The 72089-nt window shown below is 44.8% G+C and overlaps 1 protein-coding gene across 1 annotated transcript; it reads left to right on the top strand.

Annotated features, from left to right (window-relative positions):
- The first annotated feature begins 38218 nt into the window (after window positions 1–38218).
- BLK (BLK proto-oncogene, Src family tyrosine kinase) lies at window positions 38219–56333 on the top strand. Its single transcript, XM_056853403.1, has 11 exons — window positions 38219–38264; window positions 39705–39798; window positions 42059–42157; window positions 42995–43098; window positions 43923–44072; window positions 45609–45761; window positions 46664–46843; window positions 48667–48743; window positions 52323–52473; window positions 54497–54628; window positions 56125–56333. Exons 1-11 carry the CDS (start codon window positions 38219–38221, stop codon window positions 56331–56333), a joined length of 1395 nt encoding a protein of 464 aa, XP_056709381.1.
- The last annotated feature ends 15756 nt before the right edge of the window (window positions 56334–72089 follow it).

Raw genomic sequence — 72089 nt, 5'->3', positions numbered from 1 at the left:
GGGATATAGCCCCCAAACTTTCAGCATAGCTTTACACAATTATTCTTAAGATACCACCCAAGTTTTGTAAAGATGGGTTCAGTGGGGGCAGAAATATCGCCTCCCCCCTTTTCTCTTTCCGTGGCTGCAGGGGGCGCATTTTTGGGGGTGCAGATCCCAAACTTTGAGCGGAGTTTCAGACCAGTGTTCTTAAGAGACCACCCAAGTTTTGTGAACATTGGGTCAGGGGGTCCCGAGATATGGGCTTTCCCCTTTCCCCTTTTCCCTATTGGGATGAATGGATCAGCCGATCCTGTGTGCATCTCCAGAGCAAAACGTCCCATGCCTAATTGGAATCATCTTGGATTACAAGTCCAGTCCCCAGCCCCTCCTGATGGAACAGAAGACAGCCACAGTAAGACCCCTTTGGGGGCTTTAATCTATAATTTTTCTCCTGTGTATGTGTGTGTGTGGGGGGGAAAGCAGAGTCTGTGTGTGTGTGGGGAGGGAGCAGTTTCTGTGGGTGGGGGGTAAGCCAAAGGGGGCTTTCGTCGGTTCTGCCTGGGGGGGGTGTTCCCCCTCGAGTCTCTCGCTCCCTGGTTTGAGGGGGGAGGTTTCAGTTGTGTGCCTTCCGGTTTTTCCTGTTGCAAAGGTGTTGTTTTACAAGGTTGTGTTGTTTTGCAGTTGCTTTGCAAACGTCTCAGCTGTTGTCGGGGCTGGGAGCTTTGTGCGTGGGCGGCAAGCTCTGCTGAGAGATGCACATTAAGGGTGGGGGGGACCCCTTTCAGGGCCCATATCTCAGCCCCCCCTGACCCAATCTTTACAAAACTTGGGGAGTCTTTCTATAAACGTCCTTTGAAGCTCTGCGGAAAGTTTGGGACCTCTAACCCCAAAAATGCCCCCCCCAGAGCCGCGGAAAGGCGCGATTGTGTTTTTAATGGCTTTATTCGGCCGAATTTTTTTCCGAACTTTGAATTCCTGCCGAATTGAAGGGATCCGAAGTGGGGGAGTTTGGACTTCGGCATATCCCGAATCTAAACGGGCTGAATTTGGCCGAATCCGAACTATAGCGAATTTTTTTTAATTCAACAGCCCTATTCCCTTGTCCTTCTCCTCCACCATCAAACTCTGAAGCTGATTTGACAGACGCAACCCTGCACCGTCTGTTTCTTTACACTTCCATGGATGGATGGGATTCTCTTCAAGAAAAAAACATTCAAGAATCCAATAGGTTTTAGGTATGGGAAGCCTTAAACCTCTCTGCAGCCAGAGGAAATGTAACCACTGGCTAAATAATAAAGGAGCATTGAGCAATCCATTAAAATTACCTTATTCTGTAAGCAAATTTGCTGAACTGGAAACTTCTCCGAGTCCAGTTTGAAATGTCCGGGGCTGATTGTCATGAGTCAACAGGAATGGCTGATAGGTGGACCAGCCTTGAGTTCAAGGCATGTGTGGCAGTTGTATGACTGTTTGACTCACATCTCACATTGCCACTAGGTAGTGTTGCCAATCTCCAGGTGGTGGCTGGAGATCTGCTGCTATTTCAACTGATCTCCAGGTGACAGTTCACCCAGATAAAACGGCCTCCTTGGAAGGTGGACTCTATGGCATTATACCCGCTGAAGTCCCTCCCCTCCCCAAACCCCACCCTCCTTAGGCTCCACCCCCAAAATCTCCAGGTATTTCCCAACCCAGAGCTGCCTACCCTACCGATTAGCATTACCAACTCTAGGCTGGGCAATTCCTGAAGATTCCTGTCCCTGCCCCCAGCGTCTCTCGGCATGTGGCCAGCTGTGGCTGATAACCCTAGGTTCTGAGATCATGGGGGAGGGGGAGCAGGCTTGCTGCAGTGAGGTGTATTTGGCTTCTGGCCCTAAACTGTGTAAGTTGCCACTCCTGGCTGAGAAATTCCAAGAGATTTTGGGGGAAGGGAGCCTAGGGACGGCAGAGTTTGGGGAGGGGAGGAACCTCATGGGGTATAATGACCTAGAGTCCATCTTCCAAGGCAGCTATTTTCTCCAGAGAAAGTGAACGCTGTAGTCTGGTCATCAGTTGTAATTCTGGGAGATCTCCTCACCCCACCTGGAGATTGGCAACTCTAGGCCCATTACCAAATTATGTGTACTAGGGTATGTTTATCAAGGGTTACATGGAGGCACTCATATTCTTGATAGTGACTGAGAATTTGCTGAGCCCGTATTGTATCTAGAAATGAAACCACTAAAAGATAAGCCTTCTGCTCCACCATTCAGACACAAGTGGGTATTTCAACCATATTATTCAACAAAGTACCTCTAAGGGTTTCTCAGAACTGTGTTTACATTGTTACTTTGGAGAGGAATGTGAATGTAGACTTAAGTCATTAGCATTCCTCTGCTGCTGGACAGATCTCTTGTTACATACTTAACATATTGTCACGTAGTCACAAGTTCTGAACAGCTGTCATGCTCACCAGGAAGCACTAAAGAAAAAACGACAATCCAAATTTAGGAACATTTTACAAGGAGTGGTTATGTCTGTTACTGATGAGAAATGTAGATAAGACTCCACAATGGAACCTGTTGTTGGAGAATTCTGTGCACCAAGATGGGAGGTCTCAAGATGTTCTTTGGTTGCAGGAGAGAAAGGAGAACAGAAGAAAAGCATAATTCCAGTCACCACAGTGATAATCTCCCAACCCACCCAAGGGGAATTCTCCTTAAAATGGATGGGCGGAGTTCTAGAAGCAGTGCCAAGTTGGAACTTAACATTCCTTTCAAGGGCATTAAGTCAAATGGTGGCTGCACTAAAGAGTGTGGTTTATCACTGAGTCGAAACTCTAACTGCAACCCTGAATGAAGCTATTCCCTTCTAAGACTGTTGACTTCAATTGATTTAGAAGGGTGCCACTGCTTGGTAGTGCACTGTAATTGTATCCGTGGAATCCATTCAACATCACAGACAATGAAAGCATTTTGAAAGGGAGCAACCAGGGTGTTGGGAGCAGAAAGTGGTCAAGAGCCTCCCCCACCACCACCCTAGGGGGGTGGAAAGCTGTATTTAGTGGTTTGAACTAAATGGTAACGTGAACCATGGTAAGAGACCAAAGATCCATTTACAGTGCAATCCTAAGAGTCACGCCCTTCTGAACTTATTGAAGACAATAGGCTTAGAAGGGTGTAACTCTGCTTCAGACTGCACTGTTAGTCTAGAGCTCTTTGTATGAGAGCAGACAGCTAGATGCTCCTGAGAACTCAGAAGGAAAGAATGGAGATGACAAACCCTCTTCTAGATGCAGGCTTCATGTGGAGGAATGGAGAAACAAACCTGGCCCTCCAGATCAGAGTCCTCCACTCTTAACTACTATGCCACACTGGCTATATAAAATAATGCAATTAAATACTCCTGGAAAAGCATTTGTTCTTTTTAAGAAAAAAAATGTTGGCAACAATGAGATATCGAATGGCTTAGACCAGACCTTCAGATGCCATTGTACTGTTCAGAACATAAGCTCTCTTGAGAAAGAGACAGGTGGCGGGAGAGGCTGTTGGCCACTGCTTTCATAAGGAAAAATGATACCTGGGAGGCACAGGGCACTCCAGGAGTCTTCAGCACATTCTCTGCAGTGACTTTGCATCGATAGATGTTGCCATAGCAATCAGAGAAAAGAAGGGCCCACAAGAGCTCAAGCCAAGGGTGAGCAAAGATTACAGGGTCTGTCCCCCCCTCCATCCCTTCCTTCATTGTTGCCAGGTCCCCCCTCTCCATCGGCGGGAGGTTTTGGGGGTGGGTGGGGAGATTGCACATGCGCACGGCCATGCATGACGTGATCATGTCCCTTCCGGGTTTACCCCAGAAGCGCAGCATCGCTGTGGCCGCTTTGGCATTCAAACCCCAAAAATGCTGGCTTTTGGGGGGTTTGAGTGCCAAAGCGGCCGTGGCGATGCAGCGCTTCCGAGGGTAAACCTGGAAGTGATCTGATCACGTCACTCATGACCACGTGTGTGTGTGTTATCCCCGCTCTTGAGCATCAGGGTAGATTGGCGGGCAATTGCCTGCCGAAACCACCCACCCGGCAACCCTATTCATTGTACTAGAATTATAGATTGGGAGGAGGGAGGTAGTGGGGGAGGTGGAAAAGGGGCACCCCAACAGAGAGCCAGTGTGGTGTAGGGGTTAAGAGTGTTGGAATAGTATCTGGGAGACCTAGGTTTGAATCCCCACTTGTGCCATGGAATCCCCACTTGTGCTCACCGGCTAACTTTCAGCCAGTTACACTCTCTAGGCTTAACTGACCTCACAGGGTTATTGTGAGGAGAGGAGAATGGTGTAAGCTACCTTGGGTCCCCCTTAGGGAGAAAGGGGGGGATAAAAATGCATTAAATCAAATTAAATAAATAAGCAAATAAGCTGAGTGCTGTCTCCTCTGACTGCCAGCTGCCCTCCAAGGTCTCAGATTCCCTTACTTTAATGATATTGTTCACATGGCCAATTCATCCCTGAACATTGTCACACTGAAGGGCTCAGATTCGTAGCGTTGTTCCCTGAGAGCCTTCCAATCGGGTGGCAGAAGTTGAGCTTGAGGCCTTTCGCGTACAATGCACCTGTGCCTTGAGTGAGTTCGAGCCCAACATACTGTCAGGTCACCAATGAATAAAAGTTCTGCTTCAAGCATCAGTTCCAGACAACGGCTAACACCATTCCAGATTAGGGTTGCCAACCTCCCAGTGGTGGCTGGATATCTCCTGCTATTACAACAGATTTCCAGGCGACAGAGGTTAGTTCACAAGGAGAAAATGGCCTCTTTGGAAGGTGGACTCTACCCCATTGAAGTCCCTCCCCAAACCCCACCCTCCTCAGGCTCTACCCCCGAAATCTCCAGGTGTTTCCCTACCCAGAGCTGGCAACCCTATTCCAGATAGGTACCTGCCTTAGTCTGTAGCAGCAAAATGAAACAGGAGTTCAACAGCGCTGTGAAGACTGCCAATATTCAGGCCGGCCATTTATTCTAGATGCATCTGATGAAATGAGCTTGAATTCATGAAAGCTTATGGTGGAATAAATTTTGTGTTTTTTAATTTATTTATCAAATTTATACCCCTCCACTCCCTCGACAAGCAAGGATAACATCAAAATAAAATACAATTCAATAAACAGTCTTAAAAGCCATAATAATAATAAATATATAACACAATTTAAAACCAATGACATAAATCTCCTATTGAACATGGCTGTATCTCAGAACCCAACATTAAAATGATCTGGTGGAAACAATACAAGAATCTCAAGGCAGACACAGAACTAATTAAAAGCCCGTTAGAAGAGTTTGCCTGGAAGGTACCCCTGAACTCCTGCTTTATACTGCGTATCAGCCATCAAAAACTATCCTGCCTTTCCTCCAAGAAACCAAAGCAACATAAATTATTCTCCCTTCCTCATTTTATCCTCACAACAACCCTGTGATGTAAGGTAGGCTGAAAGAGAGTGACTGGCCCTAAGTCACCCAGGAAGTTTCTTGGCAGAGTGGCTATTTGAACCTACGGTAGGTCTCCCAGATCCTAGTCCAACATACCAAGCACTGTACTGCACTAACATTTTTTATTTTTATTTTTTGCTGTCAAGTCACAGTGGACCTATGATGGCCCCATAGGGTTTTCAAGGCAAGAGACTAACAGAGGTGGTTTGCCATTGCCTGCCTCTGAATAGAGACTGGTATTCCTTGGTGGTCTCCCATCCAAATACTAACCAGGGCTTAGTTTCCGAGATCTGACAAGATTGCTCTAGCCTGGGCTATCCAGATCAGGGCTCTAACACTAACAAATTGCGTCACTTAAATAGCACTGGATGTTAAATACAGCTATCAGACATTTGGTGGATGCTCAGCGAATTTGTCTTGACTATTCAACGTCGTTATTCTCAGTGGAGAATTACTGGAGAAAGCACATATTTTAGCTCTGTTTCACATGCATTCAGAGCCCTTAACGTGTACCGTGAAGGAGAAGCAACATTTTAGCGGATTTGCTAGAAGACAATTGACAAATGAAAAACTGCAGAACAGCAGTTTCCCCCCTCAAGGCTACATGTGGCAAAATCTATAACATCCTGCTCATTTAAATGGATGCATGGCTATGAGCCAGCAAATGGATAAACAAATATAGGAACTAAGCCAATGAATAATACATAGAATTCTTAGTGCCTTTGAGGATTCTATCTCAGAATAGGGATGTTTGACCCTGGGGCGCTTGCTTTCTGATTCTAGGACTGCCAACATTTTCATTTCAAGAAATCCAGCACCCTAGGTGCCATGTCTCTGAGCACATGCAGAGTGCTTTTTCTCTAACTGGAACCAGTATGTTTTTCAGTAAGGGGTTGGCAACTATCATGGTGAAACATGTCCTGTCACTAAAATACTTAATGTGTGGAAATGAGCAGCTGAAGCTTTTCAGTAAATGGTGGAAAATAACATTAGCGGCTAAGTAACATCACATTCAGCCTCTATTAAAGGGACAGGATATTTTTTCCAGTCCAGGTGGCAGCCTTACTAGCTGTGCCTCTAAACATGTGCAGAATGTCTTTACTTAGTGACACACACTGGCTTTGTAGTTCCAGTTTGGAAACAGCAGCTAGTCCCTTTGGTTGCATACACTTATGCATATGATTCTAAAAACAGAGCCACCGCCAGCAGTACCTTAGTGTACACATGTGTGCTGCGTCAGTGAACGCATGCATGCATGGATACTGATGGAAAAAACACCAACGCGCACATCTTTTCTGTGTGCTGATTCCTAGCCATCTGTGGCAATCGTGTGCATGGGCTGCCATGCATGTAGGGTGACTCAATGCAAAAGCAGAGAGGCCTCCTAGACTTTTAACAGCTGTGTAAAAGGGAGATTTTTAGCATGGGCAGTTTGTCGTGGAGGAATTGAAGACAAGGATGCCGTTTGCAGTTCCTTCTTCTATACATCTGTTCCAGGCACAAGACCTTGATCCTTCTTTGCCCTTGAGGGCCCTTCATCATTGCTCTCCAGTGTTCCAGAGAACTCAATAAGCTTCTTGCGGGTTCCTTAATGACAAGATCAGTAATGTTGAACCAGCTATACCCCCAGATCTGACAAGTAGGGTTGCCAGTTCTGGGTTGGGAAATACCTGGATATTTTGGGGGTGGAGCCTGAGGAGGGCGGGGTTTGGGGAGGGGAGGGGACTTCAATTGCCAAAGCGACCATTTTCTCCAGGGGAACTGATCTCTGTCACCTGGAGATCAGTTGTAATAGTGGGAGATCTCCATCTACCACCGTAGGTTTGCAACCCTACCTATGAGTGATGAGACAAGGCACAGAAATTGGACAAGAGGGCCACTCAGTTGGTTACAGGTCATGCAATACTTACCTTTTCTAGTAAACTTCCCATCTCTTGGTGTGGATGTCTGAATCCTCACAGTGGGGTGTGCCCAGATCATTATGCATGACAATGGATACAAACAACTAGGTTGCCACAGGTTGAAGCAACTTGGAAGAGAGCCAACAGTTGACCGTTTTTTTCTTCCACATATACTATACACTGAGAACTGCCCCCACCAAAGTATCAAACTTGGTATGTGTGTGTGTGGCTATATTAGGGTTGCCAACCTGCAGGTGGTGACTGGAGATCTCCCGCTATTACAACTAATCTCCAGGCGACAGAGATCAGTTCTCCTGGAGAAAACGGCCGTTTTGGAAGGTGACCTCTATAGTATTATACCCCACTGAAGTCCCTCCCCTCCCCAAACCCCACCCTCTTCAGGCTGCACCCCCAAAATCTCCAGGTATTTCCCATCCCAGAACTGGCAACCCTCGTCTTTGTCCTGGAGGGAAAAGGGGGGTGTAGTTTGAAGAGAGTGTGTTCTACCATTGTTGCAAAAAATACACAGTCATTTAAATATTATTTCCCAGGACTCCTTCATCTTTTCCAAATTTTCATCAAGAGAATGTACAAGCCAGGTTCTTAGAATGTGAAAACGATTGATCATTGATAAAGTCGGTGCAGCTGTACCTGTCTACTCTGCTTGGGTGTTAGTGACTTGAAAGCCAAGTCCACTACGACACGGGGGGGGGGGACTGTCCTTCGGTTCACCTCATTTTGTGCCTGTTTCCGTGTACATTGTCAAGAGGCTATCATTACGCTTCCATACCAATTTGGAGGAGGTACGGAACAAGCCTCTTTCAGGCCCCTCTGTAAATCTAGGGATTTCCCACTAAACAGATGATAGTGGGTTTATGCTGAGATCAGAGCCTTCCTCTGGATTGCTTCTCTTTTCATTTTTAAAAGGGTACAAACCCCAACCCAAGTGTGGGGGGAGAGGACTTTCAATGGAATCACAAAGGGTGTGGACACAGGGCCATCTTAACGCATGGGCCTGATGGGCACTTGCCCGAGGGCCCCATGAGCATAGGGGCCCTATACTAATCTGTGTATGTTAAGTGACTTGCCATAAATAAATACTATGATCGACCATTTACTTTTTATTCCTGTGAGTGGTTGTTGTAGGGGCCCCAGCACACTGGTTTGCCCAGGGGCCCATAATGCTGTTAAGACGGCCCTGTGTGGACATTCAACATTTTTAAACCAAAGTGCCTGAAAAGACAACGGGGAGGGGGGGGGAACTGATCCAGATCGGCAAAGTACACATTTGCTGGATACTGTCACAGGCTCCTGGAACATCCCCACCCTAAGTGATCCATATCACAAGTGGGGAAGGAAGATTCACTGGTCCGCCAAGTTCGACAGTCCCCGACTATTTAACTGAATGCTGTCAATTCGTTGGGTGGGATAATTCATCATATTTCAAAGAGGCACTCCTCAATCCTGAGATTAATACAACCGGAGTATGTAAGGATTTGCCTTGTTACCTAGCTACCCACTGTCCCTTCAATACAGACACAACATTTCTGCATTCTTCATAGGTCCTTTGGGTGAGACGTGTTCTGATCTGACAGTTCATACAAGTGATGGGTCCAGAGATAAAAGCCGTCTTCCAAATCAGAAGATGCTTCAGTCTTCCTTATACATCAGTGTTACATACACTTGATGTTAGTAAGCCTCGCTTGTAAAATCTAATTTATTTTCAAAGGCGTTCTTGAAATCACAGGCTTTAAAAACAAAAGCCAACCTGTCCCCCGACACACCTCTGTACTGAGATTCCCTGCAAGCGCATGATTCGTGCATTTGTGGGCCCTGCTTGGTAGTAAGAACCCCAGAGTAAGCTTGATCATGTGAACACGCAGCGACCAAGCGCTGGCAGCCTTCCCACGCAACTCTGGTTTCCTGCCTCCTTTGTGGGAGAAGTTAAAAATAAATGAAACTTACCAGGCTTTGTGTGGCATAGGAGGACTTCCCCCATTGATATTCTAGGGATGTGATTTCATTTCTTGCTCTGCGTCTCACTCTGTTTTCCAACTTGATGCTGTGCAGATCAGCAGCTCTTCCACGCACCCTTCCCACCTCCAGCTTACTGTCTGTGTGTCTCTCTCTTGGCTTTGAAAAATGTGTGTGCATTTTTTTTTCCAAAGGACTTTTTTTTTTTTAACGTGTGTGTGGTTGCGTCAGGGCTGTTGCCTGGATACCACAGTACTATTCCAGTTTGAGCTTTTCAGTCCAGAATTTCTGTCTCCCTCTCTCATTCATGCCAGCCAGCCCTGGATGCTGCCTCCCACTAAGACATAACCCTGAGGAGACCTGAAAGAGAAGATGCCAAGGGAGGCTGGGTCCTAAACGCTGCCAGATTCGGCTGGCTTGCCATAGCCAAAGTTTCTGCTTTGGAAAAGGGAGGTTGTCCACTGGGGCCCGCCTGGATTTATGCTGAATGCAGAGCCTGCCTTACACAGGACTCTTCTCGCAGCCTATTTGAACCATTAAGCTTTTTTAAAAAACATCAATTTATGGTAGGTAGAGCCTGGACAGTGGAAAGCTAGTTGGGTGTGGCCACAACACTCCTCATACTTGATGGTTGTGTGTGGCCATGCCCTTTGATTCCCTTTTTTTGTCAAATTGGAATATATATAATTTCCTCACAGGGCTGATTGCTTTATTGTTGCGAGTCACCTTGTGAGATTCTTAAACCGAGCGTGTGCATGGGATAAAACGTTTCCAAGAAACAAATCCTAAGGGCAAAAGGTGGAAAGAAAAGGTGTCTGAAAACATGTTGTCATACTGGCAAGGTCAACCCAGATGCTATAGGACTGTTTCCTCCTGTGAGAGGATGCAGCATGATCAGAGGAGTTTAGACTGTTTATACATGCTGCATCAAACACATGAAGTCCTCTTATACCTAGGGTTGCCCAGGCGGGGCCTGGACATTCCTTGGAATTACAACTGATCTCCAGAATACACAGACCAGTTTCCCTGGAGAAAATGGCTGTTTTGGAGGGCGAATTCTATGGCATCACATTCTTCCTGAGCTCCCTTTCCTCCTCAAACACCACCTTTCCCTGGCTTCACCCTAGGGTTGCCAAACTCCAGATACTAGCTGGAGATCTCCTGCTATTACAACTGATTTCCAGCCGATAGAGATCAGTTCACCTGCAGAAAATGGCCACTTTGGCCACTGGACTCTATGGCATCGAAGTCCCTCCCTTCCCCAAACCCTATCCTCTTCAGGCTCCACCCCCCAAAACCTCCCGCCTGTTGCGAAGAGGGACCTGGCAACCCTACTTCACCCCCACATTCAGGAATTTCCCAACTCAGAGGTGTCAACCCTACTTATACTAGATCCAACCTTTGGTTCACATGGCTCCCAGTATTATTAATCACTCACAATGCAATCCTAAAAAGTACACAGGAAGCCGACAAAGCACTCTTCCAGAGTATCTCTGAGACACACCAGTGTATCTCCAAGATTTGCCAGCAGAGCACTTTGTTAGGACTGGGTCCCAGCTGGGCGTCAGCATCCCAATGTCACAGAGCAATGCCAGCTCAAGCCACTGAACTGGCAGGGAGAGGGGCAGACCCAGGGGTGTGGCAGGAGTTAGTCAGCTCCCTAAGCCGCTCCAGCCCAGGAACACCTCTCCAAAATGGCAGAAAATTATGCCATCAAAAAATGCAGCATAACCCATAGTATCTATATAACAGGACAGGTCAAGCCCCCCCACAGGTGCAGTCCTGCCCCAAAGCCTCAGCAGAACACAGGAGGCTGAATACAGCGGCAACCAATCACCAGCTCCCATGCACAGACACCCCCCCCCCCAAGCACTACATAAACCCCAGTGAGGACACTCCACAGTTCGGTAGGTAGGGTGCATGGCATAGGACTCTGTCTCAGAGGTCAGCGCCATGCACGCTTAGAGTGCACAGGGTTGCACTTTGATTGCAAGAGAGGTACAGAGAGGCCACTTAACACCACTGAAGGAGCACTTTGCACGAACACCCAAGGGAGAAAGTAAAGTCTGTGCTGTGTGGTTAATGTGTCTCATTTTAGAATCCTAACAGGTACCCCATTTCCGGAGGCTCAACCAGAAGGGGCGACCACCGACTGACAGGTGAGCCGGGATGGGAATCCAGCTGCTCCATCCTGGGTGTCTGCACCTGCCTCTTGTTCTCCCCTTGCATGAGCCTGAGTGCTGCCTTGACAATGCTGGCTTCCATACCCGAGGCTAGAGGTGTGTGCATATGGGGATGACATGATCCGGGCCCACCCAGCACCATGCCCCCAGCGAAGAGTACCCAGGAGCGATGCCTATGATGGGGGAGCAGGGATGCTGGCAGTCCCATATTGGACTGTTAGCAAACTCCTTTGCCAGGGCACCCCCTTCTCCCGGGTGGTTTGGGGTGCCTGGCGGCTGCCCTGCTCTACTCTATGAATCAACTGGCCAAGCAACCATGCCTCCTGTTAATGTTGATTAATAATGTTTAAGATCTTCTTGGAGGCTCTCCTACATGTTCCCCCACTATCCAAGGTATGATGGGTTAGGCTAGGTTATTACATGGGACAGGGTAAGGTTGCCAACTCCAGGTTGGAAAATTCCTGGGGATATGGGGGATCCTGGAGATGGCAGAGTTTGGGGAGGGGAAAGACTCCAGTGGGGTATAATGCCATAGAGTCCACCCTCCAAAGCAGCCATTTTCTCCGGGGAAACTGATGTCTGTGGTCTGATCAGCTGTAATTTCAGGAGTTCTCCAGGCCCCACCTGGAGGTTGGCAACTCTAGCACAGGGGCCTTCTCTGCAGTGGCACCAAAGTTATGGCATTCCCTTCCCAAGACAGTTCACTCTTCCTCTGGGCACCAGGAAAGGCAGGTGTGTTTTTTTCAGAGCACATTTGGCATGTAATTCGCATGTTGTTAATGGCTTTTTGTTTGATTTGCTATTAATTTCTGTTAATTGGCTGTTGTTCTGTTTTACTGAGTATTTTACTTTTGGGTTTATCTGCTTGTGTGCTGTCTTGAACAATTCTTTGTGTGAGAGCTAGAAATGTGCTAATAATAACAACAACATAGCATGAACAATATTAACAATAATAAATATTGTTGTTCTGTTGTACATTATCGTTCTAGGGAACCATTGTGGGAGCTTCAGTAATAAAAAGTGGACCACGCTGTTCCTAAATAAACAAACAAGGCAGCTCTTATGAGAGAGATCTGGATCAGACAAGGTGGATATTGGGGAAGAAAACACACGGAAACTAGGATTGCAGTTGGTCTGCATGTTCTTTCTTTAACCTTTGGGTCACCATAATTAAACAGAGCAATTTTAGAGGTCAGTAAGGAACAAGAGGCTGCAGGACCGGAATTTATTACGTCATCTGACTGCGTTTCTCACGGTCAAAACCAGAACTGTGGGTGGCTTTCCACCCACTTGACTATGTACTGACTTTGTACTCTGTTAGTGGTGCGGTTTAACAGCCTACAAGCCCACATTTGACTCCTTGCATCTTATAGTCTTTGGATCTCATCAGGGAGAAGCAGGCTGCAAAATACACAGCGGAGGGAGATGTGAAGTTTTTGTTTCAAAGTCTGCGTTGCAAAGTCTGCAGCGTTTATTCGGTTAAAGGTACTTTGGTCAATTAAAAGATTAACAATTAACAGGGCAGCAGACTACAATGAATGCATTATTTTGAATACAAATACTTATTAAAATTGCAGGCAACACATGCCATCTTAGGCTCCATCTACACATTACAAAGTCCTCATGTTTGTGGGGGAACAACACAGAGACTCTGTATCACAGGTCTCTCTTTGCTACTTGCTGGAGGTTTGTGGGGCGGAGACTGAGGAGGGCGGGACTCCCCTCCTGGGGAGGGGAGGGACTTCAATGCCCTAGAGTCCAATTGCCAAAGCGACCATTTTCTCTAGGTGAGCTGATCTCTATCAGCTGGAGATCAGTTGTAATAGCAGGAGATCTCCAGCAAGTACCTGATATCCCAAAGAGGAATCTATGGGACCTGACTAGCCTGAAGGAGCAGAGAATTTGTTTTTTAACTACCCATGGGGAGCTTTTGAATAAAGGAAAGAACTTATGTAAAAATGAAGGAATATACCAACTGGTTAACTTAAGGGTCTGAAGAGGAACTGAAGAAGAAAGAAACGGCCGTCTTCCTCTTCTACCTGGCATCTGAAACAAGAATTCATATATGATTAGTCTTTTATAGACAATATTGTTAACTAGAGTAAAAACAAAATATTTATTATACTTATCTGGTATAAGAAGGATCTTGTACCTTTTTGATACTTTGTATGTATACACTAGTTGGTGGATTGTATAGTTTATATGGGTGTGTTGACAATTTTTGTAACAAAGAATTTGCATCTATATTAAGTTGTGACTGTATTTTTTGGGTAGTACCTGGAGGTTGGCAACCCTATTTCTGCTTGTAATCTATCACAGCATGCAGGCAAGTGCCTTTAGCCTCCCTGTTAATGTTGCTAGCTCCTGCTCGGAAATTTCTGGGGAGAAAGATGATACGGCAATGGTTCTAACCAGCCTCTCCCATGTAGTAGTTGCAGGAGTTACTTCACCCACACCAGTTGCCACATGCAGTCCTGACTGCATCGGGTTTTGCATTTCTAGCAGCCACCACACCACTAGTGTAGTGTCCAAAAAGTGAGCTGCATTCATACCGACAAAGGTACCATTCCTAGAGGAACCATTCCAGACTGAGTACCTTATCGGTCTGTGCTTCATGCTACCCCTAGCTGTTAATTCTGTGCCCTTTTCCCATATGCAGGATTGTGCTGCTTGGTTTAAAACATTTAGACAAACAGCAACCAAGGAGGTTTCCAATAACCTATACAGCACAGTCAATGAATAGCATGAAAAGACCAGCAATAAACCAATTAGAGGCAGTATGAAAATACTTCACACACACCCTCCAAGTAGGCAGCATAGAAATCCTGCAAAGCAACCCATCAGCAGCAAGAACCAGCAAAATATGTTTATTTGATTGTTTAAAATAGAAAGATCCTGCACTCTCCTAAATACTTGAGTTGGCTTACAATATTGATTTAAAAACAAACAAACTATTAAGCTAAAAGAAGAACCAGCAGCAACTAAACAATAATATGATCATTACTCAAAATGGCAATGAAGAGAAAAACAAATGACAAATCAGTAAAAGCGATGGTGATTTAAAAACTGCAGTAAAAATATCTGAAAAGCCAGCAAAGATCAAATGGGGCAATGCTTTAGTATAAAACAATGCTAAAAATAATAGAGTATATAGCAGGGGCGGGGCGGGGGGGACTCCAGAGTTCACTCTGCTTTGGTTTCCAGACAGAATGTAAATCTTTATTGTATGACAGGCAGAAAGGGAGAGGGTAAAACAGATTTTACTCTCTTCAGATTCACTTAGAAGCTCAGTTCAGATATGGCACAAAGCATAATTTAATTAAACCAAGTATGTGAATGTCTGAATGTGACGAGAGGGTTGCCAGAGAACAGGCTAGAATTAAACCAGGATCTGATTACCCAAAATGAGTCATGACTATGGTTTTGTACAGTGCTTGAATGCTGATATCCGAGCTTGTTCTCTGGCAACACCTTCCCAGGGAAAGGAGGGAATGAAATGACACCAGTGTTTGTCTAGCCAAACCAGGTTTTGAGTGATTGCCTGTGAACTGAGTCTTTGTTCTGGAGGAAAATGTCCTGTCCCTTCAACAGAAGCTTAATGAGTGGAAATGGGCAGCTGAAAAAGCATCACCTGGTCAATTTCTTGATGTCACACCAATGTGTGCCATCACTCCCAGAGAAAAAAAGGAAGTCACATCATTAGAATGGAGTGACACTCTAGGATTCATCCCCAACTCTATGGTGTAACTCCCATTTTTTCATCAGAAGTGATATGAATTGGCAGGATGTCAAGAAGTTTGACCCTGCCCCCCCCCCCCGACTATCTCTGTGGATGAGATATTATTTACCAGGTGGTGTTATCTACCTGCATGCCATGAAAAGCTTCAGCTGTCCATTTCCAAACATTAAGCTTCTAGAGCAGTGGTCGCCAGCCGTTTTTCACTTGCAGCCCATTTCCATAAATTGTACCCCTCATATTACCAAAATGTTTGTAATTAATATAGTTGCTGTTATATTCAATTCTTTTTTGCATACCCCTAAATGTCCTGGTTCGTACCCCTGGGGGTATGTGTACCCCAGGTTGAGAACCACTGTTCTAGAGTGTACCCACAGAATATGGGGTGAATCCTTGAGCATCACCCAAGCGTGATGACTTCTCTTCCAGGTTTTGCATTTTTGTTGTTGTTGTTTTTGCTGGAGGTGACATCGTGCATCGGCACAACCCTGAGGATCACCCTTCAGTTTTTTCACACCAGCCTATTAAGTGATGGCTGGGAATGGAGAGCCTGGTCAGGAAGCTCCCCCCCCCCCCAATTCATAAAGCCTCTGTTAAAGGGATGGGACTTTTTCTTTTCCTCTGGGCAGTTGGCAACCCTCCTCTGTACAGGCATTGAAGTGGGTGAAGAGGGTTCCTTATCCTGATTCCATAGGTAGGGTTGCCAGCTCTAGGTTGGGAAATACCTGGAGATTTAGGGGGTGGAGCCAGAGGAGGGTGGGGTTTGAGGAGGGGAAGGACTTCAATGGGGTATATTGCTATAGAGTTAGGGTAGCCAGGTCCCTCTTTGCCACCAGCAGGAGGTTTTTGGGGCAGAGCCTGAGGAGGGCGGGGTTTGGGGAGAGGAGGGACTTCAATGACATAGAGTCCAATTGCCAAAGCAGCAGTTTTCTCCAGATGATCTCTGTCGGCTGGAGATCAGTTGTAATAGCAACCCTACGTAGAGTTCACCTTCCAAAGCAGCCATTTTCTCCAGGTGAGCTGATCTGGAGTTCACCTGGAGATCAGTTGTAATAGCAGGAGATCTCCAGCTACCACCTGGAGGTTGGCAACCCTATCAATAAGTCATGTGAATGTTGCTGAGATAAGGTGCCCATAGGACTTCATGGCTGAACAAATGATCTCAGTGTAGGTCTCTCATCTCTTTCTGCTGCCTCACACTGGCCCCACACCACAGTGAAGATTTCTGTTCTCTGAGGGCACCATTTCAGAATTCTATGGTGTAGATTGTAAATTGGGGGTGAGGGAATTTAGAAGGATCATGGATATGTTAAGATTATATTTTTAAAAGAGTATGTTAAGAACATTAACTGAGTTGTTTTTAAAATGCCTAATAGTAACCAGAAATATAGTTGCTCCTGGGGAGTAATCCCATGTTTATGTATTTATTTACAAGATTTCTAAACTGCTATTCAGCTGTTAGAGTTGCCAACTTTTAAACGGGTTCCTCTAGCTTTCCCTTTAATACCAGTTTGATCTGCAGCAAATATCAGCTAATATCTAGCTCCATGTCATGAAAAACACAGGGAAATTATCCAAGTTTGTCTCCCTGTGGAGAACACCTACACTCTATTAGAGGTGCAGGACATATTTTTCCCAGCCAGTTGGCACCCTTATTTGCCATTCCCAAGGCAATATACCACACAGCCAGAAACAAAATCTTAAACAAGAGAAGCCTTCCAAAAACCAGAGAAAAAAGACTTTTTACTTTCTTTCTGGAAAGTGAAGTGGTCTGAAATGGGTGTGGAGGAGGATGCCCATTATTTCTACATGATCCCCTGTCTAAAGTTCAGGGGAGGAGAACTGAAAGTCCATTCTTTCCTTTTAAAAAAAATCTGGGGCAGGCACCTCATTCTAACGGCACAGATGCTACAAAGCTGTGGTCCTATGGATTGCCTGGAGATATCTCATTTAGGTGTGGAATACATCCCTACCTAATTTTCCAAATTAGGTGAAGGCACTGGCAAAACCACCCCGCAAACAAAGTCTGCCTTGGAAACGTCGGGATGTGACGTCACCCCATGGGTCAGGAATGACCCGGTGCTTGCACAGGGGACCTTTACCTTTACCTTTTTAATTTTCCAAAACAATGTTATTGTCTTTACAAGTGCTTCTGTGTGCAAACTTTTCCCCACCCCACCCCACACAGTTACAATTTGTAGGGTTAAGGAGAACCAGACACAATCACACCAGCTGCCAGTTGGCTGTCTCTGGCAGAATTAATTGTGCTGGGGGTGGGGAGGAAAGCAGAGAGAACTTTTTAAAAGAACCTGCCCTGTAAACATCAGCTGTGGCTTGTTATAGTCCGAAGAGTCCTGGTGTGGGTGTGTGGGAGGGAGATATTTTCCATTGAGGTGGCCACATGTCTAACATTAGCTCACAGAGAACGATGCGGCCAAGTTACTGGCCCAAAGACTCTTCAGACAGCAGCACAATACTCCAGTTTGTCATTCTGATGTTGTCGGCAGGAAACCACTAACAGAAGTCAACTGACAAAACCAAGACATATTATTAGAGCATTTTTGTGCATGTGTGAGTTTTGAGGATTAAAACTCATCAAGACAGGCTTACACACTTAGTTGGGAAAACGCTCGTTCAAAATTTGTTTTTGTCTTTTAAACCTCTGGAGGTTCTGGAATTAAAGGAGATATGCTTTGAGCTGCTCTCGAGGATTACCAAGGTGAGCAATGAGCTTAGTTCAGTTATTACCGTTGTCTGTTAACAATGCCACATATATGCTACTGTTTTTGACAGCAGTGAGAAAGACAGCCAGTGGATTGCATACTGGAGATGAGGGTCAGCTTACCTGTAGACTCACTGAACAGTCACTGCCTCTTGGCCTCAGTTCCGTACCTATAAAAGGGGAATCGTTGTAATGGCCAACATAGCCATAATAACCTATGAAAAGAGCTTCCAAAAAAACTATAATAGAAAAAAGGACTCTCAGTCATTCTTATCTTCCAATTATGGAAGGAGCTGGATCCAACCCGTTTATGCACTGATAGAAAATGGAGGAGGGTGTCCCCGTTAATAATAATAATATTAATGATAAGAAAAAATATTTATATCCTGCACTCCTCCGGCAAGTCGGGCCCAGGGCAGCTAACATCACAATATTAATATTGCAACAATTTACAACAATTCTAAAACAACGCTGAAAAATAAATTCTCTGTAGGTCAATCAATGGCGCCATACTTGTTCCCTACAAGGAGCGATGTTATAACAGCGACCACCATCCAACTAGATATCGTACCTCAGTTTATGCTGAAGATCACAGCAACTGCATGGAGAAAGGTCATGCGTGATGGGGTCTGTGATACAGAGGGGAATTGGGGGGAACTGAGTGGGAAAGTTGGCTGGACCCCACTAAATGTATTTTGAGAGTGTATCAGAAGATTCTCTGTCTGTGTCTGACCCCAGTTATTGCTGTCCCCAGTTTTCTATTACCGGTAGTCCTGTTTCTGTATTAGGTGCTTGAGTATCTGTGATAATGGTTGTGGTAAATTTACACCACTGCCCGCTAGAATTTCCTCTTTATGATGTGATTCAGGACAGAGCTTACTTGTATGTTGTAGAGTATTGTAAACCTAGTCCTATGGCGTTGTTTCTCGGGGGTCTTTGCTGTCTAGTTGAATTTCTTTTCAGATTTTGTAATTGGCCTTGAGTCTCAGTGAAAAAGATGGGCCATGAGTGGTGATGATGATGCCCCATCATGATCATATTTGATAATCCAAGACAAGTTTGGAGAATGTCCAAAACTCAAGAAATAAACTAGTGAAAGTTAAAACTCATTTACCTATGATTGTTGTTCACTTGTGCATGTCAAATAGTTTAAAACATTTTCAAATATTCTTGAAATTCATCTAGGAACATTTTGAATACAGCTGTTAAAGCATCCTGATCTATACATACACAATGATGCATTATTTGCAGCTAGTTCTTCTAACGTCAGAGGTATCTTGTCAAAGGATATGTGTGCGAGATTGTATGGAGAATTCAACTTGTGAAGCAGTGATCTGAGAGTTTGCTTTAGACACATTTGTAATAGTGTACTGTTTATAGATTGCATAATTTTTGTGTGAAAGCCCCATGGCTAAAACACATGAAATTCAGATTCTGATCTCCTTGAGTAGATGTTTTTCATATTATGTTTTGTTCAATTGCTATGCAGAATTAAGAAGACAGAGGAAAAACAATTTTAGCTTATTTGGTACTCCTAGTCACTGATGTATTGACTTGCCTACCAAAAGAAAGTTATGTTGTATCCATTGTGGTTTCATAATATATTTTTTATTCCTCACAATTATATCACATCTTTTCTCCAAGGAGCTAACAGTGGCATACATGGGTGGGATTGCCCCATGTTTTCCTTATAACAAGCCTTTAAGGTGAGAGACAATGGCAACCCACAGTTTATCTAGTGAGGTTTATGGCCCTAGTCAAACCTGCCTGAGTCCAGAATTTGAACATCACATTCACGCACACACACAAGCAGCTCATTTCTTCTCTAATTAATTAATTAATTATAATTTTATTTCAGCACCCTGATATTGAGTGAAGCTGCAATCCTAAACACACTTAATAGGGAGTAACTCCCATAGAACTCTGTGGGGTTTAGTTCTGAGTAGACATGCTTAGGCTTGCCCAGTAAGCTAGCTACGTTGATGGGCTGGGTTGCCTTCATCCATTTCAGACCTGGAATCTACCTTTAAACCTACCTAACAACCCTACCTGAGGTTACCTTTTCACCATGCATATGTAACCATCTTTTCCTAGGATAATCAAATACAAAGACAAAAAATGCAAAGGAAAAGGTTCCTACACCATTGTTAAATGTATGGAAGTGGGAGTTTAGGCAGAGACCTTTCCTTATCTCTGTGTCATTCTGGTTTGACACAATTTGCATTAGTTGAAATTCTCTCTTCTACTGAACAACTAAAGATAAAAGGCTCTTTCAGTCCTTCTTTGCAGCCCCCCCTCCTTCATATGCCTCTTCTTTTTTGGAACTAAACTAAAACAGAAAATGGTAGTTGCATGATTTCTATTACTCATTTAGATTGGATGTTGTCCATTTTGAGATTCTAATCCAGCCACTGAAGACCCATGCTTCAAAAACACTTACCATGGTACTTTGTAATGGGACTTTTCAGTGGAACATGTGAACACATGAAGCTGCCTTATGCTGATTCAGACCATTGATCCATCAAGGTCAGTATTATCTGCTCAGACTGGTAGCGGCTCTCCAGGCTCTCAGGCAGAGGCCTTTCAACATTACCTACTTCAGAACATCTGCATGTCATGTGGATGCTCTTCCTCTGAGCTACAGTGCCTAAATTGGTGATAGCTGTCGAGTGGGATATGCCACAGAGGTTTATAACATTATGTACAGGGTAGAAAGAGAGGGGGGAAACTTTCTCACTGTTCCACAGTACTAGAACTCAGGATCAGACTAAAGAAAGTACTTCTTCACACAATTTACTCATGGAGTTTGCTGTCACAAGGACAGGAAGATCAAGGTAATTTCGCCATCCAAGCAAGTATACTGCCTTTTGTTTCCTCACACTCCCAAGTTGAACATTACTCCTAAGTTGAACATTGCAGTGGTGGCAGAGATCTGTAAAGCAGTGACTAGTATGGGCTACATCCATCACCTCCTGCCATGCTGCCAGCAGCCAGCAGAACTCCAGCAGTGCTGCCAGCATCTCAAGGTCTTAAGAAAAGGACAATGGGCATATGCCATCCCTGTTGCCTCATCCTGTGCAGCCACAAGCTGGGAGCAAACTAAGCCCCAATTGCATGTCCTCTCTTCATTGTGGAGCCCTAGCACCTGTTTGGGTTGCTTGAGTGGAGAACTGGAGTTGCACAAGATTTAGGGATAGCCACTTGTTTAGATGGCTTTTTTATAAGGACTGGAGACATATTAATGGAGGAGAGATCCATCAATTACCATTATGGCTAGATGTTCCATTACCGTTACCAATGGTTCCATGTATCATTATGCCTCCTTGTTCAAAGGCATAATACTGCTGATTACATGTTGTTGGGGAAAGAACCAAAGAAAGCTGCTGCCTTCATACCCTCATTGTGGGCTTCCTAAAGGCATTTGGTTTCTCACCATGGGACGCAGGTTGTCAGATCAAACGAGCCTTTGGTCTAACCCAGAACAACTCTGCGTATGTTCTTATGGTTTATCAGATCTTCTCAGCAGTGTTTTATGGCCGAGATAATCTAAAATACTAGTGTTCATTTAAATGATTTTTAAATCTGTGGCTATCGTTATCACCATAATTATACTGCACAAATTGAGTTTAGGGAATTATTGGGTGGCATGCTCTGATATATGTCTTCATTGCCTCATCTTATTAATGAAAATAATATCTAGAAATAATAAAAACAATACCTAGAAATAATAAAAACAATAGCTAGAAATAATAACAAAAATGAATGATTACAGTGGTGCAGTTGGGTAATTTTGGATTCTGGACTCTTATTGGGGGCCTCCTTAGTTGGTGATAGCCTTGAGCTCATGACTTCTCCACATGAGTCAGTCAGGGTGTAGACAGCTGGAACAGGCACTAGCCTGTTGGCCCTGCCCCCAGCCGCCAAGTGATTGCAAACTTGTCAGTGCTGTGCAAACACATGGGGAAAGGTTTGAAAAGCAGTGTCCCTGCAACACTTCCTTTGCATGTTTGCATCATGTTGATGAGCCAGCAATTGCGGGGACGCAGGTGGTGGGGCCAGTGCGTGTGTGCTCCCTCTCCCTCTCTGCACATTGATTGATCGCATGGAGGGGCTATGTGCTCAGGACAAGAGTGTATTTCAAATGCAAAGCTACAGCCTGCATCCCCCCCCCCCATGAACTCATGAGCCAAGGCCCCAGACTTCTGCCCTAAGATCTAGCCATGACAGCATTGTGGAATGATTTTAGGTTGGATCCCTCACAGAATCTCTACTTCTGGGAAATTACCCACTCTCCCCTCCTGTTGCAACCCAAACTGCCCCCTCCATTCTGCTTCTGAGAAGGGGGAATTCTCACAAACATCATGAATCAGTAAAAATCACCTCCTCTTTCATCAGTGGAAATGTTCTGCTGGATGCAACCCATACTCTGCCATTGTATAAACTTGATTGTATAAACTTGTTATGGACTAGGATGAGAACATTCTGATGCTATCGATCTATTTGATTTGCTTGCACCCCTCAGAAGGTATGCACCGATTCCTTTGAAAAATACTGTGTTTTGGGAGTACAAAAGTTCCATCTGTGGTCTTAAATCTGTGAATGGCCGTACATGCAAATCACTGTGCACTGTTGCACTCATCCAGCGATGAATGTACATGTTTGAATCAGCTATTCGAGCAAAGGTCATTTATACAGCACCATCAGTGTACAAGCTGCCTTTCAGAGTTTTATAGACAAACTTGGCAGATCCATCTCTGCCAGCAACTGGCTTATAATGTAAATGAGACAATAATGAGGTAAACAATCAAGGGAAGGTAGCAAAATATAGTGGGAGCGATGTGGGCTAATGCAGAAGCAGGTAATTAAAAGCATGATTACATTTGGGAAGGAGTATTAAGGGGGTATTTAAAGGCCATGTGGAACAGGTAGGCTTGAGGAAGGTATAGTCAAGAGTATACAAAATAATTATTCATTTAATGAAGCCAGTTTGTGGAGCAGAGGCCAACTGCCTCCGGGGGGATCCCGGTGCTACTGGACTCTTGCCCTTTTCTACTAGGTGCTACTGGACTCTTGCCCTTTTCTACTAGTGTTCCATTTGTAGACATGAGGGCTATATGTAGACATTTAACTGAATGTCCAAAGATCCGTACGTACAGCCTTGATCCTTTTCCTCTGCATCCTGAATTCAAAGAACAACGCCTACAGTAGTGGCTAGCCAGATGCCTTGGGAAGCATACAGGAATGCTACTGGACTCTTGCCCTTTTCTACTACTGCAGACAGACTAACATGGCTAGCCACTGTGAATTATCTAAATGGAACACTGGAAAAGCAGAGTTGCACAGATTGAACCTCATGTATGTACAAACATAGGCAGATATTTACCGAAACATGTGGATGTCAGGAGTTTTATATACATCCAAGGCAGGAATACTTGATGTGGACCCTTGATAGAGAATTTTGAAAAGGGTCACATAATTTTCAGGGGGGAAATGCAGTGTTTGTACCATTAACAAACAGTGAAAAGATACAATTATCACGAGGGCTAAAAATAGGTCTCTGGTATTTCTATTAATGAACTGTCGTTCAAAATGCACTCTGCAGCCCACCGTAAGCCACACACTGACTTCCCCTTTTACGCACAGGAGCCAGAAGAGAAGCCAGGAGGAAAGTGGTCTGAGGGCTGAAGGAGCAGCTAGATCTGAGAATGTTCATCTTAAAACATTTCCGAGGCTCTGCCTGTGTTTCAAGGGGGAGTCTTCTGGTAAAAGCTAATAGGAGCTAAGCTGTCGGGCCTACTGTTGGTATCAGCTCAATGTTGACACTTAACTTCCAGTCATGACTCTAGGCAGAACTGTACGTGATGGGGAAAAGATGCTATTCCTAGCTCTGTATTTTCCTTTCAAGGCATACGTAGGCTGGGGGAGAACAGCAAAGGAGCATCGGTGGATGAGTTGTAAGGTTGCCAACTGGCAGGTAGTAGCAGGAGATCTCCTGCTAATTCAACTGATCTCCAGTCAATAGAGATCAGATCACCTGGAGCAAAAATCAGATCACGCTTTGGCAATTGAACTCTATGACACTGAAGCCCCTCCCCTCCCAAACTCCGCCCTCCTCAGGCTCCGCCCCAAAAATCTCCCGCCGGTGGCGAAGAGGGACCTGGCAACCCTAATGGGTTGGGATGCTCAGTTTTTCTACTGCATGCTGATTCTTCCACTGCAAAGGCATCCTTTGTCATTTTGGGTATTTCTGCCCAGCTGGCTGGGTGGCTAGATGTGTGAAATTCCTTGTATATGTGCAAGGAATCTGCATAAGGAGGTCCACTTGCCTTCTTACATGCCTTGTACAAGTGATGAGTGACCAGTTTTCCACCACCAGGTCTATCTGATTCATTCAGTCTCTCCCCCCCCCCCCCGGAACCCACCATACCCATGCACGTGCAATTCTTGGGAGAGGGATGTCTCAAAACTGCTGCATTTTACTGCATTTGTCTTTGTATAGGTTGCCACAGGGTGGGCGACTGACAATGACTGACAATGCCATCCTGTGAAGTTACCCCAGTCTATTGAAATCAATGGGCTTCAACTGGAGCAACTCTGCATAGGGTAGTACTGTATGATGTGCAAAATCTCCGCTTGTTTTCCTCAGCTTTGTTCTCAGCGAGGTGATAAACTCATATCTGAGTTGTTCCACTTCCAGGAGCTCACATTAGTGAATGCTGCTCCATACAAAATAATAGCCCCTCTGTATAACAATCTGGAATGTCAAAAGAAGGGTTCTTTCCTAGTCCTTTCCCTTATATACTAGTTTTTACAACTTTATTGTATGGAGGACCATTCAGCCACGTGAACCCCAGCCAACAGCCAGCATGGAGTAGTACCTAAGAGCATTGGCCTGGGATCTGGGAGACCCAGGTTCAAATCCCCACTCTGCCACAAAAGCTTGCTGGGTAGTTTTGGGCCAGTAGATCTCTCTCTCAGCCCAACTTAACCTACCTCAAAGGACTACTGTTGTGGGGGGGAGGGAAATGGAGGAAGGCAGAATGATGTAAGCCCTTATGGGACCAACTTGATTGATGAGGAAAGTGGGATATAAATACATACATAAATAAACTGTCTAAAACATACAGGCCAACACAAGTTTACCACCGCACTGAGAAATAGCCCCAATCCTCACATATATAATCTCTATAATCCTTAAAACCCAGTAAAACAGATCAGTGTTAGCCTCATATTATGAGTGGGGAGCGGGAGCCCTGAGGCTAATAATAGCAATTTTTCTAAATGACTTTCACGGCTGCTGTGAAAATTGAAACAGGAATTTTTAAACTGAAAGCCATTTATGAATTAATATGACATTATTTCACCATAAACAGATGACTCTCAAGCTGATTCACACCTGTCTATCTATATTTGATTGGGTTTTTCAAATCTAGTTTCTCAGACAATTCCAGGAAGGTGTTGCTTGTACAAGAATTTGAGCAAAACGCATTGCCAAAGTTCGCATAATGTTGGAGGTTTATGGTTAGATTGGCTGATGTGAGTTTTTAGCCTCAAAAAGCAACCATGGGGGAGGAGGTGCTAAGGAGTAAGGCTGGGGAAGTGGTGGTGGGGATTATCCCTTTACCCACATGCTGTTTCCCAGATGAAAACTTCCCCCACAGGGCCATGGTAGGGAAAGACCTCAGGCACAGGAAGGCCACACAGCAGTATCCCGTTTTCCTACTGGGGAAACAGCGCCCTGGATTCTAGTCCATATTGCCTCCCTACCCCCAACAGTGTTTTTAGGTTAAATTACATGTTGGGGGTCCAATCAGAGGTCCCTAACATCACCTGTAGTTTTGACCCAAAGATTCTGAGCAATTGAATTAAAATTGAACATTTGCAAACGAGAATCTGACAGCGCAGCCAATCAGACTCTGAAATCAGAAATCTGGGGGAAAATAAATGGACAAGAGATAGAATCACAGCATCGTAGGGTTGGAAGGGGCCATACAGGCCATCTATTCCAACCCCTTGCTCAATGCAGGATCAGCTTAGAGCAGTGATGGCGAACCTTTTAGAGACCGAGTGCCCAAACTGCAACCAAAAACCCACTTATTTATTGCCGAGTGCCAATGCGGCAATTTAACCTGAATACCACCCCCAGAGGGGGCCCAGAGGGAGAGGCTAGGGTTGCCAAGTTCCTCTTCGCCATGAGTGGGAGGTTTTTGGGGTGGCGCCTGAGGAGGGCAGGGTTTGGGGAAGGACTTCAGTGCCATAGAGTCCAATTGCCAAAGTGGCAATTTTTTCCAGGGGAACTGATCTCTATTGGTTGGAGATCACCTGTAATAGCAGATCTCCAGCTAGTACCTGGAGATTGGCAACTAGTTCCTTAGTGTTTTCTCTCTACATATCAAGACAAATGGAAAGGTGTTTGGAGGATAGCTTGTGGGCACTTCAAAGGTGGAATAGGACTGCACGCCCCTCCGCCCGCACAGACCCAGAGGGTGCTGGAGAAGCCGCTGGAGGGAAAGAAGGAAGGAAGGAAAGAAGGGAAGGGAGGGGGAAAGGGGAGGAAGGGAGGGAGAGAAAGAAAGAAAAAGAGAGAGAAAGGGAGAAAGAAATGGAGCAAGGGAGAGAAAGAAAAGGACAGAGGGAGACAGAAAAAGAAAGAGGCCATTTATGCATGGGAGGTTTTGCCTTGGATTTGCCACTCGGTGGGGCGCGGCGGCAGGCTTGTGAGAGGCGAGCAGGGTGGGGCAGAGGGCGCCTCCTTCGCACCCACCGACCAGCCATGCCCCTCCGCCCGCACAGGCCCAGAGGGCGCCGGAGAAGCCGCCAGCCATGCCGAGTGTGGGCGCTCGGCTTCTGTTCCCCGCTCTCCCACCCGCCTGGCTGGCCGCGCACGCTCCAGTGGCAGCAATGGCGGCAGCTTCTGTGGGAGAGTCCAGGGGCCACCGCCAATGATGTCGGAGGTTCCCCACCCCTGGGCTACAGCCTCCCCCATCCGGGGTGGGGCAGAGCCGGAAAGGCCAGCGGATTGGAGGAACCGTGAGTGCCGGCAGAAAGGGCTACGCGTGCCGGAAGTGGCACCCGTGCCATAGGTTCGCCAACACGGGCTTAGAGCATCTGTGACAAGTGTTTATCCATCTGCTGCTTGAAGACTGCCAGAGAGGGGGAACTCACTACCACCCTCAGCAGCCGATTCCACAACTGAACTACTCTCACTGTAAAAAAATAAAAAAAAATCCTAATGTCCAGAAGGTACCTTTCCACTCATAATTTATACCCATTATTGTGAGTCATATCCTCTGCTGCCAACAGGAACCGCTCCCTGCCCTCCTCCAAGTGACAGCCTTTCAAATACTTAAAGAGAGTATTCATGTCCCCCTTTCAATCTCCTCATTTCCAGACTAAACATTCCTAAATTATTTGCTAGAGATTGTTGCATGAACTGAGGAGCATGCAGATTATATTAAGTTGGTGCTGTGGAACACAGGCAGAATAATGCTGCTGCCGTGGTCTTGTTTGGGGGCTTCCTAGAGGCACATGGTTGGCCACTGTGTGAATAGACTGCTGGACTTGATGGGCCTTGGTCTGATCCAGCAGGGCATTTCTTATGTTCTTAACTGTAAACTAAATTTTCTGCTAACAGAAGGAGTGGGGTAATTTCCACCAATCCCCCCTTCCTGCTACAGACCCCCCAACAGATAAAAGGCAACTGTCAGAGGGGGTAAGCTCACCTCCTTCCCTCCGCTTCACTGATTCTCCCTCCACCCATGCATTTGAGTTACTTTGGTAAAGACAGATGGGGAACATATAATTGCAAAGGTAAAGCATGGTCCTACCAGGGTTGCCAACAGATCGAGGGAGAAAATCTGGCCTGCTCACTATGTAAATACTAGCACAAATCAGTCAGTCGTGTTTTCCCTGTCATGGATCTAAACATTGGCCCCTGCTAACTGATGAAGAGCAAACTCCTGTGAAAAGACAGCCATCTGGGCAGGTTCAAAAGTTGGCTACCTTGGTTCTGTTTTAGCCATGGAGCTTACTCAGTCACCTTAGGCCCGTGACTGGGTTGGATCCAGTGCTGTGTTTCCACCTGGGTATGCGGCTTTCTGAACTCCCTCCCATCCTGTTTCTGGGGATCCCCTCTCCACCAGGAGGCAGGAGCAAGATTTCAAGGAGCATTTGGGGCTGCTGTGGGAGGGGGGCGCTGATAAATCACACTCTATAACTGGAAGCCCTTGTACCACTCCACTGGATCCAACTCATCCCTCAGCCAAACCTGCCTCACAGGGTTGTTGTGAGATCTGAATAGAAAGAAATCCATGAGGCAGCCCCAGCTTCACTTGCCAGTTCTTCCCTGGCCCTCTTTCTGCCCTCCCTCACCTACAGTAATGAGCAGGACCTCCAGATGTGTCACTCAGCAGCTGCGGTCAGGGAGCAAACAAAGAAACCAGAAAAGAGGAAACTGCTTTCCCCTTCTCTTGATGCACTGGGGCATTTCAAATGGCAAAATCTCTGGGTTGCAAGCTGACAGCCCTGTTCTGGAACATGGGGCAATCTTTTCAAAGAATGTTACATTCTAAGTAGGGATAGTGGGCGATGCTATGAAAGCCACACTAGGCACTGGGTGGTTTTCATTGTGGTCTGCTGCAAAACCACCCACCACCTTAGTGGGTGCCAGCAGAAGCAAGTGGCAGTGCCAGAGAGAGTTTAATTTCATTCTGCTCCTGAAGATAATCATGACCTTGGCGCACTCATGGTAACTTGAGCCACCCAGAGTGGCAGAGGAGTAATTGGGAGCCAGGATTTGTTAGGAAGTATCTTTTAAAGAACAATTGGTCTCAGGCTGGATTTGTGCATGCCTGACTGTGTAACCCAGGTCTGGCCAGCTTGTGACCCACCAAGTACAACCCAGAAAAGGAGGATGTCAAGTTTTGGATTGCTATTGGGGTATTGCAGATGATGAAGATGAGAGAAGGTGTACATAGTGGAAGTTTTAACTTCAATGCAACTCTCCTAGGACAGGAATCTCATGCCTTTACCATTTGCATCACACGGAGCACTGAACATTTTTGATCACTGCTTTGTATTTTTCTCTGCTTTCCATATATCCTCTTTATAAAAGGTGTTTTGATGCAACTGTTGCTAGATTTTTTAAAAATGCACTCTGCACCTGCCCAGACACATTGCTTCCCTTGGTCTTTCAGAAGACAGAAAGGGTACTCCTTCCCAAGAGAAAAAGACACTCTGCACATTCCCACAAACACTGATTCTAGACACCAAAGATACTAAAGTGGGAAATGTAGGTGCTTCTGATCTGGTAAGGTCCCCCAAAATTATTTTTGTCCTTTGGTGTCAAGAAACATTTCCATACAAAATGACGTTTCATTCATGTCCCTCTGAAGGCAAGCAAAGAACCTTTTATTTGAAAATGGCATTGAAGAGAAGTCTTTCTAAAACACTGTCAGATTTTATACCTTATATGTTAGAGTAAATTTCTATGCAAACTATCACAGGTTTCAACCATGTGGAAAGAAATATTATTCTCTCTATGTGTGTTTTAAAGGTTCTTGGTGCATGCTCAAAAGAACTCTGCCCAGGATTACTAGAATTTTTGTAATCAACATTTGGGAGTTCTAGTTGGGATCTTTATATGATAGTATCAACAATGCATTGAAAAAGTAGGAAAACACAGTCTTACACCATCCTGATTCTAAAAAGCTATTTAAGAGCAATTAGTCCATGTGAAGTTATCGTGAATATTTTATAGGGTTGCCAGGTCTGTCTTTGCCACCGGCAGGAAGTTTTGGGGGAGGAGCCTGAGGAGGGCGGGGTTTGGAAAGGGGAGGGACTTCAATGCCATAGAGTCCAATTGCCAAAGTGGCCATTTCTCCTGGTGAACTGATCTCTGTCGGCTGGAGATCGGTTGTAATAGCAGGAGATCTCCAGCTAGTACCTGGAGGTTGGCAACCCTAATATTTTAACACCTCTGAGTTCCTTCTTCCAAGGAAATCAGTGTGGCATATATTGTTCCTGCCTTTGACATTTGCAACAACCCTGTGAGATAGGTTAGGCTAAGAGAGAGCAACTGGTCCAAGGTCACCTAGTGATCTTCATGGTGGATTTAATTTGCGTTGGTCTTATATTTATTTAAATTTATTTATTTAAAACATTTCTATGCTGGTTCTTTACAAAACTATATCCAAGGCAGCTTACAAAATCAATAACAATAAAACTATGAAATAACTAAAAATGCGCAGTCAATCAAAAATAGCAATAAACACATCAGATTAAAATAAGGTAATCAGTATATTTGGGTCTTGGCTCAAGGCAGAGCCAAAACCAGCATAAAAAGCATCTCCTGAAATCAGCATAAAAGCAAAGCTTCAAATCATTTTTTTAAAAGTTGAAACAATTAAAACAAATGGTAGGTGCTCTTAAAAACTTCAGAGAATAAAAGTTCTGAAGAAGTGAGCTGTTATTCCCAAAAGTTCATACCCTGCCATAAATATTTTTAGTCTTTAAGGTACTACTGGACTCTTGCTGTTTTCTACTGCTACAGACAGACTAATACGGCTGCCCATCATTATCTATCTTAAGAGAATAAAAATGTATCGACGCAGCACCTAACAGAATGTCAGTTGGGCACCAGCTGTGAGCCTGGGTGGGGGAAGGAGTTCCAGAGTGTAGATGTATCTTTGCCTTGGTCACACTTCAAAAAGCAAAAGTCCACATTGGGTTTGCCCTTCTCATAAGTGAAGTAATTTCCAACCAATGCTACATTGCATATATTGCATTTGTGTATCTACTCAAGAAACATGATTAACCAACCTGTGGGCGTTCACAAGGACAAAAACCATCAAAGGTTCTTTTTATAAAATTTCATGGTTGAAAGAGATCTTGGTTTGTGTACAAATGTGTTCAGATACGATATAAAGTCTGACGGTATTTTAGCATTGCTTCCCCTAATCAAACACCCTTTTTACATAAAAAGTCCTTTGCTAACCTCAAAAGAGACATGTCTGAAACTTGTTTCATTTTGTAGGGGAATGTTTCTTGACACCAAAGAACACAATTTTAGAGGACCTTACCCAGATCAGAAGCCTCTGAATTCCCCCCTTCAATATTTTTTGTATCAAGAACCCCAATGCTATTTTGTTCAGCAGTAAACGCTATAAACATATGAAACAACCCCATATTGTCATCCTTTCCTGGGAGATAGGAAGAAGTTAAAGTTTCCCTTCTCTGAGCAGACTCCTCTCTGGAGATAACCATTCAAGTAGCCAAATTCTGCCTCCGGTCTAGTGGGATTCGTAAACGGCTAATTGAAAACCTTTCCCCATAGATCTTTTCTCCTCTTCTTCAAATCATCCTTCCCAGAATCATCAACTTTTTATTATTTTATTTTATTATTTTAACCTAACTTTGATTTTTATTCAGAGCTGATATTGTATTGAAATAAAACTTGATTGACTGAAACAGCCTTATATCAAGTCAGGCCACTGGTCCATCTAACTCAGTTCTGTCTACTAGGATTGGCAGCACCTCCTCATTCCAGAATAGAGTTGCCAACCTCCAGGTGGTAGTTGAAGATCTCCGGGAATTACAACTGGTCTGCAGATGACAAAGATCAATGGCTGCCTTGGAAGGTGGAATTTATGGCATTATATCCCTCTGAGATCCCTCCCATCCCCAAACCCTATTCCCCAGGCTTAGGACTGTCAGCCTCCAGGTGATGGCTGGAGATCTCCCTCTATTACAACTGATCTCCAGGCGAGTTCACCTGGAGAAAATGGCAGCTTTGGAAAGTATACTCAATGGCATGATATCCCATTGGAAGTCCCTCCCCTCCTCAAACCCCACCCTCCTCAGGATCCACCCCCAAAATCTCCAGGTATTTCCCAACACAGAGCTGGCAACCCTACCCAGGTTCCACCCCCAAAATCTCCAGGAATTTCCCAACACAGAGCTGGCAACCCTAGTAGAACCTTGCTTAGAAAAAAACCTTTTTCAACCCCACTGATAGGGTTGCCAACCTCCAGGTAGTAGCTGGAGATCTCCTGCTATTACAACTGATCTCCAGCCGATAGATATCAGTTCACCTGGAGAAAATGGCCGCTTTGGCAATTGGGCTCTATGGCATTGAAGTCCCTCCCCTCCCAAAACCCCGCCCTCCTCAGGCTCCGCCCCCAAAACCTCCCGCTGGTGGTGAAGAGGGACCTGGCAACCCTACCCACTGAAGATTTATGGAGACACCAGAGATTGAACCTGGGATATTCTGTGTACAAGTTCAGGAATGGAAAATGGAATGGATCACAATTCAATACAATAACCCCACTAGTTGCTAATAATCTTTAACTAAATCTAATGAGTGGGGAGTCAGGCCTTCAGCTTGTGATCTTTCTCAGGAAAGGTGGCCTGCTCATTCTGCTTGGTTTCTCGGAAACCATGAGTGAAATCTGATAGGGCTGTTTATAGAACAGGATGGTTTGATAGTCTATCTCCCATCATATTCTCTCATGAAGCTTCCTCTCATTACAACGCAAGCAAACAATTTTAATGACATATTGACAATATATCCCAGAAGGGCAGCTTCATAAACCACTAAGAGATTAGTAGGACTTTAAAGATTAACACATGGATCATGGCATATTTCATTTATGTCACAAAAGTGGACACCTCATAAATCTGATAGACTTCAACAAGCTGCTGTTTATGCTGTTATAAGGAGGTGTGTTGGTGTGTGTTTGTATGAGAGGGCATTACAGCTGAAATGAATTTGGGGCACACTAATCCTCCCACTTGCAAAGTCTTCAGACTGATGATTTCTGAATTAGAGGATCTTCGGGCAGGGGAGCTGAATTTAGTATGTCATTGAATGTAGTCATTGAATGTAATAATGATTACTTTAGAATGCTATAAGCAAGAATGTTTTCATATTTGTTTTTTTAAAGGTGCTCCTCCTAACAGAAAAAAATAATTGTTTTAATTATGCAAAATTTCATTTTTGAGGCAAACCTTATTTTAGATTTTCAACTCAACTGAAGGTGCGCGATATGAAAAAACACTGGGGCGATATTATAATGTATTATCATATATTCTTATAGCCAAATGTGGGTCAAGCTGTGGATACTTAAATCTGTGGGTCAGGCCCACACTGACATAAAACAAATACTCCTAAAACTTTGGGGACCCCCTGGAGTTGCCAACCTCCAAGTGGGGACTGGAGATCCCCTGGAATCACAACTGACCTCCCGACTACAGATATCAGATTTCCTGGAGAAAAAGGCTGCTTTGGAGGGTGGACTCTATGGCGTTATCTCCTGTTGAGGTCCCTCCCCTGCCAAACACCACCCTTCCCTGGCTCCGCCCCCAAAATCTCCAGGTAATTCCCAACCCAGAGCTGGCAACTCCAGGTAAAACCATAGAATGGCAGCACACCAGGCCCTGCTCCCAATTTCTCACAGGGGTTGTCAGCTGTAGCCTGGCAACCCTACACCTTGTAGTCTGTTGTAGTATAATTATATTTCTCTACAGTATCTTTAATTAAAAGAACAAACATCACATCAGCTTTTAAATCAACTGAGGACAGCCTGTAATTCCTGCTTTATTGCCTTTATTATACCATGGGCCCGGATTGCTGGCAGAGACAAGGGCCAGAGGCAGGTAGTGTAATCAGGAAAACAGTCCGAGGTCAGGTACCCTGCTGTTCAAGTCCAACTTCTAAGCAGAGGAGCGATCCGAATTCAAGTTCAGTTCCAAGGTCAGGGTAACCGAGGTCCAGGAGTCCACAGAATAACAGAGACATGCGGTGGCTCCAAGCGAACGAGTTGCTTCCACATAACGCTGAGCTAGTTGCCTGCCTAAATACACCTGGTCTTAATGCAGACTAGCTGTCGCTCGTTAGGCGTTCAGGTATTCCTGGTTTCATCATTGCTTAGTGCTCGATGCAAAGCCTCTAGTCTTACACTTTTCTGACGGCTGTCTATCGTGGCCCTGGTCTTCTGGCATCTCTGCTCGAGTGGTCTCGGCAGCCCTCCATGTGAGGCCACCTGTGGCTGAATCCCAGACGCAGCCGGTTCTCGTGACCTGCCAGGCTGCAGACCCGGTGAGACTTCCTCTTCTTCACTCCTTTCACTGTCTTCTGTCTGCTGGGGCTGCTCCTCTGTTCTCACCCTGCCGTCTCCCTCTAGTTCCTGTTCGTTTGAGGAAGTGTCGAAAGGCTGACCCTGTGTTTTTGGGTGACAATCTATACTTTTGTTGGTTGTATGTATGTATTATACTGTGCTTACAGAATTGTTTTAGTTGTAATCTGCTTTGAGACTCAGCAAGAAAGACAGACTAAATGTGAAGTCTATAAATAAATACATGGAAAAGCAACTGAATACAACATGCAGGCAGGCAGAATAGAGTCTAGCTTTGCCAACCATCAGGTGGGTCCTGGAGTTCTGCCCAAATTGCGATAGATATCCATTCCCTGGAGAATATGGCAGCTCCAGAGGAAGAACTCTATGGCATCTAGGGATTTCAACTCCAATTTGGGAAAGTCCTGGAGATCTGGGGGTGGAGAATGGGGTGGGTAGGATTTGGGTAGGGAACTCAGCAGGGATGTCATGCCATAGAGTCCACCCTCTATAGCTGCTGTTTTCTTCAGGGGAAATGATCTCTGTAGTCTGGAGATCAGTTTTAATTCTGGGAGATCTCTAGGCCCCATTTTGAGGTTGGCAACCGTAATTATGCATCATATACATGCGGAGCTTCCTCCCCTCCCCAAACTTCACCGTCCCCAGGCACTGCCCCCAAAATCTCCAGGAGTTTTCCAAGCCAGAATTGGCAACTCTACTAGAGACTTTTGAAAGGTTTTCGTACTGGTGAAGGGGCAGATGTGTTTCAGCAGTGAACCTTGTTATTTTTTTTCTGTGAAATATTGGAAGGTATGTGTGCATGGCCCCTGACCTGATGGCCCGGGATAACCCGATCTCATCAGATCTTGGAAGCTAAGCAAGGTGGGTCCTGCTTGGTATTTGGAAGGGAGACCACCAAGGAATACCAGGGTTGCTATGCAGAGAAAGACAATGGCAAATCACCTCTGTTCTTCTCTTGTGCGGAAAATCCTATGGGGCCTCCATAAGTCAGCTACGACTTGATGGCACTTTACACACACACACACACACGCATCCATGGAGGCATCCCCAAGTCATTTTATTTTCTGAAATGTTCCATCACTGCAACCTGAATTGCAACCTGAATTGCGTTTATTTTTGTACAGGATGGGATTATGTGGAAGCAAAAGGCAACCTGGGCTGCATGGAAAGCAAAATTCTATATACAAGCAAAAGCCTCAAACATTGCCAAAAAAGAATCCTCCACCTCCACCCCCAGTAAGTATTCACCTTCAGGGCTGAGGATATTCTGTTCTAAATCAATCACAAGTCACAGTAGAGTGGCCAACTCTGGGTTGGGAAATTCCTGGAGATTTGGGGGTGGAGTCTGGGAAGGATGGAAAGTGGGGAGGGGAGGGAAGTTAGCGGATATAATGCCATGGAGTCCACCCTCCAAAGCAGCCATTTTTACCCCAGGGGAACTGATCTCTATAATTTGAAGATAAGCTATAATTCTGGACATCTCCAGTCCCCATCTGGAGGCTGGCAACCCTACAAGTCAGAGCAAAACCCAGCATGGTGTGGCGGTTAAAGTGTTGGACCAGGATCTGGAAAAACCCAGGTTCAAATCCCCACTCAGCCATGCAAGCTTGATGGGTGACCTTAGGCCAGTCACATATTCTCAGCCTAACCTACCTGGCAGAGTTGTTGTAAGGACAAAAGGAAGGAGAGAAGAATGTAAGTCGCTTTGGGTTCCCATTGGAGAGAAAGGGGGGAGACAGACAGACAGACAGACAGACAGACAGATAGATAGATGTAAGGGCTCAACTATAAGTTATGTTTTCTTTCTTCCATGTTTATGCCATTTATGGGATTGAATTCTCAAGAAACAGAATGGTGTAGGGACATAGATAAACTTTCCTTCTGTTTTCTTTCTGAAAAAAAGCCACCCTGTAAATTTTCCCCAGCAGAAGTAAAAGCAGCTTGGGGGTAGCTTTTGCCATCAGGAAAATGTCAGGGGAGGAAAGAGTGAATGTTCCCTCCAGCCCCCAAGCATTTGCTGTTTGTCTCCCTAGAGCACTGGTTCCCAACCAGGGGTCCATAAACCCCCAGGGGTCCGCGAGAACTAAATTAAGGTCCGCGAAACAAAGTTATAAACCCATAATAAATTAATATTTTCAATTAAAAGTTCTCTATTATAAAATATATATATTCAAATATAATTCTAAGTTTAATGTTTAACTAACAGTTATGATTAAAGTTTATTTTCAAATTCCCGGAATTTTTATTTTGAACCTTGGGGTCCCTGCACTGAACAAAAAAGTCCTAGTGGTCCCTGGTCAAAAAAAGGTTGGGAACCACTGCCCTAGAGTTATGCACTTTAGTTACTTTCTCCAGCAGAGGTCCCCCTCCACCCAGTTCCCATATGCAAGCCATTGCAGGCAAATAGGAGTGAACCACCAAAATGCATAATAAGGTAGGGTTGCCAACCTCCAGGTGGGGCCTAGAATTTCAACTGATCTCCAGACTACTGAGATAAGTTCCCCTGGAGAAAGTGGCTGCTTTGAAGGGGGAACTCCATGGCATTATACCCTGCTGAGGCCCTTCCCCTCCCTAAACCCCACTTTCCCTAGGCACCACCCTTAAAATCTCCAGGAATTTCCCAGCTTGGAGTTGGCAGCCTTAATAATAAGGGGAGAACTGGGACAAAGTCTCTGTTGCAAATTATACTGGAACCAAAGGGTTAAAGAGTCCTTTGTCAGTTTCTCTTCTCATATAGGAGTGGGTCAGTGGGTGGAGTTCATGTTGATGGCTCTTCCATCCTTCCTCAATTCCAACTATGGCCCTGGAGGAAATTAATTGCTGACCATTGATGCATAATGTAATGGCATTTGCAAAGCATGGGAACTAATTAAATAATTAATTATCAAGATTCTGAATTAGGCTCCCAAGGCGGAAAATCTGGCACTGGAATGGTATGCAAATAAATCCTGTTTCTGTTGTGCGGTGAAGTAATGTTTGGCTTCCTCTTGTTTTTAATTTATTCCTTCCAAAGGTCACGCCACGAATTACAACCAAATCTTCTGGCAACGGTAAGAAGAACCTTTTGATTTTTGGAAAGAGTTTACACGCCTGACCTTTACTTTTTGTGTGATTCTTTTGAGGCCCTTGGAAATGGGAGAACCACTCCTAACAAGCACCTGACATGAAATGTTAAAACAACCCAATATTTAAAAACTCTTAAACTTGTAATTTGATTGACAGATTTTGATTGACAGATTTTTCAGGGATGGATAAAATTCAGTCTGTATTTATCTATTTACAATCAATAGTTTTTAGCCTACCTTTCAGTGAAAATGTTTACAAATATAACTAGAAGCAACAGGGGAAAAAACTAATCCCCTGGAGCTTGGTGAAATAAAAATATCATTAAATGCTTCTGAAATGTGATCAGAGAATGTTTGTCTTTTTGAAGCAGAATCCAGGTACCTGTATATTTCCATAACAGGATAAACAGTACCTTTCTGGAGCCATTTCAGCTTGGGAAAACATCAGGCAGAGGGGGTGCCCCCAACTATTTGCCCCATTGGAGAGAAACTTTTATGTATCTCATCAGTATATGTGGAGCTCCCAACAGTACAAACAGTGACTGTTTCAGGTCAGAAAAATGTTGCAGGGGAAAGCCATAGGCTCCTTCTCCCTGCGCACTGTGGTCATAAGCTCAGTTGAGCCCTGCACATGCGAGATCTGTGTTCCAAGCAGGGAATCCAAGCACATGTCTGAAGATGTGGACCAGGGAGGACCCAGAGAGAAACATAACATGTAGTCAGGCACTCAGATTCTTTATCTGGCGATGACAGGGACTGAACCTGGAATCTTCTGTATGTAAAACAGGGGCTCTACCCTTGTGCTGGGGGCTTGTTTTTTATATCTCACCTTATTCCTACATCCGTGGGGAATCAACACATGTCATAAAGCCATGTATCAAACAGAGATAATATAACGAATACAAAAATCAACAAGAGAATAAAAATCCCAGAATCACAAAAAACCAAATGTGGTTATGTCCACAGAAAAACATTTCACCTGCCTCAAATGCCCTCCTAAATAGCACATATTTACACTGTCTCCTAAAAACTGGTAGGGTAGGTGATCTCCTGACATCCTCTGGGAGATGGTTCAAGGAGAATGGGCTGATAAAGTTCCAGTTGTCCTGAGTGGTGAGACAGGTGCCTGGAGGCAGCAATGGAAGCATTGGAAGGGTCATACAGGTGCATGGCTGCTGAATGGCTAGCAACATCTGGCACGGAGGCAAGCATCAGGCACTACAAACTGTTCATCGGCTGTGTGTGTGGATGGCACAGTCCCTCTACCCATCAGTGGCATTTCCTGAGTCAGCTGTGATTGGGGGAATCATTGCTGGAGCAGCAGCGGCCAATGAATGAATGGAATTTGTTCAGTCATCACTGTCACCATTTGTTCCCATGACCCTAACACATTTTATGAATTGGGCCTTCTCAGTTTGGGTTCTCATTCATTTGGAAATAATAAACATGCCTACTTGCTCATAAAATGCAATGGTACGTGTTCCTAGGCTGAGCTCTGGGTGGCCCTTATGATACACCCTGGCTCATGTTCAGCCTAATTCTCTAAATTAGGAATACCTGAAACTGTGCCTCAGTTGAACCTGTTTAAACTCTCCATCGCCCTGACCTGGATGGCCCAGAGCTCTAGGTCATCAGATCTCAGAAGCTAAGCAAGGTCGGCCCTGGTTAGTATTTGGATGGGAGACCACCAAAGAATACCCTGGTCGCTGTGCAGAGGAAGGCAATGGCAAACCACTTCCGTTAGTTTCCGGCCTTGAAAACCCTACAGGGTTGCCATAAATCAGCTGTGACTTGATGGCACTTCACACACACAGACTCCCTACTAAGTTCCTCAAAGACAAAAAGAGCCTTGAGTTCTTGACTTGTAAAATGAGCTCCTTCTCTTCCCTGGCTCCTCCAATAAATCTAAAGAGAAAAGTAGTAGCTGGAGCCTGTTCTCACAAAACCTCGTATTGTTCCTGAGCTGTGTGATTTTACACTGAAAAGGAGGAAGCTTGCTAACAGTTTTGTTTGAAAAGGTCAGACCAAGTGAGATTTAAAACTATCCCTCTCATGGGCGTCTATATATAGAAGGTGTAGCTTGCCATGCATTCATTAACCTGCAAATACACACTCCATAAAAGCTCTTCTCCCCTTCATGGGGTTTTTGCTGTTAACACATCTAATGGGGTCAGGTTTGCAATTGCTCACGGATGCCCTGGGGACAAAGCATAGGCACCTGTTGGGATGGCAATCTCAGCTATGAAGGGGGGAGGTACCATGAATCCTGACCTGGACAGCTCAGTCCAATCACATCAGATCCCAGAATCTAAGCAGGGTTGGCCCTGGTTAGTAATTGGATGGGAGACCACCAAGGAATTCCAGGGTTGCTCTTGCCTTGAAAACCCTACAGGGTCGCCATATGTCCCTTGCAACTTGACATTTTGCACACACACACACACACACACACGGCTCCCTCTCTTGCAGCAAAGAATCCTAAATCTTATATATTCAAAGCTTTTGACCTGATTCATTTTAGGCCCAACCAATGTTTCTTCTTTTCTTGTGCTATAGACAAGCATCTTGTGATTGCACTGTATGATTTCGCTTCCTCAAGTGACCGGGACTTGGCGCTGACTGTAGGAGAAAAATTTGAAGTCCTTTGCAGGTCAGTAATTGGCAAGCCCTTAACTGATTCAGACAGGCTGCACCTCACTATAATGCAGAAAACAAATGTGGAACAGCTCTTATTAGAACCCTCTTATCTCTCTAGCATCCATATAGTGTTAAATGTTATTACCTTTATTTCCATCCTTCAAGAAACTCAAGCAGCACACAGAGCATTAAAAGTTCCCTGAGTGAATACAGTAAATAAACATTGGAGAGCCCCTATTGCTCCACAGAACAGTCACTGCAGCATCCAAAAGGCCCCCAGTGAATTTCAGGGCAGAAGGAAGATATGACCATGGCATCTCCCCAATGAAAATCCAGCATTCCGTCCACAATTTATGCAGTGGGCTACATCACAGTGGGTGATCCACTTCCCTGTGGAGGAAGGACTCGTTTATCCAGCAATAAAATCCATCTGAACAACTCAAATGTAATAATACCAAGGATGGCTCCTCAAAGACTAAGCTGGTTTCAGAAGTGGTGGTGCAGTGAATGGCGAGGGTTGCCAGGGCACTGAATTTTCAGGCGGTGATCTTCCTCTTTGGGTTTCCAGGACAAGGAATGTAACCTTGGTGAAGGACAGACTTAAAGGGGCTAGTGTTTTTCTGCTTGGTTTGGGGAGCATTTACTATTCTCTTCACACACACGTGTTCATTTGGCTCTCTCCCCACTTTAATAGAGGTTTAATGGGATGTTATTTACTGTGTGATAGTTACCTCCATGCCCTGAAAAGGGTCAGCTGCCCATTTTCCCAAATTAACCCTCCATTAAAGGGGAAGGACATTTTTTTCCCCTCCAGGCTGTTGGCAACCTTTAGTCAAGCTCTTCTCCTGACCAGCCAAGTAGAGTGGTGGATATCAATATAAGCAAACTGAAAATAAACCAGAAATTAGCCATTTCGGCAATATTCGGGTTTTGGTTTTACTGAATGCCAAAACCTGGGGATCTCCCCAAAGCTGAATAGGCGATTCCCAAAACAGCTGAATAAATATTCAGCTTTTTTGGGTTTGGCTATTCGCCTTTGCTCAGATACACGGCTCTGTGCTTTCCTCCCATTTTTCTATCTTTTTTTTTACTGCTTTTTTTAGGGTCCCATGGTTGGGGCCCTTTTGAGGTAGGGGTCGTGTAATCGGAGCTAACTTGGTCTGACCAACCAGGCTGATCTGCACCTTAAAAGACGGGGCTCACCTAGTCCCGTCTGGAGAGACATACCCTCCAACTAAAAAACGCCAGCTTCTACAATTACTTACTGGGCTTCTGAAGAAGACCCCTCACCCATGTGGATGAGCAATCTCCTTTAGACGGCCCCTGTGGTCAAGACTTTGGATGGCTCTGATATCACCACCACTACCCCTGAAAACCTGCTGTCAAACTGAAGGTCACCCCAAGTAGAGGCTTCGTTTTCCTGCACCATGACCATCTCTTGAATTCAGATTTTGGAAGCCTATAATAAAGGACTGTTCCCAGGATGTCATTTGCCACCAAAAGAACCACCCCTTACCTTCAGGCTCTTCTCCCTGCATCTCAAGGGCTAAGCCTCAGAAGACCAGGTGACTGCAGTAGCTATCATGATTGAGTCTATGCAGAGGCCCACAGAGACCTGTGCAGCTCAATGTCATACTGGATACCACACTGCACAATCTCGGTCACTGCCACTGGGCCTCCACTGTTGAGTGTTTCAATTTGCATGGCACATTCTGTGCTAGTCCAGAAGCTTCTAGCAGCTGATGTAGACATACAGTGTTATCAGTTCCAATTGCCATACCCACTAAAGGGCTTTGCTCTTGGCTGTAGCCACATACCTGGGCTTGTGCCCTCTCAGCTGGTGTTTGGCAGCAGTTACAGCCCTCCCTCCCCCTTGACAATGGTATCAGCCAAGAGTTGTGCCACAGAAGCTGTTGCTGGATCGTAGTTTATAAAGTTCATCAATAGGGTTGCCAGCCTCCAGGTGGTGGCTGGAGATCTCACGCTATCACAACTGAACTCCAGGCAACAGAAATCAGTTCACCTGGAAGAAATTGCCCCTTTGAAATGTGGACTCTATGGCATTATACCTCACTGAAGTCCCTCCCCTCCCCAAACCCTGTTTTCCTCAGGCTCCACCCCAAAAATTTTCAGCTATTTTCCAGCCCATAGCTGGCAACAATCACCATCAAAAACTCTGCCTTCTTTCCCTGGTGACCAGAATAAACATAGTTTAGTTGGTTCTTCTTTTGGCATGTATTCATTCATTTATTTTTACCCTGCCTTCTTCACAGCGAAGGGGATTGGTGGTTAGCAAAATCACGCACTACTGGAAAGAAAGGCTACATACCCAGGAATTTTGTGGCCAGTGTTGATAGCCTGGAACAAGAAAAGTAAGTTTATGAACTCTGTATGGGGGTGGGCTCTTCATCTTACATCACGCAAGCACAGAATCAGTTATTTGAAAGTGATCTCTTGGGGAAATCAACCCTCATTTTTAAGCATTTTCCTAACCTTCCACCAGAGCATCTAGGCTGTTACATAAAAAGATACCAAGATCCAGATTAGGCAGAGTATAGGGCTTCGGTTCTTTACACAGCTCCCAAGTTTCATAGTTATTTATACTCACTCCTCTGTCCAAACTATAAATCGAATCAAAACCTCGATGCCCCTCCCTCCCTCCATCGCCTCTGACAGTAGTCTTTGGTAAGAAGGCACCAAGGTGGCCCTTGTGAAGGCAGAAAGGTAGGATATATATTTTGTAAAATAAAGTAACATTTTAGCAAGCTATAACTTCTTTGATAGCGGTGAAGGAACTTGGTAGTTTAGCAGGACTGGATTAAGACATACTGGGACCATAAACTGTCTCAGGTTTAAGAGGCACCATAGGATTACTAAAAATTGTAATTTAGTATTTTTAGTATTTGAACTTAGCTTGCATATGAATCCAGCTTTGTTCTTTAGAAACTAATACCAGCCAAAAATTTAACAGTTCTTTTTCAAGCATAAGTTTTTATGATACATTATTAGTAAGTACAGGCTGCATCCTGCAATCATAGAGCACTAAGGATTGCTGAATGGCATGAAGGGAGGGGTTCTTTTGATTGCTTATGCAATTTCTTGTGTAAGATGTAGCAAGGATGGGAAGGTGGTCTCTGGAGAGACACATACTGATGAAGTGTGCTCTGACTGGGATCCATTAATATAACTAACTTTCTTTTCTTTCTTAGGTGGTTTTTTCAAGGCCTCAGCAGAAAAGAATCTGAACGCCTGCTAATGGCCCCAGGCAATGCAGTGGGTTCATTCTTGATAAGGGAAAGTGAAACAAATCCAGGTAGGAAGCTGGAAAGGTTTATGCAGATGATGCAGGGTCTTTCCTTTTTTTCAGAGATGAGTTATCATCAGAGGGCGACTGACTACAAAACCCAGAGCTTGCCCCATCGGGTGAATGTATTAAAGTGTTAACGCGGTCCTAAACTGTGATTTTAAATTTTGGTTTTATGTATTTTATGTACTCTATTTTATGTATTTTATTTATATTGTAAACCGCCTAAGGACAAAAGGTGGCTGATAAAAGCTTTTAAATAAATAAATAATAAAACTGTTTTGCCAACTGTTGACAAATCTTTATTTCAAGTTCTGCCTTTCTCCTCAGTGGGGACTCAAAGTGGCTTACATCGCTCAGCTCTCCACCATTTTATCCTCACAGCAACCATGTCTAGGAATTTGCTTTGGATCCCCCAGTTTTTTTTTAATGCTTTGAAGCAGTTGCGGGGGAGCAGAGCCAAGCTGGACTGGAATTGCCACTCTGAAGCTGTGGTTTAATTGTGCCCTATACAATTTTTTCATTGTAAAGATTCTAGAATACCGTATTTCCTCCTCTAAATGCAAACTTGATTTCCATCAAATTGTGCATAATCAGCGGTGAAATACACATTTGAGTGCTTTGCATAATGGATACAGCTTGTACAATGAAGCTCTCCTTGGTGGAAAACTTCTCACTTGAAAAAAAGTTAGTGCTTCATAACCCTGCAATCATGCCCTGTCCATTTCCTGTTGCGAGAAGATTCTAGCATGTAATGTTTTCACTGAAGGCACACTGTAGGAACCCGTCCTGATGCCAACAAATATTTTCCATTTCTCCTTTTCCTGTTGCAGATGCCTTTTCCCTTTCTGTCAGGGACAACAGCTCATCTCAAGGGGATGTTGTCAAACATTACAAGATCCGCAAATTGGACAAAGGAGGATATTACATTTGTCCCAGGATCACCTTCCCTTCCGTTCAGGCACTTGTCAAGCATTATACCAGTAAGTTACCCTTCAAACAGCTTGGGGGTTGCAAGACTTAATGAAGCTCAAGAACTGGGATTTGCCAGATAGAAGGAATGCATTCTGCAATGTCATTCAACTTAGGTTGTGCAAAGCTCAAGATTGTAAGCCGGTTTGAATTAAGAGGAAAGGCGGGATATAGATGTTTTAATAGATAAATAAAACAATAAATAAGAGTTGGGTTGCTGGAGATAAGCAAAACACCCTGAAGTACAGCCCTGCTCAGATCTTGGGGGCAAAGCTTATTCAAGCTGAAGAGCTCGGATTGCTGGGGAGAAGCAAAGTGTTCTGCAACACAAGTCAATTTTCCTGCTTTTCATGTGTGAAATCAGAGTCTGAGCTGTTTCATGCATTGCAAGTGACATCCAAATTTGATAGCTCAGATTCTGCAAAGCTGCCTCCATTCTGTGCGATTAGGGCTGTGCATTTTCCCCCCAGTAAAATAAGCCGAATATCCATACCGGTAAATGAGTGTTCGGCTTTATTTCCATTTCCCTCCAAAAAATTCAGGTCCATTTTATCCTATGGAGTTTTTTCCCCAAGGCTTGGGGAGGGGGATTTTTCAAGGTAGAGTCTCCAAATTCATAGGGTAACTGCAAGGGTCTCTCCTCAAATGGACTCTGAAGTTTGGAATAGTTTGGATCAGGGGGTCCAATTTTATGCCCCCCCTAAGGGGTTACCCTCTATCTGCCATAGGAAACCATTGTAAAGTTTAAAGAGGATGGGGGCAACCCCTTCGGGGGCCCATAAAATTGGACCCCCGATCCAAACTTTACCAAACGTCTGTGTCTGTCCAAAGAGAGTCTCTTGCAGCAACCCTGCAAATTTGGTGAGTCTACCTCAAAAAATGCCCCCCCCCCCAGGTCCTCGGAAAAAAATATCTATAGGATAAAATAACCACATTCACATCCAAGAGTTGTGGGGAAACTCACTTTCCCATGATTGCTAGCAGTGGCCCATACAAAGGAATCAGTGATCAAAATCTGTGATCAAGTAAAATGGTTGTTAACACCGAGCTGTTGCCAATGATGTTTCAGAGGCCAGTGTGCAACTACAATGTTTACTTGAGCACTCTGTTTGCACAAACGCTTGAATGTAGGAGCAGCAAACAGAACGCTGATGGTACATGGACAGGAGCAGGAAGTTTTTCTGCTTTTCCATGTTACTGCTCAGGTATGCAGATAAGCTTTTATGAGCAGCATTTTTGCCTCTGATGTCTCAGTGAAACATTTCTCAGTCGAATCAGGAATAGAGATCAGCAACTGAGGGATGCTGTGTTTTCCAAGTTGCCAGTCAAGAAGTTTTTAAAAAGTGTAGAAAACAACTTCTCCAGCAATGGAGCTTGGCACGGTGGGGGTATCAGAATGTCAGCTTTGGCCACTTAGTCCTTTCTCAAAGGGATCCTCTGGCCAAAGGGGTTGCTGACCAGGGTCCTGGAAAACACACCAGCATCTTGCAACACCTTCTGAAAACCTGCTTAACTTGTTCTTCCCTCCCATTTTGTGTCCTTTGCAGCGAATGAAGATGGCTTGTGCCAGAGGCTAAGAGCTCCATGTATATCTCTAGCTCCGCAAAGACCCTGGGGCACAGATGAATGGGAGATCCCTCGGGAATCTCTGAAACTTATCAAGAAGCTGGGTGCAGGCCAGTTCGGGGAGGTGTGGATGGGTAAGTGTAGGGGAGTGCCGTCTCTGCTGGGAAAGGTGGAGGGCAGTGCCAGTTCTGTGAGCTTTTGCCCAACTAATTTCCAGATGCAATTTAAAATGCTGGTTTTTACCTCTGTATCCCCCAAATAGCCAGTGTGCAGGGTGTTTCAGAGAATGTACGGACTTCTTTGGATGCTTCGATCATCAACGGAGGCCCTGTTGGGAGTGCCAGCATAAGGGCTGGAACACTTTCCTTATAAGGAAAAGCTAAAAGTGTAGAGGTTTTCAGTTTAGAAAAAGGACAAGTAAGAGGAGGAACTTGACATATGTTTATAAAATTAAGCATGAAATGGAAAAAGCTGACAAGGATAAAACTGATTCATTTGAAATGTGGTGTTGGAGGAGAGTTTTGCAGATGCCGAGCACTGCCAAAAAGACAAATAAGTGGGTTCTAGAGCAAATCAAGCCTGAATTCTCACTGGAAACTAAAATGACTACACTGAGGCTATCGTACTTTGGTTACATTATGAGAAGACGAGAGTCACTGGAAAAGACAATAGTGCTAGGAAAAGAGGAAGATCCAGCATGAGAGGGATTGACTCTTTAAAGGAAGCCACGGCCCTCAGCTTGCAAGACCTGAGCAAGGCTGTCAATGATAGGACATTTTGGAGGTCATTAATTCATAGGGTTGCCATGAGTCAGAAGCAACTTAACAGCACATAACACACAAATGCAAAAAGCGGACAGGGAGGATTTTTTTGCCACCCTCTATCCTTGGCATGCATACAAAGGAAATATATTATGCTAAAATGGTATGTTGTGCCCCCTTCCTCCTTGGGCATGCGGACAAAAATGCCAATAGCTTTGGGTCGAGCATAAAGGAGTGTTCACTGGTTAAATCATCAAAAAAATCTTCCCTTGCAGGATATTACAAGAATAATGTGAAAGTAGCAGTCAAGACTCTGAAAGAAGGCAGCATGGCCCCAGATGCTTTCTTGGCCGAGGCCAACTTAATGAAAAAGCTTCAGCACAGCAAGCTGGTTCGACTGTATGCTGTTGTCACCCAACAGCCCATTTTCATCATAACAGAATACATGGCCAATGGTAAGTGTCTTGTTTAATTGCAGCTGCATGTAGATTTGTATTGCTCTGCTGCGGAATTTAGAGACTGATGTTTCACCAGATTGCAACCTCCTTAGAACTTCTTTGCTGTATTTCCCCAGCCCTCACGATGAATATTTTTATGTGTTTGTCTGGAATGTTGGCAGGCTGACCCACAACAGTGTTGCTTTTTCTTTTTTGCTTTAGTAAAGGGCTTTGTGCAAAAGAAGGATAAATTTAGATGACACCGTTTCACAGGGAAATGTCACATGAACACATGAAGCTGCCTTATGCTGACTCAGACCCTTGGTCCATCAAAGTTAGTATTGCCTACTCAGACCAGCAGTGGCTCTCCAGGGTCTCAGGCAGAGGTCTTTCACATCACCTACTTGCTTAGTCCCTTGAACTGGAGATGCCGGGGACTGAACCTGGGACCTTCTGCATGCCAAGCAGATGCTCTACCACTGAGCCACAGCCCCTCCCCACTGTCACTGTGTGGTGTGAAATCCCAGAACAGATTCCATACTTACTCACTGTTGCATGCATTAATAAAATATAGAATCACAAAAAAGTAAGGATTCCTCCTGACTTGGGGAAGTTTCCTTAAATGGTGTCATAAACTATGAAAAAAAGTCAAAATCAAACTGCTTCAAATCCTACGCAAATCTTTAAGAAAAATATTTATGTGAGATAGAATAATAGAATCATAGAGTTGGAAGGGACCACCAGGGTCATCAAGCCCAACCCCCTGCACAATGCAGGAAATTCACAACTACCTCCCCCCCACACCCCCAGTGACCAGAAGATGGCCAAGATGCCCTCCCTCTCATCATCTGCCTAAGGTCACAGAACCAGCATTGCTGACAGATGGCCATCTAACCTCTTTTTTAAAACCTCCAGGGAAGGAGAGCTTACCACCTCCCGGGGAAGCCTGTTCCACTGAGGAACCGCTCTAACTCTTCCTAATGTCTAGACGGAAACTCTTTTGATTTAATTTCAACCCGTTGGTTCTGGTCCGACCTTCTTGGGCAACAGCAGATTTGGGTCCTTTTACCATAGCTGGAGGCATGCACATTACATCTCACACTTGAGTTGCAGGGCTGTGAGAGCCAAGCTTCTTCCTGTGGCTGAAACTGAAGCTGAGTTCTCACAGAATAAACCTGAAGTCCTGTGGCACATAAAGACTAACAACATGTATTCTAACATGAGCTTTTGTGAGGGCCCCCGAGGCGCAGAGTGGTAAGATGTAGTACTGCAGTCAAAAGCTCTGCTCACGACCTGAGCTCGATCCCAATGGAAGTCGGTTTCAGGTAGCCAGCTCAAGGTAGTGCCTGAGGAAAATGGCACTTAAGGAGGATACGACATCACTTCCAGGTGACACTCTAGGAATTTCCCCTTATCTTTACCATAGAGACACTGGGAAATTCCTAGAGAGTCAATATGAAGGCCATTTCCCAGCCATTTTTTCTCCTACTCCTCTATTTCTCTAAGACAGAGAATTGGGGCTGAGGGGTGGGGGTTTACCTGCCACAGGCAAACAAACTGCAAACCTGTGCTGGATTGAATCCTGTCACAATCTCTGCTGGGTGTGGTTGTATTTGACAGTCTCTCACCAAAATAAAGTGTGGTGCCATAGTATCTCAGTGCAATCCCAAATGCAGTTACACCCTTCTAAATACATTGATTTCAATATACTTAGAAAGGTGTAACTTTGTTTAAGACTGCACTGGTGATCGTTCTCATCATGGCTGTCTGTGTGTGTACTCCTTAGAACCATTTACCTGGCCATATCCTTCAGAGAACATTATGTGTTTCTTCCCTTGCAGGATGTCTGCTGGATTTCTTGAAAACAACAGAAGGAAACAAGCTATCTCTTCCAAAACTTATAGATATGTCAGCCCAGGTGAGTAAACTGACCCAGCACAAGCTGGGCCAGAATGAGGTCTGGATCATTTCTTGTACCTGGATGCTAGGATCATGCATTTAGAAAGGCTAAGGCAAGCCCCAGACTGGCCAAATGATTTTGAAACTGAATCCAACTAGGCCAGATATGTCCTAACCAACAGATGATAGGGCTATCCACCACTGGAAACTGCAGGGGTGGACCTAGCTCCCAACATTCTTTCCAGCTACATATAGAAACTTGAAATTTTCCTCAACCTGCAGACATAATGATATCAAAGAACATGACTAATTTTTAATTAACAAAGCAAGCCAAACCTGAGTAAAAAAAAAGTGTGTGTCCCTCGAGCTGCTCTGTTCTCTGTGGTCCCCTTGACATGTTGAACCTAGCCTTCCTTGAAGAATAACCTCATTTTTGACCTGTGACAACTAAAGTTTCTGAACTGTGATTGTGGGATGCAAATTATGAGATAACATTTGTGAATTTCAAAACTGAATGCCAACATTCCAAATTAATTTGGGGACAAGGTTTGAGGTGAATTTTGAATGAGTGGTAGGATACTTAGGTAAGCCCTCTTATTTTGGTGGTTATGCTCATATTTATAACTTCTTCTGGTGGCTTTGATGGAATAGAGGTCTATCGATGCCTATTAGCTACAATGACTAAAATATTCAGAGATAGATGCTGGGGAAGACAGTGGCCTTCATATTGTGCTCATGGACTTCCTGGAAGCATCAGGTTGTCCACAGTAGGAAACAGAGTGCTGGACCGGCTGGACGTTTGGTCTGAATCTACAGGACTTTTTTGAGTACTTGAGTGGGAGGGAATATACAAAGACAGGAATGCTGTTGCCTTCATGGCCTGTTTAAGGGATTCCAAGTTGGCGCCCATGGGAACAGACTGCTGGATTAGATGGACCTTTGGTTTGCTTCTGTAGAGCAATTTTTATTTCTTGGTTTGCGGGCCTGTCTTTGCCTTATTTAGTTTTGTAAAGTGGTTGCCGTTTCAGTGCACCACAAACCAGTGCGATCTGGCTTCATCCTGGTCCAGTGATTAACGTCACCTTGACCGTATCATGTGTATAAGCAGCACAACAACAACGCCCTGAACTGACCCAATCAAGACACAAACATGCAGCTCAAATCTAAAATTAGACAGTTATCAGAGTACAATTTTTTGTGGTCAAGCCCAGCTATCCCTCCCTCTCCTGTGCTTGCATAAGTTGAGAGGAAACCCACCATCTTCCGCTATCTCATTAACATCAGGACAGGAAACGACACCAGTTTCTCCATTTTCCATTGAGGTAAGCATGTCAACTTGAGCGTGCAATATACTCATGGAAAGTGTGTCTTAACATCCTGTTTGAAACCACATAAAAGCTAAGAGGCGCCAAGAATCAGAATCTCTGAGGTGTGGAAAATTCTCATGCCCCATTAGTCTGAAAAAAATGGAGGGTTAGCCATCTTTTTAAACATCTATTACATGTGGCTTTCTTCCATATCCGCTAAAGCCTGGCCTGCTTTGGAGTACTCAGAAGAAAGAGGCATTTTGGAGGCATTTATCTGTGCTGTGTGGCATTCTTGTGGACATTAATGTTCTGACCTTGTGTGTAGAGTGTCCTGGTTATAGGAAGGTTATAGAAGTTACCTCACTACTATTCAAATATTCTTTGTACTCACTAGTATATTCTTCAAAGAAGAGAAATCCTGGAAAGAAATCCCAGAATTTTCCTCTAACCTGCCTTCAAGGGAAGCCAAAGTTCACACTAAAGCAGACAGACCATAAAGATGGGGGATGGGTCATGGCTCAGTGGTTGTGCACTGGCTTTGTATGTAGACCGCCCTTGGCATTTCCAGTGAAAGGATCTCAGATAGCAGGTGTTAGGAAACAACTTTCTCTGCCTGAGATCCTGGGGAGCCAGTTAGACTAGAGGCCCAGTTTGGTGTAGAGGTTAGCGGGTTGGGCTAGGGAAGCCCAGGTTCAAATCTCCTCTCTGACTTGACGCTCACTGGGTGGCCTTGAACCAGTCTCTCTCTCTTTCAGTCAAACATACTTTACAAGGTTGCTGTGAAGATAAAATGAATAAAGGAACCTTGTGTGCCACCCAGAGCTCCTGGGAAGAAGGATGGGGACAGATTTTTAAAATGTTACAAATGAAGAGTAGGCAATACAACTGATGGACCAATAGTCTGACCTGGCATATGACAACTTCCTGTGTTCACAGAGAAAGACTAGAGTGATACAGTCAGAACACTCCATTCTGAATTGGCCCATTGGCCATAATACCTCATAGACATAAATGGTATCGACACGTACTGACACTGTATTCCCACATATTTTATTTATTTAGACATTTATGCCCAGCTTTCCTACCCAATGGGGACCCAAAGCTGCTTACAACGTCACTCCCCCTGTTCCTCCATTTTCCTTTCACAACAGCAATCCTGTGAGGGAAGTTAGGCTGAGAAAGAATGACCGGCCCAAGGTCACCCAGCAAGCTTCCATGGCAGAGGGGGGATTCAAATCTCAGTCTACCAGATCCTAGTCCAGCAGTCTAACAAGGTACAAACACTGATTGCAAGACATTAGTAGTTATAATGCCCTGACCTAGGTAGCCCAAGATAGCCCAATCTCAGAAGCTAAGCAGGGTCAGACCTAGTTAGTATTTGGATGGGAGCCCACCAAGGAAATCCAGGGTCCTGGAGCAGAGGCAGGCAATGGCAAACTACCTCTGAACATCTCTTGCCTTGGAAACCCCACAGTCAGCTGTGACTTGGCAAAAAAAATAGTAGCTATAACGACAAATAAAATTAACTCTTGGGGGATACTCTTCAGGAGTGCTTAGCCTGAGAAGTCAGAATGCCACCATAGAACTATGAACCTCTTTCAACTGATTGAAACTTTTGAAAGGTTTTGGAGAGGCTTGGTGGTGAGAGGTGCTGTTGTTCCAGGAGGAATCATGAGAGTTGGAAAGAAGTGATTTGGGATTCAAATTTGGATATGTCGACAATTTTGTAATAGTTTAGTTAACACCAGTTTCACTGGGAAGCATATACTGCAGTGCAGCAAGAGAGCCATGAATGAATGCAGGCTTAAGATGCAGATACAAATATGCATTTGAATGAGCATCCATATAGGAGCCATGATTGACACCTGTTGCCCACTGAATGGCTTGGATGGGGAGAGAGATGGGCATCTCTCTGGAAATGCTACCTGCCGTGTTTGACAAATTGCACATGCCTTAACTTTTAGTGTCAGGTTTTGAGATGTTATTGCCAAACTCAGAAAAAAATAATTTGTCAGGTATGAAATGTGTATTTTTTTAAAATCTGATTTGGATAATCAATTTTTTGTGAGCTTTTTTAGTTCGAAAGCTTTCTAGCTTGGAGGAACAGAACCAGTAGTGAATTTCTGAAAAATGTCCTTGAGGACTGGTTTGTGGAGTGGTTTGGGGAAAGCATAATGGAATCTTGGGGACCAGTTGTTCTCTATGGGGGTTGCTGTGATTACATTCAGTTGCCCATATGAAATTCATGATAATTCCACACAAATGCATACTGTTGCTCTTTATCTTTGTAGGTTGCTGAAGGGATGGCATACATTGAGAGAATGAACTTCATCCACAGAGACCTCAGAGCAGCCAATATTCTTGTTTCAGAGACTCTGTGCTGCAAAGTTGCGGACTTTGGCCTGGCTAGGATCATAGAGAATGAATACCTTGCCAAAGAAGGTCAGTTCAAGGGTGGTGGCCTTGCAGTAAAGATGACGGGGTTGTTATGAGTCCTCTTGCATGTGGCAACAGCAGACTGGAAGCAAAAGACAGTGCATTGTTATACAAGCACAGATTAGAACCCTCTGCCTGTGTAATCTTCTAGTTGAGGCAGGCTGAGATCTGCCTACAAATCCGTTAATGATGCCCCTGGACTGTATTCCTGCTTTACTACAATGTGCATGTGTGCGTGTTAAGTGCCGTCAAGTCCAACTCATGGCAACCAAATGAATCAATGTCCTCCAAAACATCCTGTAATTAACAGCCTTGCTCAGGTCTTGCAAACTGAGAGTTGTGGCTTCATTTATAGAGTCAATCCATCGCATCCACATGTTGGGTCTTCTTTTCTTGCTGCTTTTTACTTTTCCTAGCATTATTGTCTTTTCCAGTACGCCTTGTCTTCTCATAATGTGACCAAAGTACAAAGTACAGTTTAGTCATTTGAGCTTCTAGGGAAAGTTCAGGTGTGATTTGCTCTAGAACTCATTTATTTGTCTTTTTGGAAGTCAGTTTTCTTCCTGTCAGCTTTCATTGTCCAACTTTCACACCCATACAAATTAAGAGGAAATACTATGGCATGAATTAACAAGAATGATCTTGGTTGCTAGTGACACATCCTTACGCTTAAGAATCTTTTATAGCTCCTTCATGGTTGCCCTTCCCAGTCTCAATCACCTTCTGATTTCTTGGGTGCTGTCTCCCTTTTGGTCAATGATGGAGCCAAGGAATAGAAAGTCTTGAACAATTTCCATTTCCTCATTGTCACCCTTAAAGTTGTGTAATTCCCCAGTAGTCGTTACTTCTGTTTTCTTAGTGTTCATCTGTAATTCTGCTTTGGCATTTTTTGCTTTAACTTCTAACAATAGTTGTTTCAAGTCTTCGCTATTTTCTGCCAATAATGTGGTATCATCGTCATATCTCAAATTGTTAATGTTCCTCCCCCCAGTTTTTACTCCACCTTCATCTAAATCTAATCCAGGTTTCCTGATGATATGTTCTGCATATAAATCGAAGAGATAGGGAGATAAAATACATCATTTTCTGACACCTTTGCCAATTGGAAACCATTCTGTTTCTCTATATTCTGTCCTAACAGTAGCCTCTTGTCCAGAGTACCGGTACATCAAAACAATCAGATGCTGTGGAACACCCATTTCCTTTAAAACCAGCCATAACTTTTCATGAACCACACAGTCAAAAGCTTTGCTGTAATCTATGAAACACACGCTGATTTTCTTCTGAAATTCTCATATGCTTCAGTAAGCAACGTAAATTTACAATATGATCTCTAGTGCCTCTTCCTTTTCTAAATCCAGCTTGAACATCAGGCATATCTTGTTCCATATATGGTAACAGTCTTTGTTGTAGGATTTTGAGCATCACTTTACTCATGTGAGAAATTAATGCGATGGTCCGATAGTTGCTGTAAACTTTGACGTCTCTTTTTTTTGAGAATTGGAATTTAAATTGACTGTTTCCAGTCTGTAGGCCATTGTTTTGTTTTCCATATTTGTTGGCATATTGCTACAATAGCCAGCCCAAAGACTAAAGCAGGGCCTTTACGGTTGTGGAACTGACTCTTTGGAACTCCCTGTTGTAGGAGCTTCAGGCAGCCCATCCCTGTGTGTTTTTTTGTGAATGTTAAAAACATTACTATTCTCTCTGGTTTCCTCATTCTTTCTAAATTATTTTTATGGCTGAGGGTGGCTTTCTGCTCTTTTGTGCTTCCTGAAATTTTAATGCTTTTTTAGATTATTTCTTTTTTATCATTTTGAGCACTGATTTAAGCTGGGAAAGGTGACTTCAATTCTATACATAAATAAATGGATGAATGTTTTAACAAATGTTTTAACAAATGCTCCTCTTCCCTAATGAAGAGAGTGAGAGGAAATTCTGGAGAGAAAGAGACTTGATGTTCAAAGTCTGAATCTTGCCCAAAGGAATCATGAGAGCTTCTGATCACCAATTTATTTCTCCTTGACAGGTGCCAAATTCCCTATCAAATGGACAGCACCAGAGGCAATCAACTATGGGGTTTTCACAATCAAGTCTGATGTCTGGTCCTTTGGGATTCTACTAACTGAAATTGTCACCTACGGAAGGTGTCCCTACCCAGGTATGGGAGACTGTATATAATATCACTCCGTAGCAATGAATGTATTAATTCATTCCTTCACTGGATTCATAGCATACATTATCCCACATGCTCAGGATGGACAATCTATTTTTATTTATTTGTTTTTAAAAAATTAACAGACCATCTTAGAGCAGTTTCAGCAGCATGTTGAAAACTTCAGTGGGTGAGAGACCATAGGATACTTCCTTGCAACCTAGGGTGCTTTCACATGGAGGATTTTTGCCTTTCAGCCACCCAACTCATGCGGGCTTTTTTTCTGTTTCCATGTGATGTTGTCCTGCATTCATGCGTGAATTAGGAAAAACCCTTTTGCCTGCTTAAGAAGCATATTTGTGAAACCTGTAATAACACAATCTTTCTTGGCACGTCATTACTGGGATGATCCTTTGATCCTTTGAATGTGTCCAGCCTTCGGTTTCAATGGCAAAGGAATGCCCTCTCTCCCCCCTCCCTTCCTTCATGTATCCATTGTGACCTGCAGTGTATATTAAATCCAGGAAACAAGGGCAATTCCAAGTTTTTGAAGAAGAGGATGTGTGGTTCCTTGGGTTGCCAAGTCCCTCTTCACCACTGGTGGAAGGTTTTGGGGGGAGGAGCCTGAAGAGGGCAGGGTTTGGGGAGGGGAGGTACTTCAATGCCATATAGTCCGATTGCCAAAGCATCCATTTTCTCCAGGTGAACTGATTTCTGTCGGCTGGAGATCAGTTGTAATAACAGAAGATCTCCAGCTATTACCTGGAGGTTACAATGATACAAAACACCTGTGCCAGAATTAACGTAGTTAAAGAGATTGGAGGCACGGAGGCTCAAATAATACAATACCGCATTGGTATTTCATGCAAATTATAATATAAGCATTACTTCATGCAGACAATGAAAACTAAATACAGCAAGCAAAAATCTCAAATTCCATACGGCGAAATCAGTAAAACAACATAAAGTCCTCAGAAACAAAAAACCTCAGAGTGGGCGGGAGTAGCCCGTCCCCAGTGAAACTTAAGTTCGAGGTAGTCCGAAAAGCAAAGCAGAGTCCAAATTAGCAAATTAAGGTGAGGAGACGGAGATAAGCATTGCTTCGTGCAGACAATGAAAACTAAATACAGCAAGTGGCGAAGAGGGCGAAGAGGGACCTGGCAATCCTACTAATTGGTCATCCTTGCCCCAGACTGCCGCTCCAAATGCCAACCATGTGCTGTTGTGGTGCCTGGCCATACTTGCCCTATAGGTCTGTCTCCCCCTTGCCCCACTGGCTCAACCTTTCCTCCAGGGTGCCCGCCCCCACAGAGTGGTGGTGTGGTCCCTGACCTCCCCAGGCATCACAGTCATTTATTTGTTCCTGGGTCACTGATGTCTATGAGGTTTGAGATTTTACATTTTGAGTTCATCAAGGTAAGGTGGGTTACTAAATAAAATAAAAATCATGCTAAAAAAGGTTATTTTAAAGGGGTTTTTCTTTCATTCCCTCTCTTTTGCAGCTATGACCAATACTGACGTCATCCAGTACTTAGACCGTGGTTGCCGGATGTCCCGTCCGGAATATTGCCCACCTGAACTCTATACAGTCATGGTGAAATGCTGGCAGAACAATCCTGAGGACAGGCCTACATTTGAATACCTCCAGTCCACCCTTGAGGACTTTTACACATCCACCGAAACACAGTACCAGCCTGAGCCTGCGTATTAGCCGCTCTTTCCTGAGCATCTTCTCAACAACAAATTTATAGAGGACAAAAGAATTGCACTGCGTGATGCTGATGGGATGGATGTTCAGACTTTCTTCTGAATGGCACCTTAGCAACTCAGTTTGGTTTCTCTTCCTTCGACATATTCTTTGTGGTCCTCACCCCAGTGGCCTTGTTGGGGCCAACTGTGGGGCAAATGTCCTGAGCCCCAGCTTATGGGCTCTGCAAGAGAGAGGCCCAAAGAAAGCTGTAGCTTTGCATTTGATGTATACGTTGCCATCAAAAGGAGACACCCCCCCACACACACACACACACATGCAAAAAGACGCTTAAATCCAGGGTCTAAAATTACCTAACTACATTAGTGCCTCATCCTCTTCTGGATCAGATATGAAAGGAGATGGTCTCTGTAATGGTGGGGTCACAAGGAAGGCATAAAAAGATGATTAGAATAAGGAGAATATGTTCGTCTCTTAAATCACACTTTGGTGTAGTGGTTATGAGCGGCAAACTCTAATCTGGAGAACCGGGTTTGATTCCCCGCTCCTCCACATAAGCGGAGAACTCTAATCTGGTTAATTGGGTTTGTTTCCCCACTCCTACACAAGAAGCCTGCTGGGAGACCTTGGGCTAGTCACAGTTCTCTCAGAACTCTCTCAGCCCCACCTACCTCACAAGGTGTCTGTTGTGGGGAGAGGAAGATGATTGTAAGCCGCTTTGAGACTCCTTAAGGGTTGAGAAACCAAATCTTCTCTTCTACTGCTTGTTCTTGTTTTCCAGCCTAGTTCCTTCCTATATCCCCACTCATCCAGCAACAATATAAAAAGACTTGAGCTATAATTCCAATGGTAATATTTTGTTGCTGAGGAAAGTGTCATTCTGAAGTCAGTAAGTGCATTATGATTTAGCAAACTATGTAGATTTGTCACAACCTGGGAATCTATTGCACAGTGTCTGTGCCGTTACTGAGGGCAAGCTGTTCACAGGGTTGCCAGCCTCCAGGTGGGGCCTAGAGTTCTCCCAGAATTACAACTGGTCTTCAGACTACAGAGATCAGTTCCCCTGCAGAATATGGCTCCTTTGGAAGTTGGACTGTGGTGGAACACAGGCAGGATGGTGCTGCTGCAGTCGTCTTGTTTGTGGGCTTCCTAGAGACACCTGGTTGGCCACTGTGTGAACAGACTGCTGGACTTGATGGGCCTTGGTCTGATCCAGCAGGGCCTTTCTAATGTTCTTATGTTCTTATGACTCTATGGCAATATAACCCGCTGAGGTCCCTCCCTTCCTACAGTTGCCAGCCTCCAGGTACTAGGTGGAGATCTCTCTCTATTACAACTGATCTCCAGCCGACAGAGATCAGTTCGCCTGGAGAAAATGGCCTCCCCAAACTCTCCCCAAATATCCAGCAGTTTCCCAACCTGGAGTTAGCAACCCTACTTGTTCTTCTCCTCCTAGCGATGGCTGTGGCTGCCTGCCACATTTGTTGGGTTGCTAGGTAAGCCTCAAAATGGAAGCTCAGATCTGATAGCATGGAATCATAGGGTTGGAAGAGGCCATACAGGCCATCTAGTCCAACCCTCTGCTTCAAGGCAAGATCAGCCTCAAGCATCCCTGACAAGTGTTTGTCCAGTAGCTGCTTGAAGACTGACAGTGAGGGGAGCTCACCACCTCCCTGGGCAGCCAATTCCACTTCTAAACTACTCTTACTGTAAAAAAAAAAAAAAAATCCTCATATCTAGCCCATACCTTTTCATCCATAATTTAAACCCATTAGCACTGGTCCTATCCTCTGCTGCCATCAGGAACAGTTCCCTGCCCTCCTCTAAGCGACAGCCCTTCAAATACTTACAGAGAGCAATTATGTCCCCCCCTCAACCTCCTCCAGGCTTAACCTTCCCAAGTCCTTCAGCCTTTTCTTTTAGGGCTTGGTCTCCAGGTTCCTCATCATGCTAGTTGCTCTCCTCTGCACCCACTCCATTCTGTCTCTATCCTTTTCAAGTGAGGCCTCCAGAACTGAACACAATACTCCAGGTGCGGCCTGACAAATGCGTTGTACAGCAGGACTATGACATCTTGCAATTTGGATGTTATGGCTCTGTTGATACAGCCCAAGACCGCATTAGCCTTTTTTGCCGCTGCATCACACTGGCTGCTCATATTTAGCTTACATAATGTTGCATGATATAATTTTTTTCATCTAATGTTTCAATTTGGAGCTTTAAAAAAAAACCATATTTTCTCCTGCTCTGATATTTTCTCTGCAAACCTAGGGATTCCACTAGGTATGATGACCAATCTCCAAAGATCTGAACATGGCCTCAATATGCAGATTTTTTAATCCAGGTTCTGGACCCATGGTTCAGAATTGGATATAACAAGTGGGGGGGGAGAGAATCCCATCTCCCACTCTCCCTCCTCTCACCTTCCAACCCAGTTGCAGCACGGTGCCAACACTGCCACAGATGAGCCTGGCAGCGGTTACCGGGCTCTGCAGTAGAACAGCTAGATTTAAGTCCAGGAGCATCTTAAAGACGCACAAGATTTTCAGGGTATAAGCTTTCAAGAGTCAAAGCTCCCTTCATCAGATATGAGTCAGAATGGAGCTCTCTGAATATTTACATCCCAGTCAGAAGGTGGGAGTAGTGTTGCGAAGAAGGGAATCAGGATGCAGAGGTACCCGCACATGTGTGTGTGTGTGTGTGAAGAGAGATAAATAGATCAAGGCAGTTCATGACTGTCGCTGAAGGTTAGAATTGAACCTGGAACCTCCATTTCACACTATACCGCCTCTCACTCCCAGAGCTGTCTGTCTTTTAGTCCCTGCACCATTTGATGCTTTTAATTTTAATTTATTGCAAAAAAAATCTATTTCTATTATTCTTTGGATTATTTTCATGAATGGCCAATGAGAGGGTTACTTTAAAGAAACTAAGTGACATAGACAGGTTGAGTGATATTTGGACTTGCTTAGAAAATGATGGGAATTGGAATTCAGTTGAGTGATCACCTTAGGTTGTATATTGTAAGGCTAAGCTCCATGTGGTTGTATGTATTTAGTATATGAAGGCAGACAAAACAGTGAAAGAGAAGTCATGGCAGATGCTTCACTCAGAGTGTGACCTCGACTCCTTCTTGTTTATTTGTGTGCTTATTTATTTATATCCCACTTTTCTCCCCAATGGGGACCCAGACCAGCTTACAATAAAAATGCTAGAGAAAGAAACAGGAGGAGGGAAAAGCTTCTGAGTGAATGGTCTCTCCCTCTCTTTCTCTGTCTCCCGCTGTACCAGATCTTCTGCCAAACTCTAGGCTACAACCCACAAAGTAGGAGCCTTAGGAACTCAGTTTGGGTTCTTTCCCTTCTACATAGTCTTTGTGGTCCTCACCCCAGTGGCCTTCTTCAGGCCAACTTTGGGGCAGATGTTCTGGGCCCCAGCTCACGGGCTCTGGAAGAGAGAGGCCCAAAGAAGGCTCTAGCTTTGCATTTGATGAATACATTGCCATCAAGAACCCCCAGGAGGTCAGGAGCAATGACTTATAGCGTATGTTCAGTTGTTGCCAACTAGTGGCCTAGTTTGGTCATTGTTGGGGAAGTGTTCCTGTTTCTGGGTTGTTCTAACACGGAGGCCTGGCTGAGGTCTTATGATGTACATCAGCAATAAATACAGTTATACTTTCTCTGCTTGGCTGATTCGGACCTCCTACATTATGAGTTATGACCCCAGACAGCATCCTTACACCCAGCAGCCAGGGTGGGGGCGGAGGCTGCTTGGGGTCAACATGGAAGGAGTGAACATCCAAAACACCTCTGCTTGTAGCCCACAAAGAACAGTGCCTCCATTGCAACTAGGGGATACTCTCAGCCTGCCTGTGTATTTCCTTTTCACTGCAGATGTGGTGCAAGGCCTAATTACACATTATGGGAGGACCACATCTCCCTGGGAGCAGGGAGTTAAACAAGACCATATATTGTCATCTGCCACAGCATATCCACACCACCTGCTAGAGGCAGCCAGTGATTCCCAATAAAGCCTTGTCATGCCTTTTAATTAAAAATAATTGGAGGAGGGGTAAACTAGCAATATAAAAGGGCCTAAAACCCACAGAGGAAAGAAAGGAAGCACCCGACATTTTCCATTTCTTTCTTCCAAAAAAAAAGAAGAAGAAGAAGAAAAGGGAACAAAAAACTTAAAATCCAGCAACTAAATAAAGTGGGGAAATGATAAACATAAGGTAGAGACAAAATATAACAGTGACAGCAGATCTACACATAAGTTTCTATAAAAGGTTTCCAGATATCTAAAAATAATTCTATGCGCAATTGTCATTAATTAAATACTGATAGGCCATTTATGCACAGGAGGTTTTGTCTTGGATTTGCCGCTCTCTAGATGCACGTTTTCCCCATCCAAATCCTTAAAACTAAAAAATAAGCCCCCATGTAGAGTTTTGAGAATTCAGATAGGGAAAATGTGCATCTATAGAGCGGCAAATCCAAGGCAAAACCTCCCGTGCATAAATTGCCATAGAGTTCTAAGGTCCTCAATCCACTGATTTACCGGAGGTGGGCATTTATCTTTCCAGTGTTGTAGTACAACTCTTTTAGCTGTGGTAAGGGCACAGAGGGTCCATTTTTGTTGACCATCAGTTAGCCTCCAGGTGATGGGCAGATAGTTTAAAAGTACATAAACATCCTCAGAAATCAATGAACATTCTAATCCAAACATTTATATAATAACTTCTTCCTAGAAAAACCAAATAACTGGACATGCCCAAAGCATATGTTTAAGGGGACACTTCCTGTGAGTTACAACACCTAGTTACTTTAGTCAATCCCTTGCTAAAGGATGTGGTGTCCAGTATATCCCAAACTTAATTTTTTGCTGAATGAGTCGCATCTGAATATCCATGGACAGAGCAGAAGGCCATATCGCATTGCTTTGGCAAAACAGGGAGTTCTTGCTCCTTATTCCAGTCATTCCTGAGACTCTGCAGGTCATATTTATGTATTACATCAAATATGTATAGACAAATACTATAGGTTTCATTTTCTGCTTCAATTCAGTTAACATGTTTAGGAGCCAAGGGGACTCTGGAACACTTACTACCACAAGGAAGAAAGGAAGCACTCGACATAACCAACCAGGATGCCTTTAACTATATCCTTCCTAATGAAACTAGATCTCCGTCAATGAGTCCCCTTAAGCATTCATGGATTTAACTACCCCTAAACAGGCAAAAGTTGGCAAGTCTGGCTCTTTCCTTTGGCAGAATCTGGGAGGGGTTTTTTTGGGAGGAGGGGCAGGCAATATGGAACTTCATGTCACTCTCTCAGTTCCAACCACACACTGTCCCTAAAAATGAACAGGATGTAAAAGTGTAAGTCTTCCAGGCTCCCACTAGGTGTCTCTCCCCCCTTATATATACTCTTGGCCTTTTTTAAAAGCATAAATTCATTACTGAAATACCTTCCAAAGCAGGAGTGAGGTTTGGTTTTTATTTATTTATTTATCACGCCTTGTGCAGTGTGTGTGTGTGTGTGTGTGTACACACACTGCACGGGGCATGATAAATAAATAAATAAAAACCAAACCTCACTCCTGCTTTGGAAGGTATTTCAATAATGAATTTATGCTTTTTAAAAAAGGCCAAGAGTACTCCAAGCTGCCCCTAACTTCTGGTTTTCAGCAGAATACTGGCTCCAAACATGGAAAGTCCCTTAGCTTTGCTAGACCTATCCTCCATGTATTTGTCTCTCTGCCCCCCTTCTCTGTAAATCTACCTCATAGTATCCAAATATCCACAGTGGGTAGCCGTGTTAGTCTATCTGCAGTAGTAGAAAAGGGCAAGAGTCCAGTAGCACCTTAAAGACTAACAAAAATATTTTCTGGTAGGGTCTGAGCTTTCGTGAGCCACAGCTCTGTGGCTCAGGAAAGCTCATACCCTACCAGAAAATATTTTTGTTAGTCTTTAAGGTGCTACTGGACTCTTGCCCTTTTCTACTATTACAAATATCCAGTGAGGAAGGTTAGGCTGCGATAGTGCGACTCCATGGCAGAAGTGGGGAGTCAAACCTGGGTCCAACAGATGCTAATGTGACACTCTAACCATGCTTAACTCCAACCCTTGAACACTCAACAGCTTAGCACTCTAACCAGTACACCATACTGACTTGCTTATCCTGGCTCCCTCGGTCACTTATTCCACTCACAAGGTTGCAGTTCCTGGCTTAGTCTGCTTTCTGGGGCATGGTGGGGCACTTTTTTTTTTCCCAGTCCCTTCGCAGCACCTTTGAGGTGTTCCCTCTCCAGTCTAGTTTCCTTTCTTCTCCACCAGTTCCTCAACGGATGTTTCCCAACTGTCACTCTCCCCCTTCTCTCATCCATCCCCAGCATTCTCCCATCTCCCACCAACCAGAACCACACACTGCTTCATCCTGATTAGGGCTGCCAGCCTCCAGGCACTAGCTGGAGATTTCCTGCTATTACAACTGATCTCCAGCCAATAGAGATCAGTTCACCTGGAGAAAATGGCCGCTTTGGCAATTGGACTCTATGGCATTGAAGTCCCTCCCCTCCCCAAACCCCACCCTCCTCAGGCTCTGCTCCAAAATCTTCTTGCCGATGGTGAAGAGGGACCTGGCAACCCTATGAGCTGGGCTGGTTTCCCCACTCCTCCACTTGAGCGGCAGACTCTAATCTGGTGAACTGGGTTGGTTTCCCCACTCCTCCACCTGAAGCCAGCTGGGTGACCTTGGGCTAGTCACAGTTCTCTTAGAGCTCTCTCAGTCCCACCTGACTCACAGGGTCTCTATTGTGGGGAGTGGGAGGGAAGGTGATTGCAAGTTGGTTTGATTCTTCCTTAAATGGTAGAGAACGTCGGCATATAAAACCCAACTCTTCTTCGATGTCCCCCATTTTTAAAATTTTAATTCATTCAGCCCCATGCACCTTGCTTTGAAAATTGAGGAAGTAGTACTGGGTGAAGGGAGTTTTTAAGCCTTTCTTCTCATGCCATTTTCTCAGTTTAAATTCTTCCTTCCCCCCTTGAAGTGGCAAAATATGTTGATTTGACAAATGTCTGTTTTAAATCTGATGTGGGGGGAGTTCTGCTTTGAGCAATTTTGAGGGTGGAGGGAGAAAGCAGTAGGGGAAAACACCTTAAAATGTGTGTGTGTGTGTGTGTGCGCGCACACACAGATAACTAGATAACTAGACTTTTGCTGGAGGTGAGATTTGAACCTGGAGCCCCCATCTCGGGCTACACCACCTCTCACCCCCAAAGTTGCCAGTCTGTCTTTCAGTCCCTGCACCATTTGACGCTTTGCATTAGTGCCTCGTAGCCTCCAAGTTACACACTAGGTGGTCCCTGGCCCCACCACCGGGTTGCCTTCCCTTCTGATAAAGCGAGGGTCAGAGAGGTCACCTTCAGGTCAGTTCCTGGGCATGTATCAAGCAGCCCAGACACGATGCTCTTCAGGGGCAGCTGCATCCAAGCCTAGCTACCCTCTGATCTTCAATAATCCAGCAGCAGCTTGTATAAACTGCCCTTGCCTTGATGTGGCTTCAGCCAGTAATTTATGATCTCCTCCAAACCCCTCTGCTCTCTACAGCATCCCAGGAAAGATGAGAGTCCTGAAAGAGAACGTAGAGGGTGGATGGAAATACGGGCAGTCATCCTAGTCTTGTTTGTTAATGCTCAAATTGTATTTGTGGTGAAATTTTCATTCCTACCTTTCCTTCTTGAATGGTTTGTATGACTATCGTAATAGGTGAGGCAACCTTTTTGGCCAAGTTCAAAAAAAATTGCAGTGTCTAACTGTGGAGATGTTGGGGGGGGGTTGTTTTTGCCGGCAAGTCACAGTTAACTTATCACCTCCCCACAGCATTACCAGGTCCCTCTTCGCTACCGGAGAGACGTTTTTGGGGCGGAGCCTGAGGAGGGAGGGGTTTGGGGAGGGGAGGGACTTCAAGGCCATAAAGTCCAATTGCCAAAGTGGCCATTTTCTCCAGGTGAACTGATCTCCATTGGCTGAAGATCCATTGTAATAGCAGATCTCCAGCTACTACCTGGAGGTTGGCAATCCTACCTATCCATAAGGTTTTCAAGGCAAGAGATATTCAGAGGTGGTTTGCCATAGCCTGCCTCCGCGTCATGACCCTGGTGTTACTTGGTGGTCTCCCATCCAAATCCTGACCAGGTCGACTCTGCTTAGCTTCTGAGATATGACAAGATCCAGCTAGCTTGGGTTAGTTAGAAGTTAATGTACCCGCAAACAGAATGGAGTGTGTGTCTGTATATGGGAAATAAGGGTTGTCCATACTTAGAGCAACCCAACGACCTGACCAACATCTCAGGGATTCGCCTTGGGCTTCTTTGCCACTGGCGGGAGGTTTTTTGGGGTGGAGCCGGAGGTTTTGGGGAGGTTTTTGGGGGTGATCTCCAGCTAGTACCTGGAGGTTGGCAACCCTACCTTAAATCCTGGGTCAGACTTTCCACCCACCAGAAGCACTTCCTTCTTGTCAGGATGAAACTTCAGTTTATCAGCTTGCATCCATTTCAAAACTGCCTCCAGGCGCAGGTTCAGGGTTTCTGGGATCAGCTGAAAGTGTAAGATAACGCTGAGCATCATGTGCATATTGGTGACAACCCAGCCTAAATCTCTGAATGACCTCACCCAGTGGTTTCATGTAGATGTAAAAGAGCATAGGGGACACAATGGAACCTTATGAAACCCCACTGGCAGTGTGGAAGCAATATGGCACCACATCCTCTGGTACAATCTGGTTCTATTTTGCTTACTTTAGAGTCTACCCATGCGTGTCTATAGTACAGCAGGGGTCTCCAATCTTCTATAGCCTGTGGCGTTTTTAGAATAAATAAGCACCAGCACAAAATGGCTGCCATGGAGCACTGAGGCCAACCACAAAATGTTGGGGAGTTGCAAGCCAAGCATCCTGCTACGGTGAAGTCAGCTGTTTCTGGGTTCTCCTGCTCTAGGAAAGCCAGGATTGGCTCTTTGCTTTCGGAAAGAAGCAAATGTGCACAAGGAAAACCCACCGGCAGGAGCCATGGTACACATGGGTGCCATATTGGTGGGTGACTGGTCTAAGGTTTGGGATGCATGAACAACCCGAGAAATGGAAGGGGGAGCTATGTGGGAACTCCTTTACACTCTTTCCACATATATTCAGAGTGCTCCAAGTTGAAGTTTCTTTCTGAACACTCTTCCACACTGTTCATAATTTAATAAAAACAACACCTATCACATTGTCCTTTTCTATTCCCACCATTTCAGCAGAGTTGATCCCTTCTTTACTCACCAAATATATAGAGGATATGTACAGTCAGACCATAAACAGTGGATTGTGTGTGTTTTCCCTACAGAGTGAACTTCCCTCCCCTCCCTTGGACAATGCTTTTGACTCATGGGATGACGTCACATCACAACATTTACTAGGCAGATTATGTTTTACAGGGTGGTTTGCCTTCCCCAGTCGTCTTCCCTTTACCCCCAGCAAGCTGGGTCCTCATTTCACCGACCTCGGAAGGATGGAAGGCTGAGTCAACCTTGAGCCGGCTACCTGAAACCTGAATTCAGGTCGTGCACAGACCTTCGAGTGCAGTACTGCAGCTTAACACTCTGCGCCACGGGGCTCTTTTTGACACATGTACTTATCAACAAAGCAAATGTTTCTGCCTCCTCTCCAGCAAGCAGTATACCTCCTGTTTACGTGTCAAAGATTTGCTCAGAAATATATCTGATGTTACGTGTGATCACAGCCTTCTTTTTTTTTTAAACCTTTTAAAGAAAAACTCTTTCCAGTGAGGGGAAGCATCACAAATGTCAACCCACTGGCCGCATGCAGCAACCCAAACAGCAGGCTTTTGTCTAGGGTTGCCAATTTCCAGGTCCTAGCTGGAGATCTCCTGCTATTACCACTGATCTCCAGCCAATAGAGATCAGTTCACCTGGAGAAAATGGCCGCTTTGGCAATTGGACTTTATGGCATTGAAGTCCCTCCCCTCCCCAAACCCCTCCTCAGGCTCCGCCCCAAAAACCTCCCGCCGATGGCGAAGAGGGACCTGGCAACCCTACTTTTGTCCCACATATTCATGACTGGTTTCCCTGAGCGCAATCCTTAGGTGAAGGCTGTGACCAAACTGTCCTCCAGCCCCCGCTCTGCGGCTCAAAGTTCCTATGTCTGGACGTACCCTGTGGGAGCAACTTTTCCACAAGGCAGCCTGACTCTGCCTTGCTTTTTGGTTGCGCGGGTTTGTTATTTACAGCCTGGAAAGGCCCAGTCAAATAACAAAGCTTGCTCTTCCAGTGCTGAAGCAAGGTGAAGGCCATGAGACTTGGCCATCTGCGGCACGCCAATGCTCAACAGCCTTCCCTCCCTCCCTTCAACCTTCCTCCTCCGGCTCTTGGAAAAACTCCTGTGTGTCTTTGAGAGAAAACAAGTTGACCGCATCCAAATCATGAAAGAGGTTCTCCAGAGCTCAAGGTAACGGCGAGGAGCAGCTGTGCTCAGTTCCCATGTCCGCCCTCCTCTTCTGGCAGGAATGTTCTGTACCCAGGAGGACAGGAATGCTGAGGCAGGGGGGAGAGGGGGCTATAACCTGCGTCAGTCAGCACCAGCTGAGGGGCCTTGACTCCGGCGAGGGAGTGAAAAGGACAGGCAGGAGGCTGTGCGCATTCAGGGAAATGCATGTTACAAACACCCCCACTGAAACCAGGACTTGTTTGGGTAGACAAGAAACACACCAATAACCCACACTCCGCGCTTTGCGGGAGCCCAGCGTCTGCTCCGGACTGTATTCAACGCACGCATTTCGAGAGCAAATAGATAAATAAATGCACAGAATTCATTACGGAGCTATGTAGAGGTGACCGTTGGGAGAGGTGTTTTAAAAGGGTGGGCATCTTGGGCATCTTCTGGGCATGGAGTACGGGTCACTGGGGGTGTGGGGGGGGAGGTGGTTGTGAATTTCCTGCATTGGGCAGGGGGTTGGACTGATGACCCTGGTGGTCCCTTCCAACTCTATGACTCTATGATTCTAAAAGGAAAAACCCACCAATAGTGGGTATTAAAGAGCCAACATGATGTAGTAGTTAGAGTGTCAGACTAGTTTATGGAGTAAAAAGGTAAAGGTCCCCTGTGCAAGCACCGGGTCATTCCTGACCCATGGGGTGACGTCACATCCCGACATTTCCAAGGCAGACTTTGTTTGCTGAGTGGTTTGCCAGTGCCTTCCCCAGTCATCTTCCTTTTACCCCCAGCAAGCTGGGTCCTCATTTCACCGACCTCGGAAGGATGGAAGGCTGAGTCAACCTTGAGCCGGCTACCTGAAACCGACTTCCGTCGGGATCGAACTCAGGTCGTGAGCAGAGTTTTTGACTGCAGTACTGCAGCTTAACACTCTGCACCACGGGGCTCATAGTTTATGGGAGAGCCAGGTTCAAATCTCCACTCTGCCATGGATTATGGTTGCCAGCCTCCAGGTGCTGGATGGAGATCTCCCGCTATTACAACTGATCTCCAGGCAAGAGAGATCAGTTCCCCTGGAGAAAATGGCCACTTTGGCAATTGGACTCTATGGCATTGAAGTCCCTCCTTTCTCCAAACCCTGCCCTCCTCAGTCTCCCCCCACAAAATCTCCAGGTATTTTCCAACCCAGAGTTGGCAACCCTACCATGGATGCTTGTGGGCGACCTTTGGCTAGTAGTCACTCTCTCTAAGCCTAATCTACCTCACAGGGTTGTAGTTATTAGGATAAACTGGAGGAGGGAAGAACAGTGCCATAAACTGCATTGAATCCCCGCTGGGGAGAAAATTGTTATATAAATAAATACTCACCCCACAGATGCCTCTGGCAAACAAGTGTTGCAAACTCATGTAATGTTTATGTTGACTGAATAGTGTGAAGACATAAAAATTTCCTTTTGTTTATTACAATGTTGATAGTTTCTATTTTAACTATCCTGCCCCCCCTCCGCCCTGTATTCTCAACTTACTCAAACTAGCATCTAGGTGTTGCATATCTGAGTGTATTTGTTATTATTGTTTCTGTAAGACTAAGTAATTATATTTCATTAATGTACCAAATGGTACAATTTTATTTGGTAACTGTTCCTAATACATTTTTTCCTTAAAATAATAAAGTAAGCTCAGATCTCCTAAGAAAAGAAACATTACCTATACTTTGATTCCCCCCCCCCTAAAATTTCTACTTTTCTCTCCTCCCGCCATGGAAAAAATGTATCATTTCCCATCACTTCAAATTTTCTAATTGGAAGGCACATCCAGATCCAAACTTAGGGAATTAGCTGTTTTCTGGGCACAGAACTCTTCCTTCCTGCGCATTCTGAAACGAAATATTTCTGGCCGTTAGAATGAAATGCGCCTCTAATTTTAATTCAGGAAAAAATACTGCAAGAAATGTAGACTCCGGGTCTGAACAAAATGCTGAGTTTTGCTTCAGTAGAAGAGAAATTCAGCAGAAGTTTGCGTGCCCTGAGTTTCCTCCGATTGAGTTGCATTGTTAAGGATTTCCCCTCAGAAGCCACTCCTGATGCTAATTCATCTCCTTATTAGGACACCCTGTCAAGAGGGTGGCCATTTGTCTCTGACAGGTGATAGAAGCGGTTCCCATTTGTCTTGCCCAGTGACAGGAGCAGCACTTCACAAGGAGGGGTGAATGAAGAATAAAAATCAATGACCCGTAGTCATCCAGTCTGACGGCCTGGAGATTACACATTTGTCATAAATTACTGCATTTGAGATTCAAGTATGTCCATGTCAAATACGTTGCAACAATTCTATCCATGCAAACAGGACTAGTTAGTATTGATGGTGTCCAGTTTAGAGCTTTTTCTCCCCCTCTGTCATCCTTACAACCGCCCTATAAGCGAACCCAGCATATCTTTCCTCTTCTCATATTGCCATGGAGCGGAATGAAGCAAAGCTACTAATAGCTGCCTGCCTACTGAAATCATGGCAGAGGTGAATTTGAATCACAGGTTTCCCACTTCAGTCGGTATACTATAACAGCTCTGAAATAACATAGAATCATAGAGTTGGAAGGGACCACCAAGGTCATCTAGTCCAACCCCTGCACAACGCAGGAAATGTACAACTATCTCCCCCACCCTCACACTCCCAGTGACCCCTACTCCATGCCTAGAAGATGGCCAAGATGCCCTCCCTACATCATTTGTATGGAGAAATGCCTTGAATTTGTGATCAAGTGGGTGAAGGCAGGAAAGCTGAAACTAACCCCAGACAAATCTGGGGTGATGCTGTTTGCAATAGTGCATGTTCTGGAGGGGATTGATGGCATGTGGCTAACTTTGAATGAAGTTATAGTTAGTGGGTCAGGTGAAGAGCCGGAGAGTGCTCTAGGACCTAACTGCACCAAGGCGAAAGCAGGTTGGAGCTGTCGCTAGGGTCGCTTCCTTTCCTCTGCACCTGATTCGTCAACTGTCCTCTCTGATAGACAATGCTGTCCTAGCCCCTCTGTTCCATGCTTCTGTCACTTTGGACTGGGTGCTTTTGACAGGGGGTTGCCCTGGAAGGCAACTCAGAAGTTTCGGTTCCGTAGCCACTCCCCCACTTAACAGAGTTTAGCCACTAAACACATAGAACAGGAATTATGAATCAGTTATACCAGCTTTCTACTTGCATCCAAGTTTACTTCAAGGTGCTGGTTCTTATTTGTAAGTAAGGTTGCCAATCTCCAGGCAGAGGCTGGAGTTCGCCCAGAATTACAACTGATCTCCAGACTACAGAGATCAGTTCCCCTAGGGAGGGGGGGATGTCATCAGATCTCTGCTAAAGCTCCCTCCCCAAACGCTGCCCTCTCCAGGGCCAACCACCCCATCTCCAGGAATTTCCCAGAGCTGAAAATCCTATTTGTAAACCTGTGTGTGTCTACCGTGTGGACTTTGTAACATATTAATTGATGCTCGGGAAGCAGTTTCTATTGGGGAAACTGCATGAGGGAAGACAGGTATAACTCCCAGCTGGGAGCACTGTGGCCCAGGTCCAAATCACACACACACACAGCTGCTCTCTAAAGTTAAAGAAAAATGTGGAAATTTTGACCATGGATCTCTTATGTAACTTGTAGTCTGGCCCTAAGAAAGGCAAAAACATGGGGCCTTGTGGCACTTTGAGGTAGTTGGCGATTCCAAATGAGATTTCCCATTTGGCGGTGGCAGACCACAGATGATCTAGTAGTCAACACAGAAGGATATGTGTGTGTGGTGTGTGATTTCATAAAGTTTGAGAAACACTGACCTAGGGAGTAAGTTTTTAGGGTTGACAGTTGGTCACAGGAAGGGTAGTGAACTGCTGGAGTAAACAAGTTCAGGATGAAGATTTCAAAAATGTAAGGGAGATGCCAAGAGAAAGATGAAGGGCATCGGATGTTGAAGGAGAAGGGGAAATAGTCATAAAACAGCATTCAGTTTGGGTTGCATTATGTGATTTGGATAGGTGACCTTTTTGCACACTCCGAACTTTTGGCTTTTCTTAGTTCCAAGACTTTCCCCCCTCCTTCTTTGTTCAAACACCAGAACCTAAACAGAGCAATTCAGGATCTTGCGGAATCTTTTTTTAATGGATAGGTAGACAGACAGACAGACAAGGGTTGCCAGCTGTGGGTTGGAAAATACCTGGAAATTTTGGGGGCGGAGCCTAAGGAGGGCAAAGTTTGGGGAGGGGAGAGACTACAATGCCATAGAGTCCAATTGCCATAGAGTCAAATTGCCAAAGCAGCCATTTCCTCTAGGTGAACTGTTCTCTATCGGCTAGAGATCAGATGTAATAGCAGGAGATCTCCAACTAGCACCTGGAGGTTGGCAACCCTAACACATGCACGCACACACACAAACACACACACACACACACACACCCTCCCTGTACATTCAAAATAAGCATGTCAGTAAGAAAATCAGTCCAAAGCATTTTTTTTTAGTGGGGGAAGTTATATTATTTTATTTATTTATTTATTACTTTATAGTCCTCCTTTCTCACTGAAACTTGAGGACACATAAATATGACATTTCCCCCACAAACCTGCCTCTGTACATACAAGTTCCATTTGGGATAATCACCATATGAATCTGGCCATCAGGCCATCAGCAGTCTACGCTGTCTGGCAGCAGCTCTTTTCCCTGGTACTCAATTAACTGGAGAAGCTAGGTATTGAAGCTAGGACTTTCTGAATGCAAACCTTCTGCAGCTGTTCAGACACTTATCCCCCATTAATCTGGCTAATCTTTTAGTGAAGACCTTTTGTTAGTCAATTACACAAATGTATTATGCATTCTGTGAAGTACTGCTTCATTGAAAGAGCAATCCTATGTCTGTTTGGAAGAAAGTCCTCTTTTAATCAAGGGGGCTTACTTACAGGAAAGTGATCTTACAATGGCACTCCCTGGCCGGGAGAGAAGAGGTTCTCTCTGTCCACTTTCTCCACTGTGGACCATTTCTCAAATCCACCATGGTGGTTCTTATGTTTGCTCCATCACGTCTGGAGAAGCCCTGCCTTACAGAGAGACATCAGAAAGGTCAAAGAGCTACTACAGAAGTTTTCTAAAAATACTCCAAAGTTCTCCGAACAACTCTTCTTTGCCCCCCACCCCCGCCACTGCCACATCATTCCTTGACAGTAACCATGCCTTCCTACGGTGTCAATCATTGCAAACTTGGCCAGTGTCAGCCACAGTTCCCTGTAATCTCTTGGGGAGG

The sequence above is a fragment of the Euleptes europaea genome, chromosome 7 (genome assembly GCF_029931775.1).
Source record: "Euleptes europaea isolate rEulEur1 chromosome 7, rEulEur1.hap1, whole genome shotgun sequence".
NCBI classification, from domain to species: Eukaryota; Metazoa; Chordata; class Lepidosauria; order Squamata; family Sphaerodactylidae; genus Euleptes; species Euleptes europaea.
This window is presented reverse-complemented; position numbering and strand designations above follow the sequence as displayed.

Excerpts from the sequence above, each read along its gene's own strand:
- BLK (XM_056853403.1), top strand. The coding sequence starts at position 38,219 with ATGGTTCAAGGAGAATGGGCTGATAAAGTTCCAGTTGTCCTGAGTG. Across the intron at positions 45,762-46,663 it reads GTTCGGGGAGGTGTGGATGG|GATATTACAAGAATAATGTG; the intron begins GTAAGTGTAGGG and ends CTTCCCTTGCAG. Across the intron at positions 54,629-56,124 it reads CGGAAGGTGTCCCTACCCAG|CTATGACCAATACTGACGTC; the intron begins GTATGGGAGACT and ends TCTCTTTTGCAG.